General features: G+C 36.3%; 1 long non-coding RNA gene across 2 annotated transcripts; it reads right to left on the bottom strand.

Moving 5' to 3' along the window:
- Positions 1 to 21999: 21999 nt before the first annotated feature.
- Positions 22000 to 59200, bottom strand: LOC145683575 (uncharacterized). Of its 2 annotated transcripts, none has more exons than XR_014131151.1 (2): positions 59111 to 59178; positions 22000 to 22525 (listed from the first exon to the last, which is right to left on the bottom strand). It is a non-coding gene; the product is annotated as an uncharacterized LOC145683575 (long non-coding RNA). The 2 variants fall into 2 exon arrangements; XR_014131152.1 differs by lacking the exon at positions 22000 to 22525 and adding an exon at positions 45086 to 47446 and having other exon boundaries at positions 59111 to 59200.
- Positions 59201 to 72089: the final 12889 nt, after the last annotated feature.

Genomic DNA, 72089 nt, shown 5'->3' with positions numbered 1-72089 from the left:
GGTGCGTTTTACAATTTGCAAAAACAAGCAGTTTTGTGAGACTGCAGCGTGATTTCAAACAACAATTTAATGCTGATCCACCTATACACAAATCCATTGTGAAGTGGCATAGAACGTTTATTGAAATGGGGTGCATTTGTGATCAAAGAAAAGGACATGCAGGGCGACGTCCAGTCTCCGAAGAAACTGTGGAGCACGTAAGAGCAGCCTTCGTACACAGCCCACAGAAGTCTACACGTAAAGCTAGCACAGAGTTGCAGATGCCTCAAACAATAGTAAACAAGATCTTACGCAAGCGTTTGCGGTGTTACCCGTACCGACTGCAGTTGATTCAGAAGTTATACTCACAAGATAAGGTAAAGCGCCGTGAGTTCTGTGAAACTATGCAAAATTTCATGGAGGACGACGAAAACTTTCTGACGAAGATCACTTTTAGCCATGAGGCGACATTTCACTTAAGTGGAAAGGCAAATAAACACAATGTAAAGATATGGGGAACCCAGAATCCTCATGCAACTGTAAATGTGGAACGTGACTCACCGAAAATCAATGTTTTTTGTGCAGTATCAGAGTGTCGGGTGCACGGTCCGTTCTTCTTTCAGGAACAAACAATTACAGGTGAAAGTTACTTAGCATTGCTACGTAACTGGTTGATTCCGCAACTTATTAATGCAGAGATAGACGACTTCGTTCTACAATAAGATGGAGCGCCGCCACACTGGCATCGTGCTGTACGCAGATTTCTAAACGAGAACCTCCGCAGATTTCTAAACGAGAACCTCCCAAACCGATGGGTAGGGCGCTCTGGAGTCAATGATCAAGTTCTTTGCAAGTGGCCTCCAAGATCACCTGACCTCACTGTTTGTGACTTCTTTCTGTGGGGATTTGTGAAGGACAAAGTGTATGCACCTCCACTACCCGCAACTCTGAACAATCTCCAAGAACGCATCAGTGATGCTGTCAACTCCATCACACCGGATATGCTTCACAACGTGTGGTTAGAGCTAGATTACCGCCTCAATATAATATTTCCCCCGTTACAGGTGGCGCGCACATCGAGTGTTCGTGATTTCAATTAATGCTACAAAAACTTTTTGAGTTTATGAATCACTGTTCAAAATTTTCAGTAAAATATTCCTTCGCATATTAAATTTTCACTAATTTGAAACCTGGGACTGTTTTGTTTCTGTGCTCACCCTGTATATATATATATATATATATATATATATATATATATATATATATATATATATATATATATATATAGAGAGAGAGAGAGAGAGAGAGAGAGAGAGAGAGAGAGAGAGTGAAACCTCTGAATAACGGACACCAATGGGACATGATTTTTTGTCCGTTACAGAGAGGTTACAGAAATTTAATTTCTCACAATAGTAATTGTATGCAGTAAATACATTATGTATGAGCGTAAATACGTAAAATTCAATATGAAAATACTCCATTTAGTACGTAGACCCTATTTGAATTACTGAGAGAGTTAAAGGAGAAATTCATTTCTGTTAAATATTATTATTGATGGGGAATGTGTTAATATATTCGTATACTGCAGAAAATAATGCGTGTATGGTTATTTTCTTAAGTACATGTCATCACCGTGTAAGCGTTTTTCATTTACGGTATTTTTGTTGCGGAAGAAACGTGTGTGTAGTGTGTTTGTGTACTGGCGCAGTATCTTCGTTGGCGGAATGGATGGAAAGGAAGTTATTGATAGTGCATATGTTTATTGACCCAGACTTGTTCCAGTATCATAACTAAGAGAAAAATGTTGTTTTTCCAAAAGAGTAAGAGAAGAAACATTGCTTGTTGAAAATGTTATTGAAAAACAAACAATGTTCGTTTTGTTATTTCTGAAATTATCGGGAAAGATGAAAGGCCCAGGGGAAAAAGGACTAAATTTGTTAGGGAATGAAAGATCTTTCTCATAGAATTCTTGGCCATACGACTGACTCTGCATGAGTGTTATTGTTTATTGAAGGTTTTCTAGGATTTCCACCAAAAAGCAGTTTATCGCGGGCAGAAGAAAGGATTTCAAGTTCAGCTTGAAGCTGTTCTGTTTGATAGTTAATCAGCTGTAGATTCATGATAGATACAATTGTGGGGAAAAGACTTTTCTGGCTACTGTTATATACCGCAGAACCGAGAATAATTCCTGTCCGTTATGAAGAGGTTATTGAACGTTTGGGGAATAAAAGGACTGTCCGCGTCCGTATCTGAAAGTGTACGTAAAAGAGAGGGTTTTGTTCCGTAAGAGAACATATATTTTGGCCGGGACGAAAAAATCTGTCCGTATTATAGAGGCGTCCGTTAAGGGAGGTTTCACTGTATATATGTATTAAAATCAAGTAATTATGAAATTTTGTACTTTATACTCAAAGAAAAGCAGTATATATATATTGGAAAAGAGCAAACAATATCGAAAACTCAAAACCTAAAAGTATGAATGATCAGTAGGGATGCGCACGAGTCAAGACATGTCTCGAATCTCGACTCGAATTCAAGTCGAGTTTCGAGTCGACACACACTTCATAAAATTCGAGGAGAGTCCAAACAAACATATTTCTCGACTCTCGAGTAAAGTTGTCGAAAAAGATTTTCATTTTGCACGACACGGTCCTTTCTTTAAACTCCCGCATAGCCTCCAGTTTGGGAACTTTTAACATGTTGTTTAAGGAACTTCCCCACAACTGTACCAAATTTCATGGCTACACGATTTATTTCTTCTGTTTTTCCTTTGCTTGGTTGTAAAGGGAGGGTTTTATGTATTTTATACATATTTTATTATTATTATTGTATTATAAATCATGATCATTGCATGGTCAAGTGCGAGACAAGGTATGATTAGTCTTAACTTCGCCATGTAAAATAAGACTAAATAAATAAAATAAAAAACAATATATTTTAATGGAATGAATACGTGTAAACTATTCGTTTTTTCTTTGTGCTTTTTATATTAACTTGGCGGAATTCGTTCTTTCTTTTCCAGCCAAATGAACAATTATGATATTATAATGCGCACCTTTACAATGAGTATATGTGTAGCCAGTGGCGTATTTACGATTTTGTTTCGGGGGGGCTTTGCTAACTTTCGGGGGGGTTGCCTGAAAATGTGAAAATTCTGCAAGGTATTTCATATACTTTACTATAGTAAGTAAGATTTCGGGGGTGGCTTAAGCCCGGAAGCCCCCCCTAAATACGCCACTCTGTCAGCTAATTTCGGTGTTCGATGATAGTAGAAGACATAATATGAGTGATAAATGAATCGAAGGCTCTTAACAATACCAGAATATTGTGCCTAGGTATGAATGGCAGCAGTTCTGTTTATGTAACTAATAAATGGTGTATTTCGTGATATGGTACTTGTTCGTTTACTGTAGCAAAGGTAAATCGATAATACATTTCTAGTTAATGCCATACAAAGTAGTTAAGACAATCTAGAGCAAGCGCATTATGTGTGCTATATTATGCTACGTGTCCGAAATGTACGGAAGTATCTTTGTGAAAGAAAAGTACCAAAACAGGCTTCTTCTAGCCACATTTATTACTACATGAAAGAGCACAACTTAAACTATTTTTCGATATGTCACCAACTTGTCCAAACCTTCCTCAAAGAAATATCCCACCAGCAGTGGCGTAGCACACTTTTGCGGGCCCCCCCGCAAAGTATAGAGAAGGGGCCCCACTTGTAAAGCCGACACAAGTAAGGTGGAAGTTCTACTTCTTTAAAACTTTATTCATCGCAAGACTTCGGGGCCCCTATACATCGGGGCCCCCCCGCACTGCGGGGGTTGCGGGGGCAGCTGCTACGCCACTGCCCACCAGTGAAGACAACCATAACTCCACAGCGTTTTTTTTTTTTTTTTTTTTGCGTCGTTGCACTTTCAAAGCGCTTACCGCCAAGCTCGTATTTCAGGTGCAGGGACAAGTGGTAATCGGACGGCGCGAAGTCAGGGCTATACGGCGGGTGGTCAAACTGCTCCCAACCGAGCAGTCGGATAACATAACGAATCTCACAGTCGGTAGGTTCAACAATTGTTTTAAACATTGTAAACGAGCACAGGACACAGTACACTCTCGACAACCGAACCGTATTGGCATCAGTGAAGAGGTAATGAACTAGTGAAACTAATGCGCTCGTGCGGAGAACCTCGACACGAGTTGAGACGAAACGGTGTACAGTTTTCGGACATGGACGGGATATTTCGTTGAGGAAAGTTTGGAGAAGTTGGTCACCTGCTCTGACAAGTGTTTGAACACTTGTGAAAGCTATGTCGAAAATTAGTTTCAGCTGTACTCTTTCATGTAAAAGTAAATTTGGCTTGAACAAACCAGTTTTAGTGGGTTTTCTTTTAACTAGTACTTACACTTCGGACACACCTCATACATATACTTGATAAAGGTCTATTTTGATATGGTTGTGATATGCATTAGTACACTGAAGTCCTGGATATTGAATTTTCACTATATATTTAGAGGATATTCGTTCTTAAGAACTTTTTAGAATAAAATTTTTCAAGTTCGAAAACTCTCAATTCGTACTAAAGAAGTAGGAATTCTTTACTATATTCTATGTACTTAAAAGAGAATGAACGAACACAGCAACAAGTTGTTTGAAGATTGTAAAAACGAACAAAGTTGCAAATACACAAATTGTCTCACTGTAAACAACGAAACCAAAATGAGATAGTGGGCGAGAGTAGTAGCCCCCTCCCAGTATGTCTAGTGGAGTCAGCAAAAATTTGAGAGGTATATTGGCCCGCATAACTCACCTGTATCCCGCGCCAAATTTTGGGAGCGGTTCCTAATTTTAGTGGTCAAAGTTCAAGGTCAATTTTTGACAGAAGGGTCAGTGCCCACGGCTATGGTTCAAGGGTATATAAAACCTCTTAGGATATCTTGACCCACCTTATTTTGATACCGTTTTTTTTCATAGCTATAAAATTACGGGAAAAAATATAAATTTCGGAGGTTTTTGATCTCTTTAACCACTTGCCTTATTAACCCGAGTATACTCGGAATCCTGTTATGTATAATATATTATTAACCCGAGTTTACTCGTAGGATCTGTAACAAAACTTTGCATTTTTCTGCGAACTCGAGTATACTTGCTACAAAGTTAACTCGGGATAATAATGTTAAGGTTTTTGTTAAAGGATTTATGACGTCATAGCACCGTCAATTATATATTTTGTTTCAAACGTTGTTAGTGAAATCAAGTGTACATTCCAAAAAGCAAATAAACAAATTTGTAAAATAGGTAAAATCTTTGTGACTAAAATATGTAAGGCAAGTGGTTAATGATGGTTTATTCCGTTATGAAATAGTATAGGGGTTCAGAACAGGAGTATATGGACGCTTCTCATCTCGATCCCTTTTATGGGTATGAAATTGCCAAAAAAATATATATATATAAATTTTGAAATTCCTGACCTAATGTAGTCCCTCTGATGACTCGTTTCCTTTTATGAGTATAAATTACTAAAAAAAAATATTTTTTTACCACTTTGATAATGGTTTATTAAGTCATGAAACGATATATTGGGGTCTAGGGCAGATGTATATTAAACACTCATCCTGACGGGTGATTTATAGGCTCACCATTAATTTTGAAAATTGCCATGGATAGTACTATAAGACCATGACATTACCTCGTTCTCTTTTATAACTATAAAATTGACGAAAATATAAATTAGGAAGATTTTTGACACGACCCACTCGTGAGAGTATTACTCCCGGAAGTACGTGCTTTTCGCGCACTAGAACGGAATTTTATTTCTCTCTTTGTAGGAAAAATTAACGCTATCAAATTCCTTTCCATTCTTATTGTAATTATCCCCGTACATTTTTCTTTTATTTACTTACCATGGCTGAATCGTGTTTTTATTGTTCTGAGCGAAGTGACTCGTCAGTACATACGTTTTAACATTGAGAGTCATATGTTCGAAGTCCGTTCAATGCACCACTAGTACGAACCAACATTGTCAATTGTATACATCATAGCTTCCATGCTATGCGACTAGATATACGGGGTCTTAGTACTCCGACGCAGTGATAGAGCGCTTACTTCTGTCACGTAGGTTCCCTGATTTGATACTATCTTCTTCCGCCAAGTGAGGTTTCTGGTGGACAAACACTGTGTTCATGGGGTCTCTCGGGGTTCTCTCGTTTTCTTACCACTTACAACATTCCGTTCTTAAGTTCCATCTCTTCATCAACGTCTGTCTTAGTTTTGGTGCATAATTGTGCGACTTCAAAACATATTGTCACTGACGCTATTCAACTTAATTATTAAACTTTGTCCGTAATTGTATTTTAAGTTTATTACTCTTCAAATGACTTTCAAAGAACAGTCAAAAGAAACGTTGGATGTTTCAAAACTCAATTGTGATTAATTAATAAATTCTTTATCTGTAAAATCTTCTGTAGGCCTATTCCGGTCTTTGAAATTGTTTCCAAAGCACTGAAGTCATCTACCTTCCACAAGTCATTGTGTACGTTCATGCATTGACAAATATGATGAAAGAAGTAGATTCATAGGTACACGTCCTTAGGATTTCACCACGAGTACAGGAAGTTCATGTCGAGTCGAGAATCAAAAACTATTACGCTTCCTAAGTCAAGAACAGTTGCGATGAAGTACTTAATAGCAAAACATCGTACTAGATACTACTAGATACTTCTGATGGATCTACTTGGATTGGATTCGTATTTTACAGTCATCTATATTTTACATCATAAGTCTAAGAAATGTACTCGCTTCATATTTATCAATGCCTAGTCATAAGTCAGTGCTTGGTAGAGTTTCAACAAACACGAAAAGACGTAAAATTACACGCACTAAAATAATTTCCCTCAAACCAGTATTCTTTCATTATTTTCACCATAAACAAGAAGCTGATGAATATCTATGTAAAAAATTATCGATGTCTACATTTCTAAGAAAAGTTGGTTATTGCTGTGGTTACGATACCTCTCGCGTACGTCCCGTTTTACGTTAATTATAGATGAAACATAACTTAACCACAATATGATATTCATGCCCTATTGATGGTGAAAGGAAAAATGTAATCTTTTCGAAAATTTGTAAGAAATTGTATACGAATTACACCGTTCATTCGGATGTAGTTTTGTGTCTCCGCGTGGCGTAATCGCTAAGGCACTCGCCTTCGATGCGAGTGGTCTCGGTTTCGATTCCCGATGGGGACACTTGGTCGATTCAGGCCAATCATCTTAAGTGAGGTTCCGTCTGGGTTTCCCTCATTCCCACCAGGCAAATACCGGGATGGTACTTAAGATAATGGTCCCAGGGCACTTCCTTTCTTCCTTCCCTTTTATCAGATAGTGTCCTCGCCAAGGGACGTCATCCCTCATATATGTGACGGGCTAATTTGCCTTAGATGCTGACAGCCTAGAAGTCTAATACCTAATTCTGATGTAGCTTTAAAATCTGTTTGAAAAAATTTCTTTAAAAAAAATAAACAAGTTAAAGAGATATTTTGTGTAAATCTGCCTTGAACTTACCTCTTTGTTAATTGAAACACAGTGTAACGTTAGAAGCAGAAGCACAAAGAAATATTGAATTATCGATAAAGACACTCCTATTGCATTATAACTTGAAACACTATTGGTTCCGACCAGCGTTGTAGCATAAAACAAAGTCAAAAGAATCTCACAGAATTTATGCGCGACACAGACTAACAGTCTTAAGCCGAAAGCAGTATTTAAAGTGTCCACAGCATCACACAGAAAGACGAATACGTTTCTCAGATGTTCGAGATCATTGGTAGGTGAGGATGATAACACTTCTTGAATTTTGTTATTCTTTCCATTATCATTGTTCACTTTTGTTTCATTTGTTGAACATATCACCGTCAACTGCTTGGATTGAAGGCCATCCACATAAGATTGATGCCTTTGTAGAACGTCCGAAATTTGGACCTTCAAATCCTTAAATCTTCGTCCAATTTCATCAGTAAAAGACGCAAACTGGAGTATCACCATGAGTACAGGATAAGTGCCCATTAAAAGTATGGAAAGAACTATCTGCCAATCAGATGAGTGTCCTACTATCTCGAAGATATCTTCAATTATTGCAAGTAATATGATAAATGTCATTCTAGCAATGTTTCTGTGGAACATTGTCGCATGTGAACTTTCATTTGTTTTCCATTTTGTGTCTAGATTATGAATTAAATCGAAGGTTTCCACTGTTTCTGAAGATTGTATAATAGACAACAATACTATCAACGTACCTTCCAAGATATATAAGAATAAAAACAAAAGATATGTGCTCTCCTCTACGTTGATTTCCATCTGAAGAGCAGTACTTACAATTGGTATAAATGTTATTAGTGAACCACATAATTCGATTACCATTAATGATATAGAATAAAATAACCATAAATGTGATTTTTCAAAATGTGTTCCCACACTGTTTCCCACGAAAGAAAACGGGGCCTATGTTTAGCAGAAGGGGTCCAGGTCTTTTCTCTAAAAAAATGTTACAGTTTTGGTAATTTCTGTTCATATTCGGTTAGTTAAGGGTAGGGTTGGTTAGTTTAAGTTAGGTTAGGCTAGTTTAGGTTACGTTAGGTTAGTTTAGTTTATGTTATATTAGTGTAGGACTCCCGCATAATTTTCCAAAAAATTATAGAATTTCGCTTATTTCTACTAATATTACGTTAGTTTAGGTTAGTTCAGGTTAGCTTACGTTAGTTTATGTTAGGCTAGGTTAGATTTGGTTACGTTATATTACGTCTAAGTACTTGCATCACTCATTTCTCCTGTAAATTTTGCGTTTTATACGTGCTTCTGGACCCCTTGTACTAAACATACCCCGAATACGGGGTAACGCCTAAGAGTCTGCCCACATAAAATGCTGGGCTTATAGAGAAAAACAAATCGCGTGTCTCTCTTTCAACCATCATTTACCAGGTCTGTTACGAAAGTGTAATAACGTTTCGGCGACGGCGTATTGATATTGTGAAGTACATCTTTTGAAGTAATTATTGATTACTCTGTTGAGTTTTTGAAAGCAGATAAAATAGTTAACATTCGAAATAACAAGGACTGGTACGAATCATAAATACCATTAAATGCCTTTCTTCTATTGACTGATCTGTATCTAAAAAGCATTTCTATGGCTTGGTTTGGTAACGCATTGTAACTGAATCAATAACTAAAGTTATTCTTCTGTAAATAATTCCATTTACAGCCAGAAGTATATATTTTATTAAAACAAAAAAAAAAAAATAATAATACAGCAATTGAATGAGACTTCCATATTGATATTCTTTCACATTGGACTACACACGAAAATCTTCATCAGATATCTTATATTGAACCATTTATTGTAGCCATTGAATTAAGTTAAGAATAGGACAAGAAAATTAGGAAAACCAAAACCGATCGAAAGATTGGCATCTTGGCCAATACGTATTTGGATTAAAGGTCACGAAATTTTTGAACGGCCTCTAAATCGAGTTTCCGTATTTTTTACGGAATAAACACATCATACTGACGAGGGAACATCTTATATTGATAGTAGCATTGCCCAATCAAACAATGTGCAATCGATAGAGGAATGAAGAAAAGTGAGAAATCCAAAGTTTTACCGGCCGACACCCAGAAACACAGGAGATATAGAGTATAGAAGGGTCTAGAATCATGTGAAGATAGCAATGCAAAATATACACTGACAGAGAAAGAACTTCAAAATGATTAAAGTAATCAGGAACCGGTTTTCGGGTCTGAACGGATCCGGTTTTTCGGATCCAAGTCTAGAACCGGTTCTTCGGATCCAGGCCTGGAACCGGTTTCGGAAACGGTTCTGAAAACCGGATCTGGAAGTCTGATGAAGACACAGTTATTGTGTTGAAACTGTTACGTGATACTGTTTTTTTTTTTTTTTTTTTTTAGATATTATCACATAGCCTTGCTCAGTTTGTTATTATAAATCATGTTATCATGTTTTCCACATAATTCGTTGTAGATAGAGTATATTCTCCAGAATTGTGACTTTAGCATTAAGTTGGTCCTTGCTCCTAGCATTTGTGCAATACAAAAGACTTTCATTATTACTTCTAGCTCTAATTGAGGGAACTGGAAGTTTAACATTTTCGTTTTTTTGTCAAATTTTCCCTAGTTTGTTGAGTGCTCAATTTCTATGACAGAAGTTACGTCATAAAATTAATTTAACTATATTGTAAAATTATCTCAGTTTATGTAAAGTAGAGCAATTACTGTACACGGGAATTTGGACTTTCCCTTCACCTTTTATTATAAAAAGATCCACTTATATACAAATGCATACAATAACTAGTACCTCTAATACTTCGGGTAAGATTATGGAAAGGAATCCAATTACCAAGTGTCTTAGGGCTTTTGTAAGTGAGGTTCCTCTTGGTGACCGGGCGTCGTGAGAGGGATTAAACTTGTGTGATTAGATGTCTACCGGGCGTCGTGAGAGAAAGGGAACCCAATGGCCGGACGCCTTAGGGCTTTAGGTGGTTTGATCAACCTGGATAGATTGATGCTTGTTGATGCGTGCTCCTCTCTTTTATCCTGAAGTGTCGGCTGCCCTCGGTGATCTTCGTCTTCCCGACTGCTGGCGAATTTGGGCGACTCCTCTTCGAGTCCGTCGTCTGCGTTGTTTTTGTTTACTATTAACACATGTAATTTACAGATGGTTATCGCATGTTATGGAGACAAGCGGAACCTTACAATATTAAAGGAAGTACCAACACATTTCTTTTATAGATTTGTATTTTGATTCTAGTTTTTGGATCAAAAGATCCAATATATTTCGATCAAAATTTTTCTTGTACGCCTTATATGTGGGGAACTACATACAGTGTAGATAAACTCAAATAGTGCTTATTACGTAGAAAATACGAAAACTCGATTTAGGGGCCGTTCAAAAAAATTGTGGCCCCTTATCCAAAATCTAATTATTGGCCAAGATCGCAGTGTTTTGATCCATATTTTAGGTTTTATAAAATACATGTTTACTTTTCCGTCACTTTTTTAAAACCAATATGTATATATACCTAACCAACAATAGGTACAGATTATGCTGTTTGAAGAAACAGATAGACACAAAAACACATACAGAAACTCTTGCTATTACTGTATAATGATACATTTCTGAAGAACAAAGAACTTAAGTATTTATATTGGTTAATCAATCAGCACGAGAGTTCCACCGATTTTCAAATTTTATAGGAAAAATCCCTTTCTTCCTTTTAGCTAAATTTACCTATGAAATTTCCTTAGATTACGTAAATTTCCCTCAAACTACGAACATTACTACACATTTTTATAAGGAATATATATTAAAATTGTCTGTCAGCGAGCTAGAGTTTTCAAGTGAGAGATAAATTCCAGTCACTTTGTATATTACGTATCTAAGAAATTATTAATGATTTTTTTTAAAAAAAAAAGAATATTAGCAATAATTTTGTTGCCATTGATTCCTAATTACAGCAATATATTCCAACTTAGAACGTGAGTAATAAATGTTTATGAATGTTGCAATATTTTTAAATCCCTTCCCACTTCTAATTATTATCAACTACCCATTCTTCACATGGGGGCTGTATTTGGAAGTGAACGCCTGTGGGAGTATCACAATTCATTTCAATGACCGCGAAAACTATGTATTTGACACTAATATCGGTCATTTTGGGCTAATTTTAAATGTCTTGGTACCCCCCCTGCCGATCCCCGACCCGCATACAATGATAGCGGAATTTGCAAGTCATCGCTAATGGAAGTGTCACCATTGATATCAGCGACCGCGAAAACTATGGATTTGACACTAATATCGATCATTTTAGATTACTGTTACATGTTTCGGTATCCCCCCCCCCGGTGACCCTCGGCCTGCAACCGAATAGAGTGAATTTGGAAGTTAAAGCGACTGGAGTTTCACCATTGATCTCAGCGACCACGAAAACTATGAATTCAGCATTAATATCGGTTATTTTCTACTACTTTTACTTGTCCCGGTAAACGTCCCTCTGATACCGTCCCTGACTCGAATTTTGACAAAAAAAAAAACAAGGTATTCGTGACCAAAATTTATTAACTTTCGGTGAACTTGTCTGGTCCCCAGGCCTGTCCCGGTAAACTCCCCCTCTGAGGTCCCCTGGTTTGAAATTTTAAAAAAGGCGCTTCATCTTGATCTGGGGCCTGGTCCAAGGTACCCCTGGCCAAAATTAGGTAACTCTCGGTCCACTCTTCTGGTTCCCAGGCCGCACACAGACAGATTGACAAACAAACAAACTCTTTATTTTATTGATATTAGAAGATAGAAGAATCTAATACAGCAGACTCACGAGTATCCCGCTCGCGACTATCCGGCCCAGTGTTGCCAGACCGATCAGTAGGAAAAGCAAAGACTCGAAGATTTAAAAAAAAAAAAAAAAACAGGAGAAAACAGTAGACACATAAAGCGGCGGCATTTGAGTTCAAATCCAGGGATAGAAAAAAATTGCCATTATTAAGGGGACAGTGGTCAAAACAAGCAGTCCAGAATTCATCATTACTTCCATTTCAAAATAAAACAATACATGCAAACATAAATTTGAATTGTAATTACTTCAAAATGTTTCATACACAAAATGTTTTCCAATGATAAGGTAATCTTTTGGAGATAGAAAGACCCTCATGCCCCCTTTAGATATATTAATAATGTTTGATACACACGTGTGTGAAGTAAGACGTAGTATGATACAGTCACACGTAAACGTAACATAAGACTATGTTTTGCTGACGATCGTGGAGAGGTGATCTAAGCTACTTTTCCAACCAGGGGTAAAAGTGGTTCTGAAAAGATAGGGTGACTCACCATCCCTTGTGCCTATCTTTGCCTATTATATTTTTTTTTAAGAAATGGGGGGACGGTATAGATATTTTTTGGAATTGGAGTAACGACGTCCAAGCACTTCCAACCCAAGTACCAATCTAAACAGCACGTACTCGTAAATCTTACAGTAAGAAATAAAGAACGCCTACCATCATGCATTTAGAAGATGACGTACAGTAATATCCTTGTATTCATATCATACTAGCAGCGTTCAGCCCGCTTCGCTGCGGTCACCCCGGAACGCAATAAACTTTGTTACTTAGATAATTTTTACTTTTTCGCTTTCAAGTGATATGATAAAAACCATAGGAGATTGCAGTAAATGTTAACATTATATCGCCTGTCATTTATGTTAACCCGCCCCGCTTCGCTGCGGTCACCCCGGAACGCAATAAACTTTGTTACTTAGATAATTTTTACTTTTTCGCTTTCAAGTGATATGATAAAAACCATTATAACGCCTGTCATTTATGTTAACCCGCCGAGTGACACGGTCATGCGGGTTGCATATAAATACGTTTATTTTTATACCTATGATGAACTAACAAAGGATTTGTACGTAATGGACACCTGAATGGTCAATTATCTCAAGACACTGGTAATTGAAAATTAAAGTGATATGATAAAAACCATCTAGGGTCCAAATCCTAATAACCCCCCAAAAATAAAAGAAATTGGTTCAGCCGTATTAGCGTGATGAGCGGACAAAGGATTTGTACGTTCTCTTTTATATATATAGATAGATACAGCAAAGCCCAATAACTATATGCTCTACAGAGCTTTGTGGATGCATACAGAAAAATTACCTCTTTTTATATAAGGAAAAAATGAAAATTCAATATTAATAATAATATATTTCTTTAACTTCTCGAAATAAGGAAAAAGCAGAAGATTGTTCACTTTTAATTTTCTTTCGCAGTAAATCTGTAGAACGTAGAGAAAGCAGGAGATCTCCTGCAAAATCAGTAGCTCTGGCAACACTGATCCCTTCTAGTTTTCTTTTATCGTAATTAAATGAGGTATGCAAGGCGTTGCATTGGCAACATGGCCAAGGCATTGGAAGCAGGCGTCTGCTACGACCCTCCTACGTGTCGTGTCCAAATACAAGTTGTAACTGGAAAAGAGCAGCGTTCTACTCCTTGTTCATTGTTTCGTCAATGTGTAACGTACCACAATACAGTACGCTTGCCGCTGTTCCTGATTATAACTGTACAATACGTACAGTAATGAATTCGTAAATTGTAGACTGAATATAAAATCCGTGCTAAGTGCCAAATATGAGAAATTTTGATTTAATGTAAAAAATGTGTCCTATGTGCCTAACACTACTCAGTGAAAAGCTGACTATCTAGCATTCACTGTGGAAATAGTTCAAATAATCCCCAGAAAAATGCACGTGTCCATAAGTTCCATCAGTTCTGAAGTAACATCTGGGCTGTTTACTCAATATTCTCGTTTTGGCGCCTAGCACAGATTTTATATTCAGTCTACAATTGTTCTTGGGGTATGCTTAATGTTTCTTTTCTTAAGTGTACTACAATTAAGATCTGAAAATGAGTAATAAAAAGTTGTGGTGACTATGGAGGAGACTATTCATAGAACTCCGGCTTATTCGGCCTGCCCTTCCGCCGCATTATGCCGGATACTCGTGAATGTACTGTATATAAAAAGCATCATGAGTAACATTTTTGATGTTAGTATTAAGTTAGTTTCGGGCCCAATGTATCACTAGGTGTTTTTAATTGTATTAGATTTGCTTAAACTTATAGTCGTATTTAAGGATGTTTTTGTTTCTGCAGAAGGATAAAACGTTACATTTGTTTAAGTTTACTCCAACTATACTTTACTCCAAGTTTACTCCAACTGACTGAATAGCAGTTTACAATAATCTCTAAGGCATCCTGTAAATTAAGGCATGGTGTAAATTAAGGCAATCACTGAGGATTTTATCTTGTTGTATATTTTGAGGGTATGTGATCCAAAGGATCATTGATGAATAATAGAAATACAAATCAAATTTGGGTGCCATTTTTCACTTTCCTTCCCCCGTCCCTCCTGAGAATAGGTTCACTAAATTTGCAAAAGTCATACATTTTCTGAATCTTTGTTGTATTATCCGTATCCTGCTTCTTGTTACACTCGGTCGAAAAAGTAAGTTAGTTTCTTACGGCTAGCCATCCTGAATGAGATTTTCGTCATTCGCACCAGGCAAATGCCGTTATGTTACCTAACATATAGGTCACAGGCCGCTTCCTTGCCCCCATTTCTTTCTTCCTTCCAATTCCCCGGGTATTGTGATCTCATTCCTTATACATGACGGGTTAACACAACCATAGATGCCGAAAGCCCAGAAATATAATTCCTAATGGCCATAGATGCTGAAAGCCCAGAAATATAATTCCTAATAGCTATAGAAGTCGAAAGCTCACAAACCTAATTCTTAATGGCCATAGATGCCGAAAGCCCAGAAACCTAATTTCTAATGGCAATAGATGCCGAAAGCTCACAAACCTAATTCTTAATGGCCATAGATGCCGAAAGCCCAGAAGCCTAATTCCTAATGGTCATAGATGCCGAAAGCTCAGAAATCTAATTTCTAATGGCAAGAGATGCCGAAAGCTCAGAAACCTAATTCCTAATTGCCATGGATGCCGAAAGCCCAGAAACCTAATTCCTAATCCTAAACGCAATTAATGATTAATAATATGGAAACAATACACCTTCAATGCAATCACGCGACTACTTAATTAAAGGAGCCAGGTACTGATCTATAAAAGAGGATATTGTCCGAGGTAAGTACATGACTGATCAGCATAAACAATGTGCCTTTGAGTTGTTGAAAAGGGCATTGAAAGCAAATGACCTCGCACCTTAGAAGGTCTCTGGAAAGCCTGTCAAGAGGAATGGATTAATCTGGCTGGACATGGGTGTACTTCGCATCAGTTTGCTTGACCTCATGACCATCATATAAAATATCACCGATGTTAACGACATAGTTTTTCATGACGCACAGCATATTTACTTTCGTTATCATAGACAGTAAACACCTTTTATAAAATTTTCCTTTAAACATTTTATGAACACCCTGTATGTTGATGCTACTTTTCTCGTTTACTTACAAGGGAAGTGGGTGAAGTGGTACGCTGGGATCTGCATGTGCTTTATATTGTCGGAAAGGTCACAGCAAGTACACCTCACATGCGAAATATCTCGCTTGCATTTTGTCCGCCATCTTGAATTCGTCATTTTGAATTTCACACTTTTGGTATTCGATTAATATATAGCGACGTCGAATATCTCTCTATATACCCAATTTCAGATTCATAGCTTGTTTATTTGTAATTATTGTCCGGCATGCTAGATCAGCCATTTTGTTTTGCAAACATTTGATGTTAGATTCGTATTCAGCTACCTTTTAAACCTACATATACTACGTCTCAAAACAACTACATTATAACTTCTGTCTTTGTCCACATTTTTTGGTGTTTCGGAGCATATCTTGTTCGGATTTTCATATGATCGCTATGCTCTTTACAGGCCCATCACCGCATATAACTTCACCTACTTCTCTTGTTAGTACAAATATAGTATTTTCCATAGTAACGGATCTTTTTAATGCTTCGTTTGTTAATAAGTACAAGGTTAAATATATAATGGTTTTTAATAATAGAAAACAGCTGACTAATACAAAAACGTAATTTTTGTTGATAATTGTACAATCTGCGGCAAAAAACCTGCAACATGAGGATGTAAGTTTATTGTGAAACTACGCCTAACAGCACAGGGAATGAACATAACGTCTAAGTGAAACGAATCACGCCAGGATAAACCTCGGCCTCCTCCCGTGTACACTTATTTTGGAGCAAAAGACTTCCTCATTTTACAATAAACTTATATGCTCATGTTGCAGGTTTTTTGCCGCGGATTGTACAATTGCATTGAAAATTTCAAGGTCAGGGTTATCTTGTTGTTTCCAGTTGTTGAAAGCAATAACAAAATTGTAAGTGAAGCGTAATAAATTTCTTTACTTTGTTCCTCAGACTCATTTGTAACATACATGAGATACATTTTATTTAAAATATATAAATAGATTTGTATAAATAATAGTTATGCTGCAGTTCCCTTTCCAATATAACACTGCATAATAGTTCATTAGTTCGTTATGTATGATGTTTTAATAATCTTGAATTAAACCTTCTAATTTTTAAATACAATACGTGAAGATTCTTCAGAGAAGAAAACAACAAATAGGGTTGCCAGATAGGGTGCCGACTAAAATGCCGAAACTATAAATACATTCTAAGTGCTGTTCAGCCGGTTCGCTGGAACCAGTTGTTAAAATATTTCGAGTTCGCAGAACCGTTTTTTTTTAGGCCCGTATCCAGGGGGTCTATGGGACGCCGGGGCCCCCTAAATTTTCGCTTCCCCCTAAAATTTTCACGTTAGGCTTGCAAATTAACTATAATATTGTGCTGAACTATAATATAATTAGATCAGGCCCCCCTAACTTCGGCCGTCGGCCCTACATTTTTGAGCTGGCTACCGGCCTGCCCAGGCATAATAGTAAATTTTACCCATTTATACCCAGGAACAGTAAACTTTAGTTTAATTACCTTTCTTTTAGAAATTCTTACAGCTACAGGGTTAACCGTACGATGATCTCTCAGAACAAGGTATAAGCGTTTATTTCTTAATCTTAAATGCTCAGATAGCAAGAATGAGAACTGAGATCACATGAGTGTGGTGGTGAGGGTTATTTATATCTGAAACGCATTTATAACATTATCAACAACTGTCGATTCCTTGCTGGATTAACATATTCTCAATACTTTTTTGACAACCATCGTTTCCAAGATATTCACTGTGCTACCTAATTTTGTGACACCACCTTGGATCAGGATGTTGGGTAGGTCTCTACTTGTCATTTATGATATCCAATAAAAAAAATGATATCGTCTACCTTGTCTGATATCGTTTGTTTCCTAAGAAAAATATCTATCCATCTACTATCTCTCTATATATATCTATATATATCCATCTATGCATCTATTTATCTATCTACCCATATATATATATATATATATATACAGTGGCGGATCCAAGGGGAGGGCTATAGGGGCTATAGCCCCCCTTGACGCTCAGGTTTACACTGGATAAAATGGGCTTCAATCCAGCTTTACAATGGATAAAACGGCAAACTATGGTTTAGCCCCTCCCTTGATCATATCCTGGATCCGCCACTATATATATCCTGGATCCAGGATAATACAAGGGGCCTCCTAGATTTGTGTCACGGAGTCCTTGTGGTCCGCGGACCAGTAATTGAGAAAGAATGGTCGGACCACAAGGACTCCGTGACACAAATCTAGGAGGTCCCTTGTATTATTTACACCTCATAATATACTGATAAAAATAATGCCTAGGAATTCCTCTATGTATGCACTGTATGTTGTATCCTTATAACATAAAAAAGTTTGTAATGTATTTGTTGTTAATGTTGTTACCTACAACTCAATTAGTATTACTTATGAGGATACCAAAATTTAAAGGTGTGGGGTTCCTATCTTGTCTTAGAAATTGGGATCCATATATACTGTACGCTTGGAAATCTTAAGAAGCTTAAGAAGAAAGAAGAAGAAGATTGTTATATGCACCGCGAATAACGTTTAATAGAAACGAAAATACTGTAAACGGAACGAGAGTGGAGTAGGCTGTGTAAACTAGAACGAGACATGATACTGTTATTTTCCTTATGAATATCTTATCTTGATCTAAGAAATAGTTCCTAGAATTTTAAAAAAACTTCTTTTTATTTATTTAGTCTTATTTTACATCGCGTAGTTAAGACTAATCATGCCTTGTCTCCCACTTGACCATGCAATGATCATGATTAGTAATACAATAATAATAATAATAAAATATATAAAACGCTCCCAATCACACACATACACACACATAACATCACATGCACACATGGATTATAAAACACCAATGAATTAAATTTGAGGGCCTAACTATTAAATTACTTGTAATTATTTTGAAAGGTTGTGTTTCACGTTCATACGTGGGCAATTCAGAAAGTAATCTAAAAAGCCCACTATTTGGCCAATAGTACTGCAAACATTCTGAAGTACTAATGCACTAATGTTTAAGCTATAGAATGTCATTTGTTTCACCTTCCTATCTCTTCTCGTTCCAGAGTAATCGAGCAATCGATGACATTCAGTGCTGACGTCTGGTTGAAACAGCGGGCTGTCATTGAATTTCTGACTGCGGAAGGTTGTGTGTCCAGAAACTTTCATCGCCGATGAGGAGTTGTGGATACACCATTACGATCTGGAAACGAAACGTGAGTAGATAGAGTACCGCCACACGTCCTCCTCTCCGCAAAAACATTCAAAGTTATGCCATCTCCTGGCAAAGTATTGTTGACAAACTGCTTCATCCTGCCTATAGTCCAGATATTGCGCCCTGCGACTTTTGGCTCTTCACTAAACTTAAGGATCATCTTAAGGGCTCACGCTACGGTTGTGAGGCGGAGGTGGAAGAAGCATTTTGGCAATGGTGTCGCCAACAACTACCATGATTCTTCGCCGACTTCGTGAAAAAACTTCTTTCGCGTTGGTGCAAGTATGTTACCCTTAATGGAGACTATCTTGAAAAATAATTTCATCATTTGTAGCTGACATTGCAAGCTTTGCACTGATACCTGTATCGGTGCTATCTGTCAAACACAAATAAAGGTATTATTTTCATCAATGATACCTGTATCGGTGCTATCTGTCAAACACAAATAAAGGTATTATTTTCATCAATGATACCTGTATCGGTGCTATCTGTCAAACACAAATAAAGTATCATTTTGGACATATTACTTTCTGAACCACCATCTTACTCTCGACAAAATTATACCTAGAGACCAGCTTTTCCGTAGGATTTAACAGTTTAACAAGAAATGACTGCCCTTGCTACACTGAACGAGCCATGTTTCCCGATAGGTTAATGTCTGCATGGGTAAAGAAGGCATAGCTTCATGGATTTAACTGAAAAATTTCAATGTTGGGGTTTACGCAACTCTGCTACTGAACCGTCCATTTATCTATGCTATTTATGCTATGTAATACGTGTAGTGCTTAGGTGTTGTTGGTTATTTAGAAGGATTGTATCTTCATTGCGTTTAGTATAATGTAAGCTTTATAATCCGATAATACCAGAACTGAATATCAAATGAAATTATGATGACCTTAAATATACGTGCAGATGAACTTCAAGGGCTTCTGAAAGATATAGCCCACGAGGGACTCCAAAAAATTATTATAGATTTAGACGTGACTGACGTATATATGCTATTTCAATTTAGTATTGTAAAGCCTTCATTTAGTTTAAAAGCAAAAAAAAAAAAAAAAAAAAAAAAAAAAAGCATTAGCACTCGGTTAAGAGTAATAATATACGTGCTAGAAAAAGAACGGTGGTAAAGCTGTTTCAAATTTGTATTTCTAATTTACACGAATATCGCTATCTAATAGTCACAATGGCTTAGTGACAGACAGCTCACCTCTGGTGTGAGTGTCCTTGGTTTGATCGCAGACAGGCCCGTATCCATAGAGCGGTTAGAGCGCATACTGGCACCCCTACATATTTTTTTTTTTTTTTTTTTAGATTTCATCTAAAACAGAATATTGCAGGGATATTAAAAATGACTGAAAACCAGGTACAGAATCCTTTCATTTTCCTTACCAGAGTAGTTTACTTACTTATGCATTTTTTAAAAAAAAATCTGTCAGTATAGTATATCATTTGTAACAAGCGCTACAGCTCTCTTACAGGTCAATAAATAACAATAAATAATTTTGTAGTTTTTCTTCTTGCCTTTGTTTTGCCCTTCAGCACTAATTTCCAGCCACTCTAAGAAATCGTGCTGGCTATGAGTTTGATTCCAAGCTACACAAGTTTGTGGCGGATAACATGGTGTGCGTGTATTTTCTCGCGTTTCCCTCATACATCCTAATTCCATTAATTATCCCATTGTCAATTACATTTTCATTAATCACCAGTCTCCTTGAGAGCCTACAGACAATGAACGTGGAAATTAAAACTAAACATTTATTTTATTTGAAATCCTGCTTGCAGAGATGGAGTGAGTCAGTGGTCATGGGCCAGGTGAGTCAAGTGAATCAAGATTTGTGAGTTGATTAGTGGGCCGTGGGTCAATAGGATATGGTCCAGTGCGATCCACTACCTACCGTAACCCATAATGTCCATATAGCTCACAGACGTCCACGGGACGTCCTGAGAGCTATCCCAATGGACAACGGGACATCACGGGATCATCCGAATTTGCTTCCGGGACATACATAGGACCTCCTTCGAATATCCAAATGTTCGCTAATATCCAGAAAACGGGATATTCAACGGGACCTCAAATGGATGTCTACTTGTAAATCGTGGGATAATGTGGTCCTAGGTATGTCCGGCGTGAGATTTCCCTTGGATCTCCTGTCCCATCCGGAACGTCCTGTGGACGTAGGAATTCTTTAGGACGTCCCTTGCAGGACGTCCATGGGATGTTTACTCATTATCCCGATAATGTCGGAAACTATATGAGATAATTGGGATCAAAATAGGACGTCGTGTGCTATGTGGGTGAGAAATAGGTGCTTGAGCGATTGACTGCAGAAATTCAAAGTCTGGTTAGTAATAATTTCACAGCTTTCTTTTATTACGAGTGTAAATTTTTTAGTCAGTGGAGAGGAGGGTGTGGATCATGGGTCAGACTTGATGAGGATGAGTTTTGGCGGGTAGTGGATAAGAGTAGGTCATGGTGGGTCATACATCCAGTGGGTGGTAGGTCAGTGGATCATGGGACAAGTTTTCGCTGACCCACACTACCTCTTGCTACTTGCCTCCGGGCTTCCGTCAGACCAACCTGGCAACCCTAATTACAAATATACAATAATATTTCCCTGTTTCCTTTATGCAATCAAGAACAAAGCGTAAATTAAACAAAGTATCATGGTTATTTTAAGATTCCTCGCGTTTAACAAGAAAGAAAGAAAAAGTTGATTGCAATTTATTGACGAATTCTTTGTTTTGCAAGTTTTACATTTTTAGATGAACATTCAAAGAGTATTGTTAGAAATAACCACGCGTCATTAACTGGATTGTACTTTTTTATGTGTAATATTTTTTTCTGCTTATCACAACATAAAAAAAAATATGTTCTCCAAGTATTTTGTTAACTTTTTCTAATTCATACATAAATTTTATTAATTTTAAGAACTGTGTCATGTTAACAAATCGCAAGAATTTGATTATATCATTCCGAGTTTAAATATATTTATTTTTTTATAAAAAGATATATATTACTATTTATCTCGTTCTTACGTTAACTTCCTCATACACTGTTGATATTTGTTTATTGTTCTTTGAAATGAAACTATTTGTTTCTTAACTTCCTCTCCTCTAGTCGTATTCATTGTAATAATCCTGTTCAGCATCTTCCGGAGGTAATGGTTCAACATGGTCCACGTGCAAATCTTCAGTTGCGTTTGGTTGAACTAATTCACAGCATTTGTCATGCAAAGGTTCGATTTTCAGCATACAACATATTTCTGGATGCATGCTGAAGTCAATGTTAAAAGACTACGAAAAACAAAAGAATATAAGATCTGTTAGTTAGTAACCTTAAAAATTAGACTTTAAACATTATTATTATTATTATTATTATTATTATTATTATTATTAGTAGTAGTAGTAGTAGTAGTAGTAGTAGTAGTAGTAGTAGTAGTAGTAGTAGTAGTAGTATACAGTGTATAAATATACAATATGAAATACAGTAAATACATTGTACCGAATTTCAGACAGTATTACCACTGAAGGCACATAAGTAAAACGTAATGAAAGATGTATATCTACAATTAAACTTTGGATGTCAATCAGGGATTTTAACAAAACTGTAGACTCTGATAATCCACGTAACTATCACTGAGTCATGATTCACACATCGTTCGAAAGCTTACAGACCAGGGGCGGACTGGCAACCATAGGGCCCACCCTGCTAAACTGAAATGAGGGCCCACTGTATAAAACTGTAAAAAATGTACTTGGTATTCCACTTACTTCAGTCGGGAGTCTGCTCGCGAATGTGCCGCAATCTCTCTCTGTACCTGTCTTTTTGGCGAGAAGAAAATGTTGTAACCCACATACACAAACTCGTCTAAATATTGGTGTATAATCTCGAGGAAGTACGCCCCGCTCTTAGCAGACAACTCCCCCCCCCCCCCAAGCGTGTCAGGTGAGACAACAGACATGGCGTCAGTGTTGGAAACTTGAAAAAGCTGTAACTTTGTGGTCTCAATGCGATTGAAGGTAAATTTGCGATAGATTTCGAAACGCAAGATTTTCCTTGACATAAGTCATAATATCATATCTTCATGTCGCAGAAAGATTAGATATCGTCTATCGTAGTCCACCCATTCCTCGGCTGACCCCAACTTCTCTTTTCATATGAATACCTACTTTGCACATCACAAATATTTTTTACATTTTACTACACTTTTATTTTAAATTAACTTTAAATAACTAAAGGGATTTACACGATATACACACTGATTTGACTGACAGCATAAGTGTTCAGCACTTTTAGAAGTTACACCAACGCTTACCGAACCCAATGCCGGCAGCTAGTGCTCGCAAATGGGTCAGGTCAGTCTTCATCGGGTCAGGGCTCGAGTCGAACCTCCTTGGGTCACAGGTCGGGTCAGGGTTGCTCTAGCCACGGGTCGGCTCGAGTCAACTTTCTTATGCGTCGTTTCGGCTAAAACCTATTCGGGTCATGAGTCGGGTCGGGTCGAAGTTCAAGTTGACCCGAACCGACCCGTGGCTAGAGCAGCCCTGACCCTAGCGTAGGTGACATGACCCGACCCATGTCTCAAGCAAGCTTGACTCGACTCCTAACCCATGAAAGCCTGATCTGACCCGTTTGAAAGCACTACGCGGCACAAACAGTTCAGTTAATTTCGTGTTCGCGTGTTAAAGTTGTGTAATTTCAAGTAAAAATAGCCATAAAAGATAAGCTACAATTGACTGAAATCATCCAAAGACGTGGTGTATACATTATAATTTATAAACACCTTAGACAAAAAAAAAAAAAAAAAAAAAAAAAAAAAACTGGCAACTGTCCTGCAGTACTCGAATGAGTCACATTCACTATCATTTGTTTCTTGGGGCTTCACAGATTCAAATAGCCTACGTTATTTTGGGTCAGATGCAGCTTTTTGTAAATCACATCTTCATTTGTGTTCTCGCTTTTTAGCACCGCTTTTATATTTTTTTCTTTACAGTTACCTTACAATCACTCCTACCATCCATACTGACACAACTACACCTGTCTTCCACGACAAACGACACGTAACTGGTGTTCCAATAATTGAATTGCTGCTATCGGATATGCTCTTCGATGTAATACCTATACAAATAAAACACGAGCCGAGGGCAGCAACTTCATAGTAATTGTTTGAGGTTTGTATAAAACAATCGTCGATAGTGGCAACTAACTTCTTTTCGCTTTACCGCACTGAAAAGAAAAAAAAAACGCCTGATCCGATTTCTTTCTTCGAAGCTTGGTCTGAGGACAATGCAGTTCAAAAGCGTTCCGGCTCCACCTCCACTTTCCACAATAACAATATCTACGAAACTATAGTTTCTTTAAAACATCGCCACTCCGGCTTGTAAAAGGACCAGAGTAGGCAATGGTATCCAAATCCAATAACAGCCTGAAATCTACTGTGTTTCTTATATTTAAAAAAGTAGTAGTTAACGTGCTCGTTTTTAACAGCTGCTATATCACAAACCCCGCAATGTTTCAGGGCCTGATTGTCTCATAGACGGAACCTTTTCAAGTCGATAAACGTGAAGAAGAATAAGGTCTGTTCATGAAAGTTTAACTTTACGTCTTTTTTATGCAAAACACAAGTTTGCGAGTTACCCTGCCATATTTTTGATGCTGGTAGGTTTAACTGAGCACATCTTTTTAAAATCGGTGGAGGGGGCCCACCTGTTTGGGGGGCCCACCCTGCATTTGCAGGGTAGCAGGGTGGGCCAGTCCGCCCCTGTTACAGACCACAGATTTCAACGAGATAACATTCATGCAATTCCCGCTATATTCGTAGAAGCAGAAGAAGGTAGAAACAAAAAAAATCATAAAAATATGAAAAATGTGACTTTACGGGGCCCTGGCAACCCTTGCAGTCATCCTATGCTGAAGAAATGATGCTAATGTCTAGGCCAGACATTTCTGATCCTGCAACACAAAGTAAGATAAAAAAATTCATAACGAAATTCCTATAAAACGCCCTGTGTATCAAAAAATTAAGGAAAAAGAAACTTCACCCTCCCTCCCACGGCTGTGGTACCCCCCACATACAAAATGCATACTTTCCGAAGCTTTATCCCTCAGAAATACATTGATCTTTTTAGCTTAATTAGGGGTTGAGCGATTGATATTTGTCATAAAACTAAATGTAATTTACGTCCAAAAAAAAAAAAAACTGAAATTTCAAACATTAGCCACATTTGTCTCCTCCATAATCCCCCCATATAAGCAAGAAGTACAAATACAGGATATCACCATGTATTGGCTCACTTTATTGCTTTACATACCAATTTTTATGAATGTACCCTCAAATGGGAATGCCGCCCAAAAACCTATTTAAAAAACAAAAAAACACGAACTTTAAGCTCCTTTTCCCCGCCCTGGTAACCCACTCATACATAACACGCATCGTGGCTGAAATAGAGACCTGCATGGGCCGGACTCGGCCTGAGGCCCGAAGCCCGGCCCGGCCTTTGTTATTTCTTTGGGCCGGGCTTGGGCAGGCCGACACTGATTTTTCTTCAGATCGGGCCGGGCTGGTGCCGATTTTTTTAATTGCAATTCTTTAATAATTATTGACTTTCGTTAAACGATAATTAGAATAAAGGCAAGCGTTGAAGAAGTGTGCCCGTGAAAAATGATACAAAATGAAACTTTTAAAATTTATCGGGCCCGGGTCAGGTTTGGGCCAAAAATTTTTAAAAACTTATCGGGCCGGGCCGGGGTCGGCCCGAAAATCTCCAAAATTTTTCGGGCCCAAACTGGGCTGGATTGGGCTCGAGCCGAAAAATTTGGCCCGTGCAGGTCTCTAGGGTGAAAGCTGCATCCTTCAGAAGTACATTGGTATCAAAACCATCTTCCTACCTTAATTAGGGGCTGAGATATTGAGGTGTAAAGCCCCGAAGCAGTAGTTGCGTCAATGAGCGTTTAAAGATTAATAGTAACACCATATTTAGAGTATATGCAATAAGAGACCTGGGAGTTACAATGAATTTTAATTTGTCATTTCAGGACCACACACGAAATATTATAAAAGATTTGTGTAAGGGATTTGGGTTTGTAATTAGAAATTCAAAATATTTTCATAACTTCTATACCATTATTATGATTTAAAATGCTATGGTTAGATAAAAATTAGAATATTGCTCTCTTATATGGAATCCATATCAGAAATCTCTCCAAGAACAACCAGTGGCGGCTCTACAGGGGGCGAGGAGGGGCGACCGCCTCCTCAATATTTTTTTCTCGCCCCTCCTTCGCCCTTCCGTTCTTTTATGTACAACCGTGAATAATAATAATACGGTAATATGTATAACCGATAAGAATAATATTCAAAGCAAAACGTGTGGTTGCCTCTCCTCCCCCAAATTTCCTAGCCTCCCCTCTTGCCCCCCCCCCCCAAATATTACGATTCTAACGCTACCGTTGAGAATAGCTCGAACAAAATTCAGAAGAAATTTTAAAAAATATTTGTATTTTTGAAAATGTAGAATATGTCTGTCTATGAAAATAAACTATTTTGCACTGTTGATTTTTTTTTTAATATATAAATAACTAACAGGGGAGAATATTTTGAACGACTTTGAAATTTGGCATGATTGTAGCTTTCCGAGACCAACTCACAGGAAAATTGTCGAAAGTGAATAGTTTTAACTTTTAGGGGGTCTAAAGGAGGCATGAACAAATACCGCATATTATTTAAAGGATTCTTCTTCTTCTTCTTTTTTTTGACATATAATCTCATGTTTTAGGTACTTGGAATTGGAATAAGAACTTGAAATTCAACATGCTTGTACGTTTTCGTTAGCGTTACCTAAGTAAATCACTAAAAATTTAAAAAATCCAATTTTAGTGGTTTTATGGGGAACTGAAAAATCTTCCCCATTTTATTTATATGGGACATCTTCTATACCCCAAAATGTTCAGCACTTCCGGTAGGGTTAGAGTAGTAGTGGTCCCCGTATATCTCGCCGAGTCAGCAAAAATTTTTGTGACGTCATAGGTCAAAGGTCAATGACCTTGGCCCGGGGTCAATGACCTAGGGGTACCTAGGACCACCCCCTCTAAATTTTGGCAGGGGTACCTTGGCCCACCCCCTAAATTTTGGCAGGGGTACATAGGACCACCCCGCTTAAATTTCGGAAATTGCCAAATCTAAAAATTTGGTATGGTAGGGTAGGACCATAGTATGTACCTCTATCGGTATTGGGTGTCTATGTCGTTCCCTTTTATGGGTAAAAAATTGCCAAAAATTCAAATTTCGGGGTTTTTGACCTAATTTATCCCCTTGGATGAGGTGTTATTACCTTATATAGTTATATGGGCGTATACAGGGGTTCATTACCTTTCATAAGACATGGGTATATTAATGCACCCCTTGAAAAATTTGGGAGGGGGACCATGGCCCACCCCTTAAATTTTGGAAATTGACCAATTTCAACATTGGGTATTATAGTACAGGACCCTAATATGTATCATGATAAATTTGGGTGGTCCACCTCATTCCCTTCTAGGGGTACAAAATTGCCAAAATATAAACGTAAGCAATACGTTGTACCACGTGTTTGGTTTTCGACCTAATTTATCTCCTTGGATGAGGTCCTATTACCTTATATGATTATATGGTCATGTATAGGGGTCCATTCCTTTCATAAGACATAGGTACATTTGTGCACCCCTTTAAATTTTTTGGATGGCCCACCCCCTAAATTTTGGCAGGGGTACATAGGACCACCCCCCCTTAAATTTTGGAAATTGCCAAATCTAAAAATTTGGTATGGTAGCCTAGGACCATAGTATGTACCTCTATCAGTATTGGGTGTCTATGTCGTTCCCTTTCATGGGTAAAAAATTGCCAAAAATTCAAATTTCGGGGTTTTTTGACCTAATTTATCCCCTTGGATGAGGTGTTATTACCTTATATAGTTATATGGGCGTATACAGGGGTCCATTACCTTTCATAAGATATGGGTATATTTGTGCACTCCTTTAAAAATTTGGGAGGGGTACCTTGGCCCACCCCTTAAATTTTGGAAATTGACCAATTTAAACATTGGGTATTATAGCACAGGACCCTAATATGTATCGTGATAAATTTGGGCGGTCCACCTCATTCCCTTCTAGGGGTACAAAATTGCCAAAATATAAACGTAAGCAATACGTTATACCACGTGTTTGGTTTTTGGTCGATTTTATCCCCTTTGATGAGGTGTTATTATCCTATATAGTTATATGGTCATGTATAGGGGTCCATTACCTTTCATAAGATATGGGTATATTTGTGCACTCCTTTAAAAATTTGGGAGGGGTACTTTGGCCCACCCCTTAAATTTTGGAAATTGACCAATTTAAACATTGGGTATTATAGCACAGGACCCTAATATGTATCTTGATAAATTTGGGCGGTCCACCTCATTCCCTTCTAGGGGTACAAAATTGCCAAAATATAAACGTAAGCAATACGTTATACCACGTGTTTGGTTTTTGGTCGATTTTATTCCCTTTGATGATGTGTTATTATCCTATATAGTTATATGGTCATGTATAGGGGTCCATTACCTTTCATAAGATATGGGTATATTTGTGCCCTCCTTTAAAAATTTGGGAGGGGTACTTTGGCCCACCCCTTAAATTTTGGAAATTGCCCAATTTAAACATTTGGTATTATAGTGCCGGATCCTAACATGTATTGTGATAAATTTGGATGGTCCACCTCGTTTCCTTCTAGGGGTACAAAATTGTCAAAATATAAACGTAAGCAATACGTTGTACCACGTGTTTGGTCTTTTGGCCCAATTTATCCTCTTGGATGAGGTTCTATTACCTTATATGGTTATATGGTTATGTATAGGGGTCTATTCCCTATCATAAGACATAGGTACATTTGTGCACTCCTTTAAAAATTTGGGAGGGGTACTTTGGCCCACCCCTTTAATTTTGGAAATTGCCCCTTTTTACATGTTTGGTATTATAGTATAGAACCCTAATATATATTACTATAAATTTGGGTGGTTCACCACGTTTCCTTTGATGGGTACGAAATTGCCAAATTTTAGTACAACCACGTGTTTGGTTTTGGCTCAATTTATCCCCTTGGATGAGGTCCTATTACCTTATATGGTTATATGATCATGTATAGGGGTCCATTCCATATCCCCTTAAATTTTGGAAATTTTCCAATTTAAGCATTCGGTATCATAGTACATGACCTCAACATGTATCATGATAAATTTGGGTGGTCCATCTTGTTCCCTTTCATGGGTAAAAATTACTAAAATATAAACATAAGCAATATGTTGTACCATGCGTTTGGTTTTTGGCCCAATTTCTTCCCTTTGATGGGGTTCTATTACCTTATATGGTTATATGGTCATGTATATGGGTTCATTTCCTATCATAAGACATGGGTACATTGACGCACCCCTTGAAAAATTTGGGAGGGGTATCTTGGCTCATCCACTCGGTTTTAGAAATTGTTTTAATATAAGCATTTGGTATCATAGTACAGGACTTCAATATGTACCACTATAAATTTGGATGGTCCACATCGTTCCCTTTCATGGGTAAAGAACTACCAAAAATCGAATTTCGGAGGTTATTGACACCTATTTAGCACGTTATATGGTTTATTACCTTTATATGTTTATGTTCCCTTTTAAATTTGGGAATTATCAAATAACAAAATTCGGTAAACGTTTTCTAGGACCCATTGGTGTTCCTCTTATGGCCAAATATTCAAAATTTAAATGTTATTGACCGGCTTTATTATTGAATAAGTACAGGATTTATTACTTTTTTCATAAGACACAGGTGTATTTGTGTACCAATCTTAAATTTTGGGAGGGGGTACATTTCTTATTGTCATATCAATAATTGGTAAATGTTCTTTGGGTAAATCATTGTGATCACGTGATCAGTTATTGACCTATGATGGGATTAGGAGTCCAGGACATTGGTACATTGAAACTTTGTAGGATAATTTGAGAATGCGTCATTGGTATTGATTATTACAGCCAAATATAAACGTAAGCAAGACGTTGTACCACGTGATTGACCTTGAGTTTTAGAAATCTGATAGCTAACCTTATTGAAACTTATGACTCATAGTCTTAAGGGAATACATGCTACAACACTGGCAAAGTTATTGTTGATGCAATTTGATTGGCTGATCACTATCTTTCCTGCAATCTGATTGGTTGATCACTACCTTTCGTGCAATCTGATTGGTTGATGAGTTTCAAATCTTTGCTGAATTCAGTTTTGTTTTAACATTTAAAAAGTTTGAAACTTTGGTTTGACATTTTTTCGTGTGATATTTTTAGTTTAAAAATTTTTGTTTCGAAAGTTTTGTTTAAAAATTTTGTTTCAAAATTTTGTTTGAAACTTTTGGTTTGAAATTTTTGTTTGAAAAAATTTTTTGTTTAAAATTTTTGTTTCAAAATTTTGTTTGTTTAAAATTTTTTTGTAAATTTTTTGTTTCAATTTTTTTGTTTAAAATTTTTCGTTTGAAATTTTTTTCGTTTGAAAATTTTGTTTCCAAATTTTTTCCTTTCAAAAATTTTGTTTGAAAGTTTGGTTTGACATTTTTTTTAAAGATTGTGCACTCATTAGTAAAGAACCGGAACTGTTTAGAACAAAAACCTTTGTCAATATTTTTTTTCATGATGCAATAGTACACGTCAGAATATGGGGTTGTACTTGAAATGAAAAAAAAACACAATTCATTGAAATGGATCATTTTATTACACTCCACATACATCCATACCAGATAGTGGTTCTGGATATTGTCGATACAATGTATTTTGAACTTCTTGCACTAGTTTGTCTTTAGCGTATAATTTTAATTCCAATTGAAGTCTTTTAAGGTCTATTGCGATATCAATTGGTGGAAACTCAATGTTCATTTGATCACAAATAAACTGTTTATCAATACAGGTATGCACCCACGAACGATGTTGACAACCATCACAATATCTAGATACATGTTGTACAATATGCATAACACATTTTTCAAAATAGTACTTTTTCAGGAATATACTTGTTTTGTTGCACACTTCCACTGCATGTTTCGCACACTGAAATACGCTGATGAATTTCTTCCATTCCGTTTGCGTTAGATACACCATGTTGCGAGGGACATGAAATGTACTCTTTTTACGTAACAGCACCATCTTCTCTTCGAGGACTGTACGCAGCACCACTTCATGATTTGAGCCTAATGATTTGACTATGGTCACATTTAGCTCATCATGAAAATAATCGTTCATTTGGTCGATTCGTGAACATAATATTTGCCATTCTTCACAGGTCAGTTGTACACCAAATTGTTCTGCTTTGCCCAATCGAATTACTGGTTCAAATGTTCTAGCACTGATACCAATCATCACATGTTTTGTTTGAAATATATTTATTGGATAATAGCTTGCGAAGATGAATTCTTTATCGTTAGAAGTACACATCTTTCCTCCTGAAAAGCACTTGCTCAAATGATTTCGTGGGATGACAGTGTATTGGTTGATTTATAGTTATTGCTGACGTCATTGGAAAGGAATGTGCTGACGTTTGAATTCATGATTTCATCACAGTTGCTGACGTCATGCTGACCAACCACATTCATACAACTATGTCTGACGTGTTGATGTTTGAATTCATGATTTCATCACAATTGCTGACGAATCTGGCTGTGTACTAAATTCAAATTGATGACTTCGACCCAAGAGTCTTTTATAGCATAAAGATACAGATCCAGTATTTAAGAAACGCAGCACTTCTTCTTGTTTTGATGCTTCCATGGGTAAATATCTTGCTGGTAAAATTATATTCTTATCATTTTCAAGCTTCACTACGATTCTTAATCCAAACTCTGTAGGGATCATTTGGCTAGCTAAGATTCTATAAGGTACATTCTGTTGTAAATCAGTAATCTTGGTAAATGATTTCATCACATCACGTGTGTTTAGAAACTGCAGACAAGTAGCCATGATGATGTTATCATGAATACTAACGCGAACGATACTTATATATGATGCAAAACTGATGACGTTGCATTATCATGTTCTGACGTGTACTATTGCACCATGTTCTGACGTGTACTATTGCACCACAATGTTGCCAGAGGTTTTAGTTCTAAACAGTTCCGGTTCTTTACTAATGAGTGCACAAACTTTAAAAATGTCAAACCAAACTTTGAAACAAAAAATTTCAAACAAAAATCTTTGAAACAAAATTTTGAAACGAAAAACATTCAAACAAAAAAATTTCAAACGAAAGAAATTCAAACAAAATTTTGAAACAAAAAAAAATTTCAAACAAAAATTTTTTCAAACAAAAAATTTGGAAACGAAAAATTTCAAACAAAAATTTTAAACAAAAATTTGAAACGAAAAAAATTTCAAACAAAAAAATTTTAAACAAAAAATTTTGAAACAAAAGTTGTCAAAAAAAATTTCAAACAAAATTCTGAAACAAAAAATTCAAACAAAAAATTTGAAAGCAAGAATTTTCAAACAAAATGTTTCAAGCAAAAAAAAATTTCAAACTAAAAAATTTTTACGTTTCACGGTTAACCGTCAAACTTTATCCGGTTTTTAACTATTCGATTAACAAATAAACGGTTTTGATCATATTTATCATTGAGTGCAAAATGTTGAACGAAAACAAGATTTTTAAATGTAAAACAAAACTTAAAAACTGAATACAGCAAAGATTTAAAACTCATCAACCAAACAGATTGCACGAAAGATAGTGATCAACCAATCAGATTGCAGGAAAGATAGTGATCAGCCAATCAAATTGCATCAACAATAACTTTGCCAGTGTTGTAGCATGTATTCCCTTAAGACTATGAGTCATAAGATTCAATAAGGTTAGCTATCAGATTTCTAAAACTCAAGGTCAATCACGTGGTACAACGTCTTGCTTACGTTTATATTTGGCTGTAATAATCAATACCAATGACGCATTCTCAAATTATCCTACAAAGTTTCAATGTACCAATGTCCTGGACTCCTAATCCCATCATAGGTCAATAACTGATCACGTGATCACAATGATTTACCCAAAGAACATTTACCAATTATTGATATGACAATAAGAAATGTACCCCCTCCCAAAATTTAAGATTGGTACACAAATACACCTGTGTCTTATGAAAAAAGTAATAAATCCTGTACTTATTCAATAATAAAGCCGGTCAATAACATTTAAATTTTGAATATTTGGCCATAAGAGGAACACCAATGGGTCCTAGAAAACGTTTACCGAATTTTGTTATTTGATAATTCCCAAATTTAAAAGGGAACATAAACATATAAAGGTAATAAACCATATAACGTGCTAAATAGGTGTCAATAACCTCCGAAATTCGATTTTTGGTAGTTCTTTACCCATGAAAGGGAACGATGTGGACCATCCAAATTTATAGTGGTACATATTGAAGTCCTGTACTATGATACCAAATGCTTATATTAAAACAATTTCTAAAACCGAGTGGATGAGCCAAGATACCCCTCCCAAATTTTTCAAGGGGTGCGTCAATGTACCCATGTCTTATGATAGGAAATGAACCCATATACATGACCATATAACCATATAAGGTAATAGAACCCCATCAAAGGGAAGAAATTGGGCCAAAAACCAAACGCATGGTACAACATATTGCTTATGTTTATATTTTAGTAATTTTTACCCATGAAAGGGAACAAGATGGACCACCCAAATTTATCATGATACATGTTGAGGTCATGTACTATGATACCGAATGCTTAAATTGGAAAATTTCCAAAATTTAAGGGGATATGGAATGGACCCCTATACATGATCATATAACCATATAAGGTAATAGGACCTCATCCAAGGGGATAAATTGAGCCAAAACCAAACACGTGGTTGTACTAAAATTTGGCAATTTCGTACCCATCAAAGGAAACGTGGTGAACCACCCAAATTTATAGTAATATATATTAGGGTTCTATACTATAATACCAAACATGTAAAAAGGGGCAATTTCCAAAATTAAAGGGGTGGGCCAAAGTACCCCTCCCAAATTTTTAAAGGAGTGCACAAATGTACCTATGTCTTATGATAGGGAATAGACCCCTATACATAACCATATAACCATATAAGGTAATAGAACCTCATCCAAGGGGATAACTTAGGTCAAACCAAACACGTGGTACAACGTATTGCTTACGTTTATATTTTGGCAATTTGTACCCCTAAAAGGGAACGAGGTGGACCACCCAAATTTATCATAATACATGTTAGGGTCCAGTACTATAATACCAAATATATAAAATGAGCAATTTCTAAAATTTAAGGGGTGGGCCAAAGTACCCCTCCCAAATTTTTAAAGGAGTGCACAAATGTACCTATGTCTTATGATAGGGAATAGACCCCTATACATAACCATATAACCATATAAGGTAATAGAACCTCATCCAAGAGGATAAATTGGGCCAAAAGACCAAACACGTGGTACAACGTATTGCTTACGTTTATATTTTGACAATTTTGTACCCCTAGAAGGAAACGAGGTGGACCATCCAAATTTATCACAATACATGTTAGGATCCGGCACTATAATACCAAATGTTTAAATTGGGCAATTTCCAAAATTTAAGGGGTGGGCCAAAGTACCCCTCCCAAATTTTTAAAGGAGGGCACAAATATACCCATATCTTATGAAAGGTAATGGACCCCTATACATGACCATATAACTATATAGGATAATAACACATCATCAAAGGGAATAAAATCGACCAAAAACCAAACACGTGGTATAACGTATTGCTTACGTTTATATTTTGGCAATTTTGTACCCCTAGAAGGGAATGAGGTGGACCGCCCAAATTTATCAAGATACATATTAGGGTCCTGTGCTATAATACCCAATGTTTAAATTGGTCAATTTCCAAAATTTAAGGGGTGGGCCAAAGTACCCCTCCCAAATTTTTAAAGGAGTGCACAAATATACCCATATCTTATGAAAGGTAATGGACCCCTATACATGACCATATAACTATATAGGATAATAACACCTCATCAAAGGGGATAAAATCGACCAAAAACCAAACACGTGGTATAACGTATTGCTTACGTTTATATTTTGGCAATTTTGTACCCCTAGAAGGGAATGAGGTGGACCGCCCAAATTTATCACGATACATATTAGGGTCCTGTGCTATAATACCCAATGTTTAAATTGGTCAATTTCCAAAATTTAAGGGGTGGGCCAAGGTACCCCTCCCAAATTTTTAAAGGAGTGCACAAATATACCCATATCTTATGAAAGGTAATGGACCCCTGTATACGCCCATATAACTATATAAGGTAATAACACCTCATCCAAGGGGATAAATTAGGTCAAAAAACCCCGAAATTTGAATTTTTGGCAATTTTTTACCCATGAAAGGGAACGACATAGACACCCAATACTGATAGAGGTACATACTATGGTCCTAGGCTACCATACCAAATTTTTAGATTTGGCAATTTCCAAAATTTAAGGGGGGGTGGTCCTATGTACCCCTGCCAAAATTTAGGGGGTGGGCCATCCAAAAAATTTAAAGGGGTGCACAAATGTACCTATGTCTTATGAAAGGAATGGACCCCTATACATGACCATATAATCATATAAGGTAATAGGACCTCATCCAAGGAGATAAATTAGGTCGAAAACCAAACACGTGGTACAACGTATTGCTTACGTTTATATTTTGGCAATTTTGTACCCCTAGAAGGGAATGAGGTGGACCACCCAAATTTATCATGATACATATTAGGGTCCTGTACTATAATACCCAATGTTGAAATTGGTCAATTTCCAAAATTTAAGGGGTGGGCCATGGTCCCCCTCCCAAATTTTTCAAGGGGTGCATTAATATACCCATGTCTTATGAAAGGTAATGAACCCCTGTATACGCCCATATAACTATATAAGGTAATAACACCTCATCCAAGGGGATAAATTAGGTCAAAAACCCCGAAATTTGAATTTTTGGCAATTTTTTACCCATAAAAGGGAACGACATAGACACCCAATACCGATAGAGGTACATACTATGGTCCTACCCTACCATACCAAATTTTTAGATTTGGCAATTTCCGAAATTTAAGCGGGGTGGTCCTATGTACCCCTGCCAAAATTTAGGGGGTGGGCCAAGGTACCCCTGCCAAAATTTAGAGGGGGTGGTCCTAGGTACCCCTAGGTCATTGACCCCGGGCCAAGGTCATTGACCTTTGACCTATGACGTCACAAAAATTTTTGCTGACTCGGCGAGATATACGGGGACCACTACTACTGTTAGAATGATAAATTTTAACATGATTGTAGCTTTCTGAAACTAACACACAGGAAAATTGCTAAAAGTGAATATTTTTAGTTTTTAAGGGGTCTAAATTGGGAATGAACAAATTCCCATGTTATTTTTAATGGGTGTTTTCTTGGAATACAAAATCTTATCTTTTAGATGGTTAAAATAGAAAAACAAACTTGAAATTCGGTGAAATTGTGGGTTTAGAGGTTCGAGGCCGTAGGCTAAGTAAAGGCTGGTCATGGGGCGAAGCCCGCAGCAAGGCAAAGGCTAGTTTCTTTATAAAGTCATAAATACAAATGTCATAAATGCAATAACACAAAAGGGTTGCTTTTTAGATAAAATTAATCTCAAGGTAAACCAAAATTATGGGCGTCTCTGGCATCCTAAAATTGGTTGAGGGACGATGACGACTAGAATTCTAGCAGACCCTAACTAAAGTTACGCCAAAATTACGTTCTTCCCTTAGAATAAGCGACAATTGTTTCGCAGCCATACAGAACAACAGGCATGATTATCGTTTTATATATTTTAAGCTTCAAATTCCTCGACAGAGTTCGCGACGACAAGAGATTTTGAACGGTATAATAACACGAATTCCCTGCTTTTAGTCGATATTTAATTTCTTCGTGAATATGGTTCTCGTCTGTTAATATTAATCTGAGTTATTGGAAGTAATCACTTTATCAAAAATTATTATTTGATATTTTAACGCATATATAATTTGCCATATTACAATCACAACGAACTTCCATGTATTTAGTTTCCTCTGCATTTACTTCTAAACCCATGTCCATTCAAGCGTTTAAGACCTCTGCACTTCTTTCTATTGTTCTCCTATCATCACAACCTGGTGAATACCATTTAACTCTAGGCTCTGGTTACTATCTTTGATTTTCTTATAGCTTATAGCTTAACTAGAACTGTATTTTCATGAGAGTCAATGTTCAAATTTTCTGAGTATGGAACCTTCTTATCCCTATGGTTCTGCCTAGCGTACAATTTGCGATTGTGGACTAAATTAGAGCACTCCATTGATCTTTTCGTCCCATTACTTGCATAGAGGTACTGGACAAAGATGGAGTGGGTCAGTGGGTCGGTGGGTCAGTGGGTCAAGTGGGTCAAGTGGGTCAAGTTTTCTGGGTGGGTCAGTGGGTCGTGGGTCAACAGCATGTGACCCACTGTGACCCACCACCCACCGTGACCCACCACCCACCATGACCCACTGTGACCCACCACCCACCGTGACCCACTGCGACCCACCACCCACCATGACCCACTGCGACCCACCACCCACCGTGACCCACTGTGACCCACCGACTCAGTATGATCTACCGACCCTTTCTGCTCACTGCATTGTAGAGAGTATCTTCTGAAGACTGGTAAATTTGTCTCCGTTTTACTTTCAAGACCGTCATTTCCCTTTCTTTTCCACTTGTTTCTGTCTACTTAATACCTGAGGTGAGTATATCTAACCAAGTGAAAAAAGAACTTCGGGCACTTTTGGATATTGATATATTTAATAGTAATAATAGCAATAGGACTTCTACTACTACTTGGCTTTCGAGACCTGTGGGCTTTTAGAGCTAACTACTGGAAAAAATACATTTTTGAATCACTGTAATATATAAATTATTATATAAAAAAAATGAATGTATCTATGTGTGCCTGATCATCACGGTCAAATTGCAAAGTCAAATGAAATTACTTTTGGTATATAGTTGGCCTTAATCCAAATTGGGATGTTATATTGCTTTTATTATAATGCATAATATCCTAAGGAGGTAGTGAGGATCCGAATTTTTGCGAAAACACTTAGTATCTCGCAAGCCGTTAAACTTACGGAGCTGAAATTCAGGGCATTAACTCTTTATTGAAAATAAACAGAATGTGTCCTAGCATTTTTTTAAATTCTCCTTTATGTGGGGGGGAGCACTTTCTATGTATTGAAAATTGTTAGTGAGTTGGTTTGTAAAAATGATCGAAAACGATCGATGTTATTTCAGAAAAAAAAATCAGAAACAAAAAATACAGTGCTTGGCTTCATATATCCATTGCATTCTGCTATAATAATTGCTGAAGCTTATGTTTATTATATGGAGGGCTCACAGCACAGGGCAATCAACCCATAAAGTTGTGAGAAAAATAGGCATAAATTTTGTACTGTAAGCTTAATTACACGGAAATTTGAAGTTTGGATTGTACGCATAATTGTATGGAAAATTTTACACTTTTTCTCCCTTTACGTTGGTCTACATACTTTGATTTGGAACATTGAAATTTCATCCTTTTTCCACTGAAAAGTATTGATAATTCAACAAGGAAATAATTATACTATGATAATTTAATTGCAATTCATCGTAATTTGGCACATGCCAAACAGCAGTGTGGTAATTGAAGTTGAAGAAGGAGGGAAATTCCCATTTACCTCTGAATACTTTCCAGAAACCTCGTTCGCTTTCGCTTTCTAGACGGGGGAGGGAACTTGGTAACGGTATCAAACCTTCATGTGTAATTACAAAAATTAAATTTATAAACAAATAAGAAATCATCAGTTTATCAGGCTTTAATTGATAATTTATTCACAAGATTCCCTATCAAAAGCGTGGTAGATGAAGTTTCTGTTCTACATGGGTCGACATTGCCAACTGACATGGTCGATATGGAAAAGATATTGTATGGTGATAGAGAGATGATACTTCTTGCTGAGTATTTCAAAACTGACCGAGAAAAATCGTTATCAGACTTAAGTCTAACAAGTAGATTGTCGATGAGAAGCTGCAGGAATCGGGTAGAAGTATTATCAATTTCCACGACAGAGTGCGAACGGGGATTTCCCCTTATGAATTTACAGTTGACTGATATTAGAAATAGATTAAGTGCTCAAACATTGTCTAACTTGTTGCTCATCAATGTTAATGGCCCACCGCTAGACAAGCTCAAAGTAGACAAGCTAGTTATTTCTTGGCTGAAGTATGGGCATCATTCCACTGCTGATGATTTACCGCCAAAAAGTTACCAACAGGAAATAAATCCGATTTCAGATTTGTTTTAAGGTGGAAAATTACGAGTTACGGAAAATGTATACTTGTATTACTAATGGCTTATTTGTGTTATTCAACTTTGTACCTACTTTTTAGTAACTCTCTTCTTTGCTTTAGGTAAACTACTTTTGAATAAATATTCACAATAATTGTAATTATGCATATTTGTAACTTAAATTTAACGTGGTGTTTTAGTGATTACACAAATTACAATTATGAGCATACTTTATGGAGATGCTCTCACATAGGGTACCCGAGCACCTTTATACCCTATGAACAATTGATTTTTCAAGTCTTTTGTGAGAAAAATACTGTGAACTGAGAAACCATAACCTTTTCCATATTGTACATGGGTATTTTCCTGCGAATAGAAGTTTCTTGTGGAATGCGTTCAGAAATTATCACTTGCAAGAATACTCTCTTAGTACAAGTATATTTTAGGGACACACTAATTTCCCCCCACCTCGAACTGTTTCAAGTTCCTCACTGACAAACACTTTACCATTTTATATCATAAAGGTCAGATCCACCGTTATTGTAACAGAGTGGTGCTTGAGCGATTGACTAGAAATTCAAACTCGGATTAGTGACAATTTCACACTCTTGTTTTATTACAAGTGTAAACTCTTTAGTCAGTTCAGAAGAGGCCGTGGATCGTGTTCAGAGTTGATGACGATGGATTTTGGTGAGAGTAGGTCAAAGTGGATGAGAGTGATTCATGGTGGGTGGTGGGTCAGAGTGGGTCATGGTGGATGGTGGGTCAGAGTGGGTCACGGTGGGTCGTGGGTCAGAGTGGGTCATGGTGGGTGGTGGGTCAGTGGGTCGTGGGTCACGGTGAGTGGTGGGTCAGTGGGTCGTGGGTCAAGTTTTCATTGACCCACGCCAACTCTGGTACTGGAGGTAGAACCTTACCTCATTTTGTGTAACCCCGCCATGGCGGCCATTTTAAAATTCGCCGTCTTGGCTTCAGATTCAAACTTTCAAATTGAAAGAGAGTGATGGGAAATATAGTTTCGGAAGAGCTTTTCACCACAAATATAAATCTAATATTATTTTCAAGATACCTTTAATCCTGTAAGAACAATTATCTGTCAAAGACAGAAAGCCTTAAGTATAAAGATATGAATATTATATTTTGTATTAGCTCTATATATCATAACAATGTAAATTGTATTGATATATTTATATAGTGAATTTGAATTTCAATTTTCTTTCGTCTTTAAACTTCTAAGGCTCAGACTGGTATAGGGGATAGGAAATGGAAAGGCAGTGATGCTGAATTTATAAAAGATTCTATCCTAGAGGCAAGTGGTATTGAGGAAAACAGGGTAAACCTCAGTCAAAACTGTGACAGAAGAAGGATCTTGGTACACAAAAAACAAAAAAAAATTAATTTTATTATTCAATGACTTGCTCTCTCTTGATAGATATAAAGTCATTGACAGAGTTGGAATACATATTCTGATAGTGAATGTACAACCATTAAGTCACAATGTAGACGAATTGGTAATAAATAGGTAATCCATCCAATTTTTTTTCTTTATTGAATTCAAGTTTAAGTGTTAGAAGCAAATTATTTTAGACCATTAGTAACATTTATAAAAAGATATTTTATTGGCATTGACAAAACTAAGTTCTGTCAATAAAAGATAAGTTTATAAATATTACTAATGATCTAAAATAATTTGTTTAAACATCTAAACCTGTATTCAATAAAGAAAACCACAAAACAAAAAAAAAAAAATGTTAGTTGTTAGTAATTTTTCGCTCTTGAAGTGTTATCTACCTTTATTTGTAAATTTTGTTTGAGAATGTCATTAGCTTTGACGGCAATGAGCAATTGGAAAATGTTGATGGATTTAAATAATATTTAAATATTATTTTTGTGGTTCCAATGTATAAGGATTTGCATTATTACATTTGGGAAGAGGCAAACTTAAATATGTTAAAAATTATCGTAAAATGTAGATTTTTCCATGTTATGGTTAACTTTACAGCACATGCGCGCTCGAAGGATATAAACCGATTTCATTTTTGTTTTTATCGTGCCTTTTTAGTCTCCCCAATTCACAAGTTTTCCACGGTATTACGACCTGAAAACACATTTTGCATTTCTTTCGGCCGCCCCTAATTAATACACGTGTATATTTTGCTACTCTAATATTTAAAAAAAATAATAGAAATAAGATATGAACTTATAACTGAAGACAGGAAACATATTAGAAAACAATCAAAAACTAGAAAAAATTCAATAGATATTAACTCTTGATTTTCCATTTTCTTTGGATGTACCTTCAAAAGGTTCCACATCAAACCAAAGTAAACCACGAGCCTCAAAAGACCTAAAGTTTGAATGAATATTTTTACGGTATATGTCAAAAGTCTGGAGCGGCTGAAGAGGATGGTATTATATCTCGGATAGAGCTACTAGAGGTAGAACCGTACCACATTTTGTGTAGCACCATTATAGCCATATTTAAATTCGCCATTCCGGATTCAGGCCCAAAATTCAAATCTGAAGAGAGTCTTCTGACATATCATTTTACGACATCACAAACATAAATCTGACATTATTTTCAAGACATACTTTTAATCTTGTGAGAATTATTATCTGTGAAAGGAAGAAACTTTTTAGTGTAAATGGAGGCGCGGTGGCTCAGTGGTAGAGCTTTTACCGCCGGTGCTTGGGGTCTCTGGTTCGATCCCAGCTCGAGGCGTGTGGACTTTGTGGTGGACAAACGTGCTCGTGGGTTTTCTCTGGGTTCTCCCGTTTCCTCCCGTTTCTTCATTCCACCATTTCATTCATTTCTCATTATCACCGTCTCCTTTAGCCTAACCGGCATAAGCGTGGGACGTTAAACTTAAAGATTTCATTTCATTTTTTTAGTGTAAATATATGAATGCAATATTGAATTTTGTATTAGCCCTAAATATCGTAACATTGGAAATTATATTAATATGCTTTGATGTTAGATTTGAATTTGAATTTATTTGAATCTCTAGATAGGCCTGTCTGAGGATAGGGGACGCAAAGAAAATGGAAAGACAGTGGCACTGGTTCTGCAGAAGGTACTGTCCCGGAATTCGCCTGGTTGGTACTGAGGAAAATAGAGTTAACCTAAGTCAGGATACCTGGCAGGAACAGGGTTTGAGACCACGCTCAACCTGTCTAAATGACGCTACCCACTTGGTAGGCATACATGATACTGTTTAAAATGTATAAGTCTACGTATGAGTGTCTATAACTTCCCAGATAAGTAAAAGATAAAAACTAATTGTACAGTATTGCTCAAAACTTGTTATTCCCTTTAAAGATACAAAAGCACTGATAGAGCAGGAATACATATTCTGACAGTGACGGCAGAAGCGTTAGGTCATAGTGTACGAGAGCGAGTCAAAACTTATCTATACTTTTGTCATAACTTTTCTTACATTGCCCACTTTGTCTTCTGTCCTCGCTTATTTTATTGTTATACTGTTGTAGTAATGCTGTGAAAGTGTGATCTTAATTCCTCCATTTTTCTTCCTTCTGTTGCAGATATACCATGGCTGCTCCATTAGAAGTTTGCACCAAAGAGGAACAACGAGCAGTGATCCGATTCCTCTGGTCGGAGGGTGTCGAAGGGTCAGACATTCATCGTAGACTATCATCGCAATATGGGAGAAGTGCGTTATCACGTAAAACTGTGTTTTTGTGGCTCGAGAAGTTTAAAAGTGGTCGAACAAGTGTAACGCATGAAGAGGGAGCAGGACGGCCATCAACCTCCACTACAGATGACAACATTCAGCAAGCTCGAGACATGGCTCTGGCTAATCACTATCGATGAAGTAGCATCTGCTTTGAACATCAGTCATGGCTCTGCCCATCAAATCATCCACGAGGAGCTCGCTTTTCATAAAGTCTGTGCAATGTGGGTACCAAGAAAGCTTACTGCAGAACACAAGCTCACTCGTATTAGGGTCTGTCAACGCTTACTCACTCGCCTCAACAACGAAGGTGATGCATTTTTAAGCAGAATAGTCACCGGCGATGAAACATGGGTTCATCACTATGAGCCAGAATCAAAGTGCCAGAGTATGGAATGGAAACACCCTGGATCTCCGACGAAGAAAAAATCCAAGACTGAGCCATCCGCAGGAAAGGTTATGTTAACTGTGTTTTGGGAATCACAGGGGCTCATAATGGCAGAGTTCATGGAAAAGGGAAAGACGATCAACAGTGCGAGTTATAGTGAAATGTTGGAAAAGAATCTGAAGTCAGCAATTCGCAACAAACGCCGAGGTTTGTTGTCGAAGAAAGTTTTGTTGTTCCATGGCAATGCACGGCCACACACGGCTCATCACACTATTGAAACCATCAACAAGCTGAAATTTGAGTTATTGGAACACTTTCCCTACAGTCCACACCTAACTCCATCTGACTTTCACTTGTTTGGGCCACTCAAGGATGCGTTGCGTGGTCGCCGATTTGCCTCAGATTTAAACGTGCAATAGTGGCTTCATGACCAACCGAAAACCTTTTATTTTGAAGGAATACGTAAGCTCGTTGACCGTTGGGCCAAGTGCATTGATAAGGAGAGAGATTACGTAGAAAGATGATGTGCATAGTATAACCCTAGCTTTATGCAAATAAACTGTAGAATGAAAAGTGTCGATTATTTTTGACTTGCACTCGTAAATGAATAGCTAATAAATAGGTCTTTCATTCATCGATGTTGAAAGAAATGACGTAACAAAGTTGTACAATGTCACAAAAAGAAAAAAAACACTTTCGGGGTGCATCAAGTACATTAGTTGAGCACTAGGACAGGAAACTACTATCAAATTTGACTGTTAGAGAAACCATCGGCCAGCTGCAAATAATTATTATAAGAGATGGTCATAAGAGGTCCATTTGTGTTCATATTTTGCCACCATTAAGAGGATAACATTATGCTTTACTTTAGTTCATTCACTTCAAAAATGGAACTTACTTCGTGCAGGTACTACCTTTAACACATGTACTATGCTGATCTAAAAACAAAGGTATTTTCTTTACCATTATGTTTATACCGGACCAAATGACCCAGAAGCTGAGAAAGCATGTTTGATATGTAACCTAAACCTATGATGTATTCAATAAGATGAACCAGACGGTAGTCCTTTTGTCTGATGACTTTCCTTATAACAAAGGAACTATATGTCGAAATCTCTCTACAATCACTGTCGATTTATCCCCTAAACGGATTGATCAACAAAAGCTGGCACGTGTTGTCACTGTAACAAGCAATGTATGTCAGACTGAAACACATGCATAGAGAGGGTATAATACCAATCCTTTGCCTCCTTTCCTTAACATATATTACCTCTATACCTTATTTTTGACTTACTGAAACATAACATGGATATGTTTTTTTCTTAAATAAAGCTTTATTTATCTATTTTACAGGCTTCTGCTTCCTTTACAACAGACAAAATTCATTTCTCTCCATATGCAACTTGTCACTGAGAACCAACACTAACCTTCCACGTATCGAATGTTTCTTCTTGCGTGTGTGTATGATCACTAGCTTTGCCATACGTTAAAAGTGTCGACATCTTCCTAAATGACCCTATGTTTAATAGGGCGAAACGAAAAAAAACCTTTAATTTTTAAATTTTATTTCTACTAACGCGATAAGTTACCTTTTGATGCAAAAAAAAGAAAAGAAAAGAAAAGAAAAGAAAAGAAAAGAAAAGAAAAGAAAAAAGAAAGAAAAATTTAGGGTAATTGAAGTATGCTTTCAGGTGCGGCAAGGACAATACACATTCTTTTATTTGCACTACAAAAACATTAATTTTACTTGCTATTTCTTATTAGTGAAAAAACAAACTTTTTGAGGAAAGGAGGAAGAATAAGAAGTAACCATTCTACCTTCCAATACAGTAATTTTTCGTTTTAAAAATTATTTTTGCTCATTTTAGGATGATTTAATTTCTCTTAAATTTCATGATAAATTTAAATGGCTTCACCTCCCCCACCCCAGAACTTTGTTTCATCAGTAAATAGATGTAACATGAGCAATAAACGTTTTTATAGTGCAAATAAAAGAGGAAAAGGGGCTGAAATAGTACACTAAATTTTAAATTTATGAAACATTATCGTACTTGGAGCATCTCAAAGCATGCTCTGGTTACCCTAAAAATTTAGTTTTCTCTTTTCCCATCAAAATGTAACCTTTCCACACTATTAGAAATAAGATTTAAACATTCGAATCTTTTTGTTTCACCCTAATGTATAACTTATTATGCTGTATTTTCCGGATTCATACCTAAATTCACCTCAAATAGATCATCCGATTTCCTATACCATCACCTACAATATCAGCTTTATAATTACATATAGTATTAACAAACAGGCAGATGATATATTTGCACTCCAATATTAATGTTGAAAACAAATTTAAAATTAAGCACAATTGACTATATTGACTACATATATATATATATATATGTCATGTGACACATTACAGTGAACTCGAGAGAAACGGGGAAAAACTGTACAGGGTGAAGTATAAATCGGTTAACACTCCTGTAGCACATGAACGGCTTAGTATTCACACTTGGTACATGGTATATGTTGTTCGGGTGGATAATGGACCATATTGCACAACATAGTTGCCCTGGTGGCCATCTTGGATTCAACTTTGGACTTTTAAATGGAAATAGGAATAATGAGGTATTATTTGACACGACCTCAATTTCAGGGAAACAGTGATGCAGTTTGTTCTCACCTACCGTTATTAATAAAGAAGTTATTGCGTCACAAAGGATGAACATTTGGCATTACAGCATGTGCTCTATGTGCTGTCCTTCCCGAGCAAGCAACACTACAAGGCGCCTCTGACAATCCGCATCGACTCGCAACAGCATGTCCGGGTCGACGGTTTCACAACATTGCAGAATTCGCTGCATCAGATGCTGGATATCACGGATGGATTTATGATAAGCCAGGCTCTTCAGATGACCCCAGAGGAAGAAGTTTAGCAGCGTAAGATCTGGGGAACATACTGACCACTCTATCGGTCCCCATCGCCCTATCCAATGTCCGGAAATTTGTTTATCGAGCCATTGGCGTGAACATAACGCATAGTGAAATTCAGCCCCGTCTAGCTGGAAAAAGGATGGGAAATCACTGTCCTCATTGAAGAGAGTAGAGAACACGTCATCCTTGAGGAGATCACGATATTTCTCAGCAGTCAGGGTGCCTTGGATAAAGTAGTAAAGTCCAATAATACGCATCTCCCTAGATTCCACACCACACCATCACCTTTTCCCAATCCACCTCTTTGCTGTCTTAGCGCCAATCTGGTTACCTCTCTGTGGACGAAAAATAATGCCTCATCACTAAAAAATACGTTCTGGGAAAATGGGATCCTCCTCACACCCTTCTGTGGCTCATTTTGTAAACTGCACTCACCTGTCTGGATCATCCTCTGTTAACCGCTGCTGGAGTCGAAGCTTGTATGGGTGCCAGTTGTTCACATGCAGCACGCGTAGCACTGATAGTTGACTGATTCCTGTTATGGATGCCACACGACGAGAACTGCTTTTTGAGCTTTTCATAACAGCAACCAACACTTATGTCGCTTTGTCGACGGCAGTAGCGGTCCGTGGGGATTCAGATAAATCGTTGTCCTGCACCGAGCACGTCTCATGGAACTTCTTCAACAACTTGAAGATTGCAATGTGTACGATGTTCTCCCTCTCTGAGTGAGATGCACTAAACTCAGTCGCAATCACCCTGGCAGATCGTCTACCACTCTTCTGCACGATCTCGATTCGTTTTCACATTCTTAGCGACATCTTACATCATCTGAAACAACAGAGAAAATCATGCTGTAATGCCAAATTTTCACCCTTTGTGACGCAATAACTTCTTACCCACTAATGGTAGGTGAAAATGGAAGTGCACCACTGTTTTCCTGAGATCAAGCTTGTGTGAAATGATACTCCACATACCCCTTTCTGATTTAAAAATACAAAGTTGGATCCAAGATGGCCGCCATGACAACCGTGTAGTGCAATATATTCCATTACCCACCCGAACAACGTTTACTTTGAACCAAGTGCGAACGCCAAGCCGTTCATGTGCTACAGGGGTGTTAATCGAGTCATGCCTCACCCCGTAGTGTATTCCTAAACTACGACATTGTTTTGCACAGAGGTAAATTTCCCAGCAACACCGGCGCCATCACTTGGACAACGGAGTAACGAGTCTTTCAGTGTATATCAATCATATTCCGTACAGCACTTGGTTCCACTGGATTAACCGGATGAGGTTAGATTTACATTGAAGTTGCACATCCGATCATGACGTAATGTCACGTGGTATTATAATGGGGCAAAGGTGGAACGAGCCTTGTGAGGCATTTAACCCCCTTTCGCTCTCTGACGCTTGCTCAGCTGTTTCGTAACGTTAGTAAATCACTTTTTTTTATCAATAAAGTTGTATGTGCAAAGTGGGCTAACACCACGTGACATTACGTCACGATCGGGTGGTTCAATTTCCATATAAATTTAATCTCACCCACTGGTTAACTCAACACATTCTACCATATGCCACACAGCGTTATTTGGTGGGACGCTTCAATTAACAAATGTCATTTGGTTTTTCAATAAAATTTCAACAAGCTCTATAGACATTTTTGTATTTAGTATTAGTAATGTTGCATGACATTGTGTTACATTTCCTTGTAGTATTTACATACAGTATGTAAATTAAAGAACTTCTGCAACAGGATAACGTACACTTAAATGTATGAAGTGTACGCTTATGTAAACGTATCCTCATGCGATATTTTTGTTTCTTCATATTGCGACGTTTCCCCTCACCGACTGGCCTACGAATTCTAACACTGAGTATAGTATGTGGAGTTTAGCTTGTGTATAGGGCTGGTATAAATGATCCACTCATTTTGAAAAGGCTATATTTTCAAAAGTATTACATGTACACATATGAAAGCTGTATGAAGAGAACCCCAAACTCACCAAGTTTATATACCCTATACAAATGCTTAATATACAGGTGGTTTCAAAACAACACCGACAACATTTGGGATGTGATTCCTAACACCAAGATTGGACCAACTTGGATGCAGAAATCCGTCATTTCGGAGTCATAGGCTGCTGAAAAGATGAAAAAATAAACTTTAAAGCCCCATAGCTCAAAAAACTATGGAACCTATCGCAGTCGGGTCAAGACCTCACTTAGGAACAAGTATATGCCCTATCCAAAATCAATGTTTTAGAATCGTAAGATACTCATGCAACAGTTTTCATAGAGGAAGTTTGCCTACGGGCATAAAATTTAAAGTACTCACCAACTACCTCTATAAAAATTTTGTGAAAGTACCGAAGGATTCTGAGACATGGATATTTGAATAGTGCACATACTAGTTCCTAAGTGAGGTCTTGACCCGATTACGATAGGTTTCATAGTTTTGGAGCTATGGACCTTTAAAGTTCAATTTTTCATGATTTCGGCAGCCTGTAACTCTAAATGGAGGCATTTGTGCACCTAGGTTGGTCCATACTTTTAGTCTTATCTTGATGTCAGGAATCACCTCCCAAACGTTGTCGGTATTGTTTTGGAGCACCCTGTATGTCCCTTTGGTGACATACACATGTAAAGACGATACTCGAGCTTATTCCATACATTTTGTAGCATAGTCCTGTCAATTGTCTCCACTAGAGCACTGATGCGTTCTTTGAGTTTGACTAAGGATTATGGTAATAGGGGTACGTAAACAACGTCATTAACGTACCCCACAGGAAGAAGTCCACGGCGTTAAATCAGGAGATCTAGGAGGCCAGGTGTTTTTCCTTTTACACAAGCAACCAGTGCCCTTGAATTGTCGATACCACCACAAAATGCTTTGTTTACATGGCTGTTCTTTGCGTACTCTCTTTTATAGGGCGTTGCACAGCTATAACAGACGAACATCTGGCATATTCAAGCACACAAAAACTTTTTATCTTGCTTTCTCTCCATTTTCGACAGGTCCTAACCTCGTACTGCCACACTGACACACCAGATCGAAAAGATAATGGAGTCGTCCTGCCACATAGTACAAACTTGGTGAGTTTCTGGTTCTTTTCATACATCTTTTATGTGTGTACATGTAATACTTTTGAAAATATAGCCTTTTCAAAACGAATAAATCATTTATGCTAATCCTGTATATTGCATTCAATTACCACATGAGTATACGTAATATTTAAAAAGAAACGTGTGTGACCTCTCTCTCTGAAACTTACGCCATTCATTTAATGACAAGTAATCATATCTCATGTCAGTCGTGTGTGTAGAAGTTATGGTGCATTATCTTTTTTTTTTTTCGAACAGAAATATTCTAATTATACAACTATAGACATATCTTGCACTCAGTAAGAAGACATCACAAGATATCAAACATATCCCCATAATATATTGTGTCTTGTATTTAGTAAAAAGAAGTATTCCAAGAAAAAATGTTTCTTGTACCTAGTAAAACAACAACAAATTATATACTACAAATAAAAACACTTTCTTGTATTCAGTTAAAGCATACCAGAATTATTGTAAAAATAAAAATACTGTATCCTGTATTAGTAAACAGATGCGGGAAGTATTCGAAAAATCTTGAATTCGAAAAAGTAGTGTATCTTGTATTTAGTAAAAAAGATACCAGAATTATTGTATTATTGTAAGAGTAAAATTTACAATACTGAGTTTCAGTCAAAAATTAGGTAAAGCGGTAATATATGTTGAGGAAAGGAAGCAAAGGATTGGTATTATGAAAGAGTATACCCTCTGTATGCATGTGTTTCAGTCTGACACACATTGTTTGTTGCAATGACAACTCCTGCCTGCTTTTGTTGATCAATGCATTTTTGAGGGATAAATTATTGTAAATTATTGTAAAAATAAAAATAAAAATATTATAATCAGAATTATTGTAAAATAAAAATGCTGTATCTTGTATCTAGTAATCAGATGCCAGAAGTTTTCCAAAAATAAAAGCAGTTTAGTAAACGATACCAGAAATATTCCATAAATAAAAATACTGTATCTTGTACTTAGCTCAAAAGATACATAAAAATATTCCATAAATAAAAACACAGTATCTTGTACTTAGCTCAAAACATACCCAGAAATATTCAATAAATAAAAATATTGATTCTTGTACTTAGTTCCAAAGATACCCAGAAATATTCCATAAATAAAAATACTGTATCTTGTACTTGGCTCAAAAGATACCCAGAAATATTCAATAAATAAAAATATTGATTCTTGTACTTGGTTCAAAAAGTGCCCAGAAATATTCAATAAATAAAAATATTGTATCTTGTACTTACTACAAAAGATACTCAGAAATATTCCATATATAAAAATACTGTATCTTGTACTTGGTTCAAAAGATACCCAGAAATATTCAATAAATAAAAATATTGTATCTTGTAGTTAGCTCAAAAGATACCCAGAAATATTCAATAAATAAAATACTGTATTTTGTATTTAGCTCAAAAGATACCCAGAAATATTCAATAAATAAAAGTACTGCATCTTGTACTTAGCTCAAAAGATACCCAGAAATACTCAATAAATAAAAAATACTGTATCTTGTACTTGGTTCAAAAGATACCCAGAAATATTCAATAAACAAAAATATTGCATCTTGTACTTAGCTCAAAAGGTACCCAGAAATATTCAATAAGTACAAATACTGTATCTTGTACTTGGTTCAAAAGATACCCAGAAATATTCAGTAAATAAAAATATTGTATCTTGTATTTAGCTCAAAAGATACCCAGAAATATTCAATAAATAAAAATATTGATTCTTGTACTTGGTTCAAAAGATACCCAGAAATGTTCAATAAATAAAAAATACTGCATCTTGTACTTGGTTCAGAAGATACCCAGAAATATTCAATAAATAAAAATATTGTATCTTGTATTTAGCTCAAAAGATACCCAGAAATATTTAATAAATAAAAATACTGTATCTTATACTAGGTTCAAAAGATACCCAGAAATATTCAATAAATAAAAATACTGTATCTTGTACTTGGTTCAAAAGATACCCAGAAATATTCAATAAATAAAAATATTGTATCTTGTATTTAGCTCAAAAGATACCCAGAGATATTCAATAAATAAAAATATTGATTCTTGTTTTTGGTTCAAATGATACCCAGAAATATTCAATAAATAAAAATACTGTATCTTGTACTTGGTTCAAAAGATACCCAGAAATATTCAATAAATAAAAATACTGTATCTTGTACTTGGTTCAAAAGATACCCAGAAATATTCAATAAATAAAAATACTGTATCTTGTACTTGGTTCAAAAGATACCCAGAAATATTCAATAATTAAAAATACTATATCTTGTACTTGGTTCAAAAGATACCTAGAAATATTCCATAAATAAAAATACTGTATTTTGTACTAGGTTCAAAAGATACCCAGAAATATTCCATAAATAAAAATATTGTATCTTGTACTTGGTTCAAAAGATACCCAGAAATATTCCATAAATAAAAATATTGAAAATTTTATTTAGTGAAAGAATACCAGAAATGTATTATAATTTAAGCTGGGGTATATAAAATTTGCATTTTTCTATAAATGCATATTTTTGTATCCCTGGAAAGTTTGTTTCTTGGAAAGCCAGGAATACAGAAGGTATAAACAAATACAGAAAGCCTCAAATAAAACATGAAAATAGGAATGAAATAGGTGAAAACCTTGACCGATCTGTAGATGAATGGTCTCCAAAATAGACAAAGGTGACTTTCCTCTTCTGGATGTAGTACTGTGAGTACGCCGGTATTTAGAAATTCACGGAGGCTCATACAGGACCTTCTGGCTTGGAACGAGTTAGGATGGTGTTCAGAAACCAGGTCATGTCAAACTCAATTCTGTAAGTTATACTTTCGTTACGTAAACGTTATGCTCAATTTAAAACGAGAAGTTCTGAGAAATGTGGAGGTCTTCCGCAGATAGTGGAAATTTTCATTGGAAATACTTAAAATGATTGTTAGTATTTTTAAAGTATTTGCAATTGTGAGATATTAATAAATCTATTGGTGTAGGCAATCATTGGCATCGGCAGAACATAAACTTTGGGAGAACAGACTACCGGGGGGACTGGAGTATATGGAACACCTAACAGAAAAGCAGGGGAGTTCAGGGGTCGTTCCCCGGAAAATTTTTTTTAAAAAAAAGTGTTCGTTCATTGTATATTAAAGCATTTTTTACTAGAAAAATAAATAAAAACTTATTTTTTGTTTTATTTTTACCTTTGATATTTTAGGTTTTTTTTTGAGCGAATGTGTTACTTAGAAAAACACTATACAGTTTGTTTATTAATTCAAACGGAAAATTCAACTTTGTTTTACAATTTTAGTTAAATGATACCAAGTGTATGTCAAAAACAAAATAATGGTAGAAGGTAGTGTGAAGTAAATACTCAGAAACAATAAAGTTTTGATCAGTGGCGGATCCAGGAGGTGATCGGGGCAATCGTCCCCCCCCCCCGCCCAGAAAAGTAAACATTCTTATTTTATTTGTAAATAAAACAGAGTTTGGAGCTCTTAAAAGTAGCTCTAAGTAGCAGTATTACAACCCACTGCCCCCCCCCCCAGAAGTCCGTCCTGGATCCGCCCCTGGTTTTGATAACGGATTTTAGGCCTACAACCTACAAGTAAGGTAGATGAAGCTCAGTCAGCAATGTACAGTTTATTTTAATTTTATTTATTATTTCTTTTTTATAGATAACTGAACTCGCATTGATGTTCGCTATCTACATAAAAACGACTTCTTACTTTACAGTTTAGTCCACTTTTACCTTCATAGGGCCAAAAACTGCCTGTCTTTTCTTAGAATTGGACACAAACTTTTGTACTACTTTTTTCATTATCCACTTTGTCTAACATAGTTTTGTGAACGTAGCAACTACTATATGGTTGGGCCTCTTTTAGGTCATAGTTGACCTAAATCAGGGTTTCTCAACCGGGGGGTTGCGAAGATATTCGGAAGAGATAAATATTATCGGAATGTAATACCGGAAAATATTTTTAAATATTATTTTGAATACTGTTCTGATAGACATGTTTTTATTTTTATAGATACGGTTAAGAACAACAAAAAATAGGTCTATTAAACATTTTCAACAAGTGCAGAGTTGTTTAAAAATCAATTTAAATGAAAGAGGTATACGATATGAAACTAATGAGAATTGCATACTGAAATAACAGAAAAATAGAAATACAACAAAACCTGTATATTGTAAAACTGTGTCTCATATAGCTATAGGTAGAGCATTAATAAAAAGAGCGTCCGGAATCGATCTCTCACTACCAATTTTATTATAAAACTTCTCCACTATAAAAGTATTTTCACAAAATACTGTACAAATTAATCTCTCTAATATCAAAGGTTAATTATAGGTGGTCTTTGACCGTAAGGTCGCAGACAGGATCTCTACAGAGCCTAGCAGGCTAAGCGGCTGTGGTTAGAATTCCCAGACAGCACAGAGCCCCGTAGCAGGCTAAGCCAGGAGATGGGATAGGCGTAGTCCCTTAGCAGACTAGAGGCTTCGGGTTAGGTTACTACTAATGTTCCGTTGCAAACAGTAGGAGGGTCACAAGAAAACTGATACTGAATTGCCGTGGTCCAGCCAATATATAGGGTTCCTTAGGTGGCGGTGGCGCTGCTGCTCCGTGGGAGGGGCCAGAAGCCCGTCGTCTGCAAGTGATTGTAGATCCATCTGGTGTGAAATCCCCTTGTCAAACCACGTGGTTGTGTTTGTAAACACTGGTGTAGAATTGTTTATTCACTACATCATGTGGGACATTACAATATTGAAATACAATTAAAATTGAAAGCTAATGAGATTTCTGAGCATGGTGTGACTGTACTAGCGCGGCAATGTCTGGTTCAATCTTCATAACGCACATTATCAAGTCATTTGATTTACTCAATAAGTTTTTAAACAGCTGTCCAAGATTTTTAAATCCAAAATTAGAAATAACTTTTCTGTTATCATATGACCCAAGGGACTTATAAGTTTTGAAATTTTGAAACGGACTTCATTCTGAAATAGTATGATGGATTGTATTCGATATTTGTCATATGAATGAACTGACCAAATTTGGTTTTAATCCATTCGCTTTTAGGGAAGTTACTCTATCCACTAAATACAGGGAATGGATTCTACTAGTATAGCAATGGATGGATATCATGAGATATCCGCAATAGGTATATTAAAAATCCCGCACAACTTTACTGTAAACCAGAAATTATGAGAGGGTCGCTGGCAAGAGAATGTGATAAAATGGGAATCGTGATAGGAATTAGGTTGAGAACCACTGACCTAGAAACTTGAAATATTTCCGTTTTACAAAAATATTGAGGAGGACACATCTCCGCTGTCCCCGGTGGGATTGACGCCCGTGTAGTCAATATTGTATCCTTTTGTGTTTTCTTCACTAATTATCCATAAAGTGTGTGTCAACTTTCTAGTATGTCACTATGGTGTCACATAATAGTCTGTATTAAAATTAATTATATTAGATCGTTTAAAGCATCAAAAAAACACTATTAAATGGCATTTACCGAAACAGAAGGATTCAAAAAATAGAAACAGAAGGGCAAAAATGGACCATCGAAAAATCAAAGTAATGAGAATATCCCGTGGAAACTCACGCTTACAGGGAGAATTGAGCCAGTGGCGTAGCAGCTGTTCCCGCAACCCCCGCAGTGCGGGGGGGCCCCGAAGTCTTGCGATGAATAAAGATTTAAAGAAGTAGAAATTCAACCTTACTTCTGTCGGCTTTACAACTAGGGCCCCTTCTCTATACTTTGCGGGGGGGGGGGCGCAAAAGTGTGCTACGCCACTGAATTGAGCTAAGAGAATTTGAAGAGGTTGATCATTTCAAGTATCCAGGAAGTATTTTGACTAGAAACGCTTACTGCACCAAAGATATCAGGTCAAGAATAGACATAGCTAAAGAAGCATTCAACAAGAAAAGATCGCTCTTAACTAGCAGCCTTAATATTCGACTAAAGAAGAAGTTGGTCGCGTACTACATAAGGAATATTGAAGTTTATGATTCAGAGACTTGAACATTACGGAAGTTAGAGAAGAAATATTTGGAGAGCTTCGAAATGTGGTCTTGTAGGAAGATGGAGAAGATAAAATGGCCAGAAAGAGTAACAAACGAAGATGTTTTAAAACGGATAAGAGAAAAGAGGACACTTCTAGCCACCATCCTTCGTAGAAAGGCCAATTGGATTGGACACATCTTGCGAAGAAATTGTCTTCTTCATACCGCCATAGAAAGAAAGATCGAAGGAAAGCGAGGAATAGGAAGAAGAAGAACACAGCTGATTGATGATTTGAAAAATAGAAGAAAATATTCGGAGTTAAAAGAGGAAGCTGAACATCGACAAAAGTGGAAGAAACATTTCCAGGCCAAAATCTAAAAATTGAAAAAAAAAATCCTCATTAGTCCCAGGATCTACCAATTGGCAGCATTTTTAATAATAATAATCCTTACCAATCTCTAGTTATTTCTTACCTATTCTGCAGCGTAATACTTAATGAGAAATCGAAGGAATCCGAAAATATTTTACGACAAATATTGCTTCAAAACCGTTTCCTTTTAACACACAAACGCACGGAATAAAAATAAAAATCCAGGTAGCAACAGTACACAAAATGGTCATATATATATATATATATATATATATATATATATATATATATATATATATATATATATATATATATATATATATATATATATATATATATATATTAATTTACTAAAATGATTGATTAGTAATAAGAATGATGTACCTGAGGTAAGGCAGCGGAGCAAAGCGCATTCCATAACATAATAATAGCTAGAAGTGACGCGAAATAACTCATGGTTTTAGATGTTGGTTCGTTTTTTCTGTCGTCACTCTGATCAGAGCTATTATTTTTTGCACTTTTAGAAGCAAGGATTGTAATAAAACACACCATATCACTACCTAATGTATTTTTAATTTTTTTAACTGACGCGTGTACATATGATTTTCAAGCAGAAAAGAATGCAAGTGTTGGATTGTTTAAAATAATAACAATAATAGTAATATATAATATATAAAACATTTAACTTTTTTTAATTATTCTTCGATTGGAATCCACGTTTTATACACATTTTCTTTCTTAAATCAAAGTACCTTAACGCATAGAGAAACTTAAAGAAACAGTTTTAAAGTTCCTAATGAGTGAATTATATTTTGGGAGACTTTATGTAAACGATTTTACATGGTACGTAAACATTTTTTCTCAAGTTTTTTATTTCAGTGTTGAATTCAGACATTTTCACCCGGGGGGAATGTCAACTCCTCGGGGGGGAGGGTGGTTTTTCTGTATTTTTGCAAGAAAACAGCATATTTAACAATTCCATTCACATCCACATCTTACCTAATATTGAGCCTAATTGCTGATAAATATTCAATGAGAGATTATAATACAAAAAAAATTGTTTAATTTTATCTAAAACATTAAATAAAGACTGGCAAAAATACTTTATACTAAATTTTAACTGCTATTTACAGTAGCTATTTTTGTTATTATTTCCTATATTCAGTAGTTACTGTTTGTTACTAATGTAGAAGTTTTTAACAAGATTTAAATTAACTCAAATATTTTTTGTCCTAAAACAAACATACATAGGGATATCTTAACAAAAAGTTATCATTCTTTCTCACACTTCTGATTCTAAATCAAGCATATTAGCCTTGGTTTCTTCACTGCATACACATCAATAGTTTAGTTTACGTAATCTTCAGTAGATTAGTGCCGTGTCGTGGAAAATCAGCGCTTGGCGCGAGAGTATACGACGGCACCCCCGTATATATGAGTGAGGTCGACAGACCAGCCGCGAAAGGTGAGAACATTTTAAAATGTAAACCCTGCTTTTCCTTGATTTTGAGCACTTTTCATTACTTTTTTCCTTTCATTTTATACATGTGTTTCATTCCTCTGTTTTTCTTTCCTTCTTTTCTTTTCTTTTCTTTTTCCCTCCCGAATTTTGCGCCTCTTACTTCGGCTCCCGGGGCCGTCGCCTCGCTTGCCCCTCCCTCATGGCACGGCACTGAGCAAGATCTTCATCACCTTCAAGAACAATCTTTCACTTATATACTACTATCATATTGATAAATTCTATATAAATCTCTAACCCAGGAGGGATAACTGTTCCTCCCTGATCCCTCTAAATGACGCCCTCTGAATCTCACCCTTTAACTGAATTATTTTTAATTAAAGAAAGGTGGGTTTACTTTAACAATCGTAAAACACATTTCCGTCTGTTACTTCCGATGCGAGAAATAGGATTTAGGCGCTCTATTTCAAATAATGCAAGAACTGTACATTTTCAAGAACTGAAGTCTGCTGATATCAGAAATCATATGGAATGATCGAAAGATATTCCCTATCTTTCCTTTCCTATTTCAATCTGTGCTAGTGCTACCCACTAACATATAATATAGGGCGAGAGTATAGTACCTACTAAAATACAAACCTTTCTTCAATAGTTAACAATTTCATGTTCTGCCAAACTCGGTCATAGCGTTAAGAAATACACGTTTTATTGACTATTTAGTATTTTATCTTAGATGTTACATGTTTAATATTTATATAGAATGGGTCTGCGTCATTTATATGTATATTGAGAGATCGGATTTCGTCTGCACGTGCACGGAAAGAAAGCAAATAATTGAATGAAGTAATTTGTACATTTTGTGACTGAAATTTTTTGAGTTTCTCCGGGGGGGAATGAATTTTCTTCGGGGGGGAGATTCCCCCCGGGCTACCCCCTGAATTCAACCCTGTTTTATTTATATCTTTTTCTTACATTTGTAAATGTTTCTAGACTTCACATACTTGAGACAGGAAAAACAATGAGATATATTATCTTTTCACTAGCGTTTCAGTGAACTGTTGTTAGGGAAAAACACTGACAATTAGAGACTAAGTATTTTCTCAGGTGGAGCCGTTGCCCCTATCTTCAGGTACGTAATGGGGCATATACTAGGATAAACTGTGCATACTCACATGATATTTTTATAGTTTAGCACACGGTTTCTCAACCTAGAGTCGCGACCCCTTGGGAGGTAGTGAGAAGGTGTAATGGGGTCACGAAGATAAGCAGAAGAGATAAATATAATTAAAATCTATTACTGGAAAATATTTTTAAATATTATTTTGAATTTTGTTCTGATACGCATACTTTTTATTTTTATATTTAATGTAAAGAACAACAAAAGAAGTCTATTAAGCATTTTCAACAGGTGCAGAGTTGTTTAAAAAGCAATTTAAATGAAAGAGGTACGATATGAAACTAATAAGAACTGCATATTGAAATACCAGAAAAATACAAATCCAACAGAACCTGCATATTGAAATACAATTAAAATTGAAAGCTAATGAGATACCTGAGCATTGTGTGATTTCACTTCAATTTTCGTGACGCACATTATGAAGTTATTTTCAACTGATAAGCGATAACTTGTCTTTGTTTTAATGGTTACCATGGAAGAAAAACTAGTTGCTTTTAACATTTTTTGGTGATACTGAGCACATCCACAACAATGTATCAAATTCACAACAACATGAGGTAACTCAAAGTGCGGCCTCTTGAAAACTAAACTACTTAAAACTTTTTAAACAACTGTCGAAGTTTTTAACACCAACATTGCAAATCACTTTACTTTTTATCATATGACCCAAAATTAATGGAGTTATGAAGTTCTAAAATTTTCAAACATCCTCCATTTTGAAACAGTATGACGAATCGGATTCGATAATGAAATGACCATATTTGGTTTCAATCCATTCGTTTTAGGGAAGTTACTGTATCCAATATATACAAGAAATGGATTCTACTATTATAGAAATAGATGGATATCGTGAGATATCCGCGTATATAAAAATCCCATACAACCTTACTACAAACCAGAAGGAGTTGCTAGCAAGAGGATAGGAATTGGGGGTGGTGATAGGAGTCAGGTTGAGAACCAGTGGTCTAGCATATACTCACCTTAAATTTATAAAACAACTAAGTGTATATGCAGGTGGGGATATTAGGGTTGCCAAGTCTGCAAAATAAAAAAAAAAAAAAAACCGGCACCTTCTCAGAATTCCCTATGATGTAGGTCTAAATGTCAAGTATCTCTGTTCGGAAACATTCATTTGAAGGAAATGTACTACCGTGAACAAATGTACATTAGCACCTGTATCCAGTACATACTTACTACTGTACATTCACTAATAAGTTCAATACATACATTATGCTAAAAATAAGAAACTGAAGTCGGTATTGATCATTTTATTGTATTTACCAGTATCTGCTACTTCTTTAAAACCATCGAAACACATGAACAAAAGTATATTGATCTTTACGTGACAATTTTGGATTTGGAAAATGATGTTTATTCTTTAAGCTTATACTTCAACTACAGAAATTGCTTTAAGAAATCCTTTTCCACTCTTAATAAATGTATAAAATTCCTTGAAAGTAAATTTCAAATTTTCCCTGATACAGTTCCTGTCATCTCTTTAAAATTATCTAAACATATGAACAAAAAAAACATTAACCGTTGATAGATGGTGAAGGGTGACAGTTTTGGATTTACAAAATGAAAGTTACTTTTTAAATCTATACTTCGAACTAGATGAAATTGCTTCGAACTAGCTACAAATTTGAAAAAAAAAAAAAGCCATAAAGGGGCTACTAAGAAGTTTGTACCGGTCATCGGCTTTAATCAATATAACAGCAATATTTCCGGCCAGATCGGTGAAAAGCGACCAGTTGGCAACCGTAGGGGATATGTTACAGTTTTGAAAACACTCGAGCGAATAAAGATCGTGGCATTATATCATGGTCCATCTGCTTCGTTACAGCTCTATTACAGTTGGAAGTATGGAAATAACTACTTTCGTTTCAGTTTTGATCAAGATAAAGTTACTTGTGGAATATCTAGTGGACTTTTGCCCTAACTAAGCAAACTTTTGTGGGCTTTTGTCCTACCTTTGGAAAGTTAGAGTGGGCTTTTGTCCTACTATTAAGAAAATACACTCCACGGAATATATATTGCAATTCTGAATGTTTGCCTGTTTTTTTTTTTTTTTTTTTTTTTAAAGTCTGGTAAAATAAGCTTTCTGAACATTTTTATTTAATTTTTTTTTTTTTTTTTTTTTAATTTACGTAGGTACCGGCCATTTTGATATCATTAGGGTGACAATCTTCCTTTGCGCGCTGAATTTTTTTAAAGCTGGGGAAAATATTGAACGTTTCTTCTTTGTGGCAGCTTTGATTACCTCGTATTGGTATTTGGAAAGCTTAGCCTGTGTAAAGATTGATAATGCAAAATCAGCACTGAAACGTTCCGATGTGTTTCCTGAAGCGACGAAGCAGCAGCATCTATTACGCTTTGGAAATGTGGTGCTCTTAGATCTTTTACTTCTCTCACAACAATCTTCAAAACACTTTATAGGTCTTCCACCAGGATTGGATGACTTCGGCGAATGAGCATCATCACTGGGGAAACTAATCATCATCACATCATCACAAATTCACCATTCATCCACTCGTACTACTTCTTGCGAAAATATGTTTTACTGTGATTAACCATTTTTAGTTTTTGTACATAATGCGGCAAAAATCTTTTCTTTATTTCATCATAAATTCGAGAAAGTTTATCTTCATGCATGTGCTGATATCTTAAGCGAATAAAACACTCCACTGATTCACCTGTAAGTAGCACTTCACAAGATCGATATATTTTACTACTTCTTCCATTATGCGGAAAGAGCGCACATTCTCACTGAAACAACTACTGTAACTACTGAATAGAAACTTCATGACAGCCAATTGACTTTATATTACTCACTGCACACGGCCCTATTTATACTTCCTACTATGTTGCTCCACGGGAACTGAGTTTTCTTAACGCAGTCAGCCAGCTTACAACGGTGTTATGACTACATTTTACGGCATATTGTGATGCAATTTACAGAGAAAGTAGTTTACTACAGTAGTTTCATGAAGACGTTTTAATTAGAGCGGAGTTCAGCGGAGCTTTTTTTATAAGCCTAGATTTGTGTGCAATTCCTTGAAAAATTCACCGTTTTGCTCAAATTATCCCTCCTATGTAACTTATTTTTGGCAAAACATAATTTACATGTTTTGCATGCTTGTCGCATGTTTTGTCGCATGCTTGCCTGTATTCACATCAGTCACGTTAGGGCAGCTATTTTTTTCATAAAGCAAAACTGTATTTTACCTCTCAATAAACCTACGTAAACTCAACAAATTTGACATTGTTGCGTTTTAAATACAATTTACTAATTGCAAAAGAATGCTAATTGCAAAATCATTATCACAACCGGATTCCTCGATTCATTTACTATAGAAAACGTATATATTATCGCCCAAATTGTCACTTTCCTGACATTCCATTTTATCCGCCTTCCTTGGCCCCGCTGTGCGACGCGCTATGGTGACTCCAACTTGACTATCGACTATTATCTTGCATACAGCCCTGAGTTTATTGAATACCTCTAAAGTAAAACCTTGTTCGCGTCCTTTGAGATGTCAAGATTGGGAGTTGACACAAGGCTGGTATGTACTTGTAAAAATTAAGCAATACTTTTCCAATGAACACCTTTTCCCCTTTTCTGCTTTCTTTACCTCTCTATCCGCTTTGTCACCTCCAGATATTGGTGGTATGCTCACTACAACATCCTATTAGCAGGGGTGAAAGGAACGTAGTTCCCCCACTTCCAAAAATATCTATGGCATCCCTCCAAAATCAAGCCAAATCTCTTTGCGTAACGGCCCGATTTGTGGGCCTGAGACGCTCCACGCCATCTCTTAGCAATTGGTGGAACTACGTCCTGCCTAGCGACGAAGCTTTCTAGATCTAATGGCCATCACGTCTTTTATCCACATGACTTCCCAGTTTGCCTCATGACGCTCAATGGGCGCCAAAAATTGTGGAAGAACTGATCAGGAATCGAACCCGGGACCACGCGGGCGTGAAGCCAACGATCTACCCACTAGATTACGGTGTTCCCCTTTGACATCCCTCCACTTCCTAAAAATTAAAGTGGGCCAAGATAGGACGGTGTGACGTCATATGTTGGCCTACCGTTTGAGATCTACTTTTACCCCTCCCTGTTAGTAATATAAAAATAATGAACATTGAGCAATATGCAGTATATTTGCATGTTACTGGTATTGATTGTCAAACTTATGCATGTGTTGCTTATTTTTATACGTATCATTGACCTATTGATTTTGTACTTACCAGGTAAAGGTGAGTGTTCTATCATGATAATTGCCTATGAGACAAACTTTACAAATGACAACGTGGATCGAATTTGTAGTTGTTTCGCATATTTTTCGTCACGTAATATCATGTATGGCTTTAACAATATCTACTACATATTGTCTATAAAGCTGTTAAGATTTCTAAATCTTAAACCAATGGTGCCAGATAAAGTAAAAGTGATGTAGCTATTTGTGCTGTATCGAGAAACTGATTCCTTTCATCAAAATAAGAAAAGAAAAGGTTCATGTGGGCATGTAGGGGAAAATGCATAGTTTCGGTGCTAAGGGCGTCTAAGAGCGTGAAAAAATACATCGTACCACGCGTTATTCCGAAATGAAAGAAACCCGGAGCTGGCGGTTGTTAACAATCCTCACTTCCCGCTGATGTATTCCGTATTCACTTTAAGCGGTTAGCATACGCGCATTTGGCGTGGGAGACCGAGGTTCGATTCCCGGCGCGAGCTCATGTGCTTCCGATTCCACGTTAATCAGTAAGTCCCGTCTCATAGAGCTTTGCTGCTGAAAGGGATATTAAACTCAAAATCAACTCCTTATTCACTCCTGTCAAAGCTTGCCTTTTACCTGCCTCGGACACACCTTTAACTTGATGCCTAAATAGAAATTCTGTTGTGTGAAAGCCTGGGAATTCTACCCGGTAAGGAATCCCTTGCGCGCCCATTCCACAATGCTGCAATATGCTTTTTCTGGATAGAATTCGTGTGATTTTCTTTACACCGATATGGACTGCCGCTCCATGATTCTTTCTTTCAAAGCACTCCGTGCTACAATTTATCTTCTTCATATATTTTAACGACCATACCTTGCAAAATTCCAACTTTTCCTACAGGTTCCTTTTAACTTTTTTTTTCTTTTCTTATTTTGATGAGAGGAATCTTAAAATTTGTCGGTATAGTATGTTAATATCTTGTACAAGATTAAGACCAACGTTAAGTAATGTATCTGAATAGGCAAAGACGTTTAACGTAAAAGAGTAAAGTTCTGGACCAACTTGGATTAAATCTGAGCGGCACTTTCAACGCCGAATCTATTATGAAAAGTAAGTCTACAGCGTAATGTGGAACTCGAATCACATGAGCTCCCGCCGAGAATCGAACCTGGGTCCCCCGCAACGATTTCGCATAGGCTAACCATATAACCACAAGAGAACAAGATCTTCTGGTCTTGTCTAGTACGAAATCATAGTGTCAGCCACGAAGAAACACATACTAGGCTTCTTTAAAATCTAGACTCTAACACAGGTAGTGTCAACAGTCTTTCTGGTTTCACTGTTAACCCTCGTACTACCTAGGTATTTTTTACCCACCTATTAAAACTAAGTATATCTCGCAAAAGAAACAAATTTAGAAACTCTCAAAAAAATCTACAGTTTCTGAAGTGAGAAGACACGGCATAAGACTAACACCTATTTATTATACTGCCGTCTAGGAGTGACACTTCGAAATGTCAGTCAAATCTCCTACCAACAGAGGTATGGGGGGTGCTTTGTGCCCACCAACTTATACAGTGGAGCCTGGATAATTCGAAAACTTCTTTATTACGAATTTTTCTCTTGGTCCCTAGAATTTTACATACAAACAATGCTAAAAAAAATCATGGTTAATTCGAATTATAAAATGGATAATTCGAAGTTTTTGCCGTGTAAATCTAAAAGGAGGCCCTACTATAAGCACTTAGGCCCTACTATAAGCACTTAGGAGAAAATTAGTGCGATTCGTTAGTGCATCGTTAGTGCTTCTAGAAAAAGTTTCGTTAGTGTTTATAAGAAATTTATGAGGAATTTCTCAGTATATCAAAGTACCACCACATTTAAAAGCACTCATGACCTCTTCTAGTGCAATCGTTAGTGCAGTGTTAGTGCTTGTTAGTGTACCAACCCCTAACGTTAGTGCTTCATTAGTGCAGGTGCTAAAAGTAAAATATATTTGGAAGTTGGCTTGAACTTTCCCCACTTCAAGAACTAACGAGAAAGTTAGTGTCAATTCATTACTTCTAGAAGACACTAACAGCTTGTATACAATTTGATATTTCTGTAGTTTGTCCCCACCGAAAGCCTTGAAGAAATACTAAAATACGGTAGCAATGACGTTAGTGCTTAGTGCGTTTAAGTATTCTAACAATGCACTAACGATTTGTCATTAAGCCCATGTTTCTACGTCAATTTGTATAGATTTGAATATTTCTGAAGTTGCCCTCACCAAAGATCTTGAAAAAATCCCAATATATGTTAGCACTAACGTTATTGCTTAGTGCGTTTAAGGGCACAACGATGCACTAATGATTACCGTTGACCCTATGTTTCTACGTCAATTTATATGGAATTTGATATTTCTGAAGTTGCCTCCAACAAAAATCTTGAATAAATCCCAAAATATGATAGCACTAACGTTAGTGTTTAGTGCGTTTAAGTGATCTACTATCGATGCACTAACGATTGCCGTTAACTCCATGTTTCTACGTCAATTTGTATAGATTTGAATATTTCTGAAGTTGCCCCCACCAAAAATCTCCAGTAACTCGTAAACGCTGATAGCACTAACGTTAGTGCTTAGTGCGTTTAAGTGCACTTTCCATGCACTAACGATGTGCGACGTTTGGTATAATTTGGGAGAGGTGGGGGGCCAACTTCAAGCACGTGTATACATAGCAATATTTTTATTTCTATGAGACGTGTTTGAAGTTGCCCTCTCCCTACCTCTACCAAATTACAACAAACGTCGTACATTGTTAGTGCATCGTTAGTACACGTTAGTGCAATCACAATTTACGTGATATTAAAGATTTTTGGTAGGGGCTAACTTCATATGTAGTTATTCTCCCCACTAAAGATGGATTAATGATTGCCGTTAAAACCATGTTTCTACGTCCATTTGTACGGATTTTGATATTTCTGAAGCAGCCCCACCACCAAAAGTATTCAATAAATAACAAAATATGATGGCACTAACGTTAGTGCTTAGTGCGTTTAAGTGCACTAACGATGCACTAACGACTGCCGTTAACTCCATGTCTCTATATAAATTTGTACGGAGTCTGATATTTCTGAAGTTCGCCCCTCACCAAAAATCTTCAATTACTTGTAAACTCAGATAGCACTACCCTTTGTGCTTAGTGCGTTTAAGTGCACTAACAATGCACTAACGATGTGTGACGTTTGGTGTAATTTGGAAGAGATGGGAACCAACTACAAGCACGTTTATACATAGCACTAATATTCTTTCTATGCGACGTGTCTGAAGTTTGGCTCCCACCTTCCAAATTACAACAACGTCGCGATTGTTAGTGCATCATTATCCACTAAACGCACTAAGCACTAACGTTAGTGATATCAGAGTTTACGAGTTATTGAAGATTTTTGGTGGGGGCCAACTTCAAAAATATCAAATTCCATATAAATTGACGTAGAAATTTGGGGTTAATGGCAATCGTTAGTGCATCGTTAGTGCGCGTAAACGCATTAAGCACTAACGTTAGTGGTATCAGAGTTTACGAGTTATTGGAGATTTTTGGTTGGGGGACAACTCCAGAAATATCCATATCTATACAAATTGCTGTAGAAACATGGGGTTAACGTCAATCGTTATAGCATTGTTAGTGCATTTAAACGTACTAAGCATTAACGTTAGTGCTACCATATATTGTGATTTATTGAAGATTTTTATTGAAGGGCCAACTTCAGAAACATCAAATTCCATACAAGCTGTTAGTGTTTAATGGAAGCACTATCGATATACTAATGAATATCACTAATTTTTTCGGGGGGAGTTCAGGCAAACCTCGAAAGATATTTTACTTTTAGCACCTACACGAACGAAGCACTAGCGTTAGTGGTTGCTGCACTAAGAAGTACTAATGATGCACTTACGATTGCACTAGAGGAGATCATTAGTGCTTTTGAATTTGGCGAAAAATTGACGCAATGAAAAATTCAACATACATTTCTAATCTGTTTTCTGACATATAATTGGACATAAATACACTAACAGTGAAGCACTAACGAAATTGTTAGTGTTTCATACAACCAGTAAAGATGCACTAAAGAATGGTACTAATATTTTCGTTAGTACTTGAAGTGGGGGCGCCAAGTTCACGCACGGCCTATACTAACGAAGCACTTACCTTAGGTGTTGTTGCACAAAGAAGAACTAAAAATGCATTAACTATTTCCTTAGAAGAGATTATTAGTGCATATAAATTTGGCGGGAATCAATGCAATGAAAAATTCCCCATACATTTCTTATGTGAATTTCGTTACATGTAATTGGCCATAACTAAACTAATAGTCCAACATTATTGCAACTGTTAGTTTTTTGAAGCACTAACGATGTACTAACGAATGCCACTCATTTTTTAGTTAGTACTTGAAGTGGAACTACTAACTTCATTCTAACGTTCAAACCTATTTTATTTGTAGCACCTATACTAATAAAGCATTAACTTCAGTTGATGTTGCACTACGAAGCACTTACGAATCACTAACAATTGCACTATTAGAGGTAATTAGTGCTTTCGAATGTGATAGGATTTGGAACAATAAAATATCCCCATGTATTTCATATGGGAGATTCATGACATACAACTCACCACCTACAGATAAGCAATAAAGGAAACATTAGTGCGGTTTTAGCAGTTTGTGTAATAGCACTGATTTTGTAAACTATACCAAAAATTAGTGCTGAATTAGTGCTGTCGATACCGCATAGAAAGAAAATTAGTGCTATGTATAGTATGATAAAAATGAAGATCGATTGTTTTCTTTGATGATGCCGCCATATTAGATTTTCGAATATATTTGGCCTACTGATAATGGCACTAATTTTCTTTTTATGCGGTATCGACAGCACTAATTTAACACTAACATTGTGCATAGGTTTCATCTCAATCGGTTGAGTGGGCGGGGCCAGGTTCACGCTAGCACCACCCACATGTTCTTGGTTTTTTGACGTTTGTGTAACAGCACTAATTTTGAAAACTATGCCAAAAATTAGTGCTAAATTAGTGCTATCGATACTGCATACAAAGAAGATTAGTGCTATATATCTTATCATAAAAATGAGGGATCTTTTGTTTTCTTTGATGATGCCGCCATATTAGATTTTCGAATACATTTTGGCCTTCTGATAATAGCACTAATTTTCTTTTTATGGGGTATCGACAGCACTAATTTAACACTAACTTTTGGTATAGGTTTCATCTCAATCAGTTGAGCGGGTGGGGCTAGCGTGAACCTAGCCCCACCCAGAATCTTTTTTGTTTTTTGAAGTCTGTGTAACGGCACAATCTTTTTTAACATTACAGGTCGTCAGCACTAACTGGGCACTAATTTTTGGCATATTTTTTAAAATTAGTGCCGATGTGGGTGAGGCCAGGTTCACGGACATTTCAAATTTTATAAATTTTAATATATAATTATTGTGACGCACCCTGTATATATATATATATATATATATATATATATATATATATATATATATATATATATATATGTGTGTGTGTGTGTGTGTGTGTGTGTCTGTGTGTGTCTGTGTGTATGTATATACAGGGTGTTTCAAAAGAACACCAACATCGTTTCGGAGGTGATTTCTCATACCAAGATAACACGAAAAGTATAGACCAATCTGGGTGCACAAATGCTTCCTTTAGAAGCTACAGGCAGTCAAAAATATAAAAGAATGACCTTTAAAGGTACAACGACTTATCAAAAATGATAGTCGTAAACCTGGTTCGTTTGCTGAGGTAAAAATTCGAAGTGGTAGTATTTCTTTGACATTAAAAATATTAGCTTCGATATTTAAATACCATTAATCTCACCTTTTTAATAAAACTGACAACGTCTATAAACGATGTTAAACTGGTTTATTATTTGATATAACTTATAATATCCTTTTCTTAACACTGTTAAGTACACAAACTCACTGACTAGGTAACCATAAAACATGTCCATATCATCAACTATCCCATAATAATCACTTACATATATTAAAAACATTCTTCTTTTGTTAATATGAAATGAACATTCTACTAAGTATAGTGCACATGTATGAGTACTTTCTGCCCAAGGTACAGGTAAATATTACTCAAACCAAAGTATTTTGTTATATAAAAATGTCGCTCGACAAAGGGACTGAATATAAAAGTCATGAGTAGGCTTGGCTTTTATCTTCAAGAACCACTGGTCCGTTTACATTAGTGTTCTTTACATTGCTTATGTCCATCATATTTTAATCGCACCTTGTATATCTATTCATTACATTTTACATATACATTAAACAAATCTTACATTTCATCAATATTTATCTTTAATTACATTAATTATATTTATTTCATTATTATCCACTATATTATTAATATATTTTCTTATTAAAATATCGTCGCTTATTTAATTAATCGTCGAAGGGTGCGATTTTAAAAAATGTAAAGGACAAACGTGGGTTACAAATAATATTAATCTTTAAGGGCGCATTATATAATAAATAAGTTAGATGTTACATTTAAAGGCATACATCGTAGCACTAAGATGTTATAATAAAGAAGAATCTCATTCAAGGTAGTCGTTGAATAATTGATTTTATAGAATGGATCTTATTCTTAACATAATCTTTGACAATTAAATTTTCAACACAAATCAATCTAATATAAATAATCTTTGCTTTTAATTAATTATAAATCGAATTATAATTCCTCATATTAACAAGAAAGAATAAAAATCATTTGAAAATTAATTTTCCAGTCTACCTAAAACTCTATTTAAGCATTTCAAGTATTTTTAAGAATCGTTTTCATTATTGATATTAACACATAAACTTTAAAATGAAAATTCACAAGAATCTATAACTAATATGGGTTTAACCTAATATCATTGACGGTAATCATGTTACATTCGTACTTGCATATGAATCTAATAAAGTGCATTGTACCGCACAATCATGATTAGGTTTTACATTATGTTGTACATGTCTTTCATCGTGATTCAGATTTTGATATGAAGTGCCCTCTCTTGATCTCCAATTACGTCTATCCACGTAGTTCGCTGTATTTCTGGAATTTCGCCATACATTACGTCGATTTTTAAACCTATTTTGACTATATGGTCTAACATATGAATTGCTACGATTAATTAGGTTAGGCGGATTCCCTACATAACCTTGTCTATTTTGCTCATTTTGATTGCTAGAGTATACTCGGCTTAGGTTAGGTTTCGTATTATTCACACTTTGGATATCTAAATTCCGAACAGGCACCAAATGATCTGAATTATTCTTATTTTTACCCATTCCTGATTGTGGATTCATGGCATGGTATTGAGTTTCGTAGCATTGGACAAGCATCAATAAATGGCTGAAACTCATACACTGTGTGGAAAATAAGATCTGTTGCAATTTAAATGGAAGCAAATTTCGAATCGATGCTATTATTCTCGATTCCGATTGCAAAGGATTAACAACCTTTAATTCGTTGTAGACATTTACAACAAACTCTACAACAGATTTGTGCAATCGAGGATTGAAGTGTTGATTTCTAAGGGTGGCATCTCTATTTGCTAGCAAAAAGTCATTTTCATAATTCGCGATCAATGCCGCTTTGAATTCCTCATATGAACTAATGTGATCACGTATTGCCTTAAACCATAAGGAACAAGGTGGGAGTAATACATGGGGTATTAATTTCATATATTGTGATCGATCGATAGACATTATATTGCATTCGTCTTGGAATTTCTCTAAGAAAGAAGTAGCATTCTCATTACACTTACCACTGAATTTGCTCATAGCTCGAATTTCACTCATCTTAACACTTAGTTTTACCTTCTTTTTCTCATTCCTTGTTCTTGTTGAGTGATAGTTCCTATCCGTGACATGCTGTGTCGTGACACCATCTATGTTTCGCTCATCAGTACTCTTCGGACAACTTTCTTCTAGTATAATATCTTCATCAGACCCCGGTGAAGGCGAAGTCATCTCTGGTGAGTGGGAAAACTCAAAGCGATCACTACCCAAGTTATTACGGCAAATGTTGTCTTTAGCCTGTAACGTTCTAATCTCTTCCTGAATAGTAGCTAACAACTGTGTATTTACACGTATGTTATTAGAATTGTTGCTGACCTGGATCTTTTGCTGTTTAATGGAAGATTCTATTACTTCTAAATCTTTTTTTAAAGCACTAATTTCTTGGTTTTGGTGATTGTGCTTTTCTTGACAATCATCGGATATCCTTTTTAACTTTTTCTCGAACTGTGAGGAAATGTCGTTCACCACCTGGACAATTGTTTGTGTCGTTTCATCTGATTTCTGTTCTATCCGTTCTATCCGTCTACTTAATTCTTCGTATTGCTTGTTAGCTTCGTCAAACTTCAGTTCTATCTTCTGTTCCATGGTCTTGTTAGATTCGTTGAATTTCTGTTCCATGGTCTGCTTTAATTCTTCATTTTGTTTGTTAGCTTCGTTGAACTTCTGTTCCATGGTCTGCTTTAATTCTTCATATTGCTTGTTAGCTTCGTCAAACTTCTGTTCCATCTTCTGTTCTATGGTCTTGTTAGATTCGTTGAACTTCTGTTCCATGTTCTGATTTATTTCGGTAGACAACTGCATTAATTGTCGCTGTAAAGCTAACAAGATATCTTCCGATGTCAATCCTGGTGTTATACTAGTCTCATCGCTGTCACTAGTGTTTGATTCCTGCTGCATTGTTTCGTTGTCCATTTTTCTTATGATTACTTTACCACTTCGTAATACGGTTAAGTTCGTATTCATTAAATGTAGTATAAAAGTAAATTCAATCTTACTCTTCTTCGGGAACTGAATTTACAAAGTCCCGGGTGAGGTAAACCAAATTTTTACAACGACTTATCAAAAATGATAGTCGTAAACCTGGTTCGTTTGCTGAGGTAAAAATTCGAAGTGGTAGTATTTCTTTGACATTAAAAATATTAGCTTCGATATTTAAATACCATTAATCTCACCTTTTTAATAAAACTGACAACGTCTATAAACGATGTTAAACTGGTTTATTATTTGATATAACTTATAATATCCTTTTCTTAACACTGTTAAGTACACAAACTC

This window comes from Thermobia domestica, chromosome 4, assembly GCF_964235325.1.
Source record: "Thermobia domestica chromosome 4, izTheDome1.hap1.1, whole genome shotgun sequence".
NCBI lineage: Eukaryota > Metazoa > Arthropoda > Insecta > Zygentoma > Lepismatidae > Thermobia > Thermobia domestica.
The sequence above is the reverse complement of the archived record's forward strand: the minus strand, read 5'-3'. Positions and strand labels throughout refer to the sequence as shown.